Below are 72089 nucleotides of genomic sequence, written 5' to 3' on the forward strand. Positions count from 1 at the left end.
CCTCTCATTTCTGATGTAAAAGCATGTGTTCATACATTGACTTGACAACACTCATAAACACAGCACAGACATAAATACACATGCACCCCCCCAGTAGTGTTCAAATGGAAATGCATTCATACCCCCCCCCCCCCACACACACACACACACACACACACACACACACACACACACACACACACACATCTCGCCCACCATCCATAAGCCAGTACCACACCACTCAACGACACTTTCTATAAATAAGCAAATGATAAGTTTTATTGCCCAAAGTAACTAATCCCTTTGTCGTTGTCCTTTGAACAAGCTATTTCTGGGTGGGAACAACTGGGTTGCTCATTGGGGTAGGGAGAGGGCCTGAAGACTACTGGCAGCTGAGGGATATTCTGGCAGGCTAGCTTTTCACTCTTCGATAGGCATATGACATCTCTATAATCAGCATGCATTAGCTAGCACGCAGCGATAACCACAAAAAGGAGTTCAACATGAGCGACTGACAATAAAATATAATTTTAAGATCGTTTATCATATTGACAGTAATGTGAACTCAGCAAAATATGTGTTAGGAACTGTTTACAGTGATAGATAATCATTCAAATGTAAATGACCATACTGGCAAACAAAGCCTTTCTCAGAGCTGTTGTGTGGCCTATAGATGCAGAGATGGACCTTGGGAAGAAGGTGAGTGCCCCTAAAGACATCATGCTAGAAGAACTGTCGCTGGCTTCCAACAGGGGCTCCCGTCTCTTCAAGATGCGCCAGAGACGCTCAGAGAAATACACCTTTGAGAGCATCCAGAATGAAACCAACCTACAGATCAATGTAAGCACAAGCCCATCATTGTCACACACACACACACACACACACACACACACACACACACACACACACATACACACACACACACACACACACACACACACACACACACACACACACACACACACACACACTGCTGTACTGACATATTGGGAAAAACAGGATCTACAATATAGGATTTGTTTTGATGTTTTCTATGGTCTTGATGGGGTGGACCCTATGACTTTTGGAGTCTGTATTCCCACTACATAACATATGTCCACTTGGTTAAATCAAACCATTATCAACAGTCCTTGACGGTGCTCAGGGTCTTTATTTTCTCTACCATCAATTACTTATGGGAACTCACTTCATTGCTGGGTCTCCCTTTGTACTGTTTGGAAGGGTTTATGAAGCGGAAGAGTAACACTTGAGTAACACAATACATCACTTCATGATAAAGCAAGTAAACACTTGAAATGCTTATGAGACTGCTGCCTAGGACTGGGACACAGTAGGTGTGAGATTCTTACAACAGCCTTCAGAAGCCCCATTTGTATGCATTGTGTTTCGATAGGCAGTTTGCCAAGCTCTTATTTTCTCCTCCCACTCATACTTACAGTAGCTGAGCAGTTGGCCCTATGGTGTAGCCATATATGGGGTGTTTCACTTTCAGCTTTAACTCAAATTGAAAATAATCATATTGGCCCAGTTTGTTCAGATTTTTTGTCTATTCCTTATTTAGTTATTCCTCATTGCTATGATAACTGTTTGAGACAATTTGAATGTATACAAATGCAGGTTGTTGACACTGAATCTGAATCTGAGTCTGAAGTGATTGGAAGCTTTCCCTACACTTTAACGTCAGGGGAAAAGGGGAAATGTTGTTTCAAGTTGTAAACATTTCCTGAGGAAGTCCTAGAGTAAATCATTCCAAATATCATTGGTAGGAGGAAAGCTACTCACTATGGACCTGTCTACAGCAGAAGACATTCAAGCCTGTTCATGTTAAGGCACTACATACTGTAGACATTAACCTCTCTCGTTTTCTTTTTGTTTATCACCTTTAGAACGGAGTCTCTCTTCAAGCTGAGAGTGACGAAACCACGGAAACCAAAAGTGACGAGAAGAACTTGGGTGTGGACCAGTCGCCTAAAACACCCCCCAACACACCCGACCCCAGAACTGCAGCAAACCCAGAAAATATCGCCCCAGGTGGGTGCCATTACTGCAACACAACCACTGAGGCGGGACCCCTCATGACCTCTCTTTAACCTAATGACCCCTGTTGACCCCTTCACTCAGTAGCCTGGATATTAGTGATTGGTCAGAAACATTCAGCAAACTGCTCCAGTAATAACTGTTTGAAATTAAGGAAACCATCTAGAAGAAGAAGAAGAAGACTCTTTATTTGGACATGCAATCAATTCTCATCAATTGTAGGAATTTGACACGTGCACACCCCTCCCAAGACAACACACACACACACACACACCCAAGGGAGAACAGAGCTCTGGGCACAGGGCAGCCATATTCGGCACCGCTGGAGCCAGAGTTAGGGGTTAAGTGCCTTGCTCAAGGGCACAACAGCAGTGGTGGGAGCAACCTTCCAGTTACCAGCTCACATCCAGCTCCCTCCTAGGGATCGAACCAGCAACCTCCCGATTGCTGGCCAGCCTCTCCAACCTCTAGGCCACCTGCCGCCCCCATCTACAGTGCTGGGTTAGACTTGGCTAGATTTCCAGTCATGTACTGTACATTATGTCATATCTGTATGGGTCCTGATGGATGATGATAAAATCAGGCATGGGGATAGCATCATTATTTAAAAAAAGTTATATTGCTTGTTTTGAACTTGCCTCCTTCACCTCATGTGGGAAAACATGTTATCCTTGTATGGAATCTCCTGGATCTGTCCTTCCTCAGTCAATCTCTCTCTATCTCTCTCACTACCCCCCCCTCTCTCTCTCTCCCTCCCTCATAATCCCCCTTCACCTCCTTTTTCACAAGTGGCTGTGGATAATGTTTTTATTATAGTCCAGTTCCCCCACAGGAAGCATGATGAGTATTTCTTGTGTGTGCTACTGTCTCTGATACTGTACCATCAGTGCAGGGGAGGCTGGTGGAGGCAGAACGTGTACATGTGTTTGATACCATTCCTCATTCCATTCCATGCATTACAATGAGCCCGTCCTCTGATTCCTACCTCCACCAGTCTCCACTGCATCAGTGGCGCTCAGATCGCGTTTACCCTGATCCAGCACACTCAACACAACTTGGAGACCTATTAGAGGATGAGCACATGGACACAGTATGCGTTGCTATTTCTGGGACTTATGACTGGCCACCACACCACCTTGAGAGGGAGATCAGTGGACATGGCAATTACAGTAGAGACAAAAATGGGGTCAGAGGGTATTGGATAGCATGTGTAATGTCTCTTGAAATAGCTTAGTGATAGAACCAGGTGTTATACTTTTTGTGTCTAATATGGCTTGTTAAATGTGAAGCTTGCTGCATATAAAAGGCAGCTACAGTAAATTTACCGATGAGTGTTAGGTCATGGAGTTGGAAGGAAGGATCTCATTCCTCTGGTTTTCTGGAGTCTGAGGTGACTAAGTGATGATGGGAACATGAGTTGACCCAACATTCAAACACACAGTCTAGCCCTCTTTGTCTATCCTTGTCCTCTTTTCAAGCCTTAGGCAATATCTGTCACTTACTGTATAAAGGAATCTCCATTCATACCTCCAACCTTGAGTGTCTCCTAGTGCGGCAGTCAGAGTAGATTTCCAATACCGAGAATGGTCAAATGCACAACCACATGAGAATATTCTGTGGTCCAAGAAAATCTCTTCCAGTATCTTGTGTAATTGTGAAGGAAACCTAAAAAAGGGATCTTTCCCTGGGGCCTGCGGTGTGGCCTCTTCCGTTTCCTCCTCAGGGCAGAGAGAAAGCACACTGGTTTTGAAGGATACTCCTTTGGATAGGTCTTCCCCATCACTGATGCACACACAGTAAGTGCTCCTTAGTGTTAGCTTACTATGAATTTTTACCATATTTTTCCCGAGAGGCATTAAGGGGATCCCCTTTAGTGCTGTGATAACCTTACATAGGGGTTATGTGGGTGTTTGTGATGGACACACTAAACACAAGTGTTGGGGTCTTATGGTAAAAGCAGGCTGGTTGGTGATCCTTGAGCCAGGAGATACCTCTCAGGTTGATGAGGCCATATTAATTTCACATTTTCCCTTGTTTAATCTCCCTCTATTATGCAGTTGTCCCTCTCACTTCCTTCAAACACATTCTTTCTCTCTCATGCTCTCCCTCTCTCTCTCTGTCCAATGTTGGAGAGTTCCCAGGGCCTTACACTAAAGTACCTCTGTGTTACCATAGGTTACGGGGGGCCTCTGAAAGACATCCCACCAGAGAAGTTCAACAGCACATGTGTCCCCAGGTCCTACTACTCTCCCTGGGACCAAGCCATCATCAACGACCCCACCCTGGCCGGTACCCTCATCACTCACATGCCAGAACCAGAGCCCCAGTCTGAGGCACCAGGGTACAAGAGCTTCAACAGGTAGGGATGATCAGGCTGAGAAGGTTTCACATTAAACATTAAATTCATCATATTTCATTCTATGATTGATGTATTTGCACAATCTCTCTGATGAAAGTCCCTGCTGAAAGATATGTTTGTTTCTGTGTCCTGTATTTGATTTTGTTTCCAGAGTTGCATGGATTGTTATTTATTTAAAATGTTTATATGAAAGAGGGTCTTTGAAAGTTTGTTTATATCCAATGTGTTTTGTTAATAAAATTAATAAAGTACTGGATTACCAAGAAGACTATAAATACACTGACTTTACTGTCCTTTATGTACTGAAAGTCACATTATACAGTAAACATCACCATGTATCTGTTAACTTTTGTGGCAGAACATGTCCTCCAGTCAAAGGGTTTAGCTGCCCTTTGAAGAGATGACTCAGTGTAACTGTTACTTCTCTCTGTCTCATTAGTGGATGATGGCTTATATTAATGTTGTCAATCCAACACCTCCAGGGTGGCAACCCCATTTGGCGGCTTCAACAAGTCCTCAAGACCATCCCCATTCAAGGCCCCAGAGGTGGACCTCAGTCCTGCCGCTGCCCTTCCAGAGTACCCTGAGCTCCAGGAAGACACTGCGGTAAAGCGGCCCACATTCAACAGAGCGGCCGTGGGCTGGGTGTCAGTTGGCGCCCCCCTCAATCTCCCCACAGTTACCCTGGAGCCTATGTTTATCCCAGAATCAGATGACCTTTGAACTTCTGGCTGGTTCAGTCTTCTGAGATGCTGTCTGGTTGCTACCCAAGGTCCTTGTAGGTCAGGGTTAGGTCAGAACAGGGTCAGAGCCTGAGAAAGCTCACAATGGTTTTCTACCAGGGCAAGTTAGCTACTTTTGTGGCAGAAACCAACTTTCTCCGCTTGGCCAATCTGTCCAAGCCCAAATGTACTCTACTATCTTTAAACTGCACTCAAAATAAATCAACCAGCTAGTATACACTAGCTAGAGTTACTACTACAGTATAGGATATTTGCATACTGTAAATGAATGTGTATAATAGAAATTATTATAACACGTATTGCATTATTGGTTTTAGTTGTTTATAAAGTGAGTACAATTGTATAAAGCACAATGTTGTCATTATAGTTTTTCTTGAGTGAGTTTGAGCTCCAATTTCCTTTCTTTTGTTTTACAAAATGACTCATGCACATATCCTTCTGCTCCTAATTGATAGTGACACAAATCTCTTTAAAGTTCCATAAGTAATGCATGAATAACTGTGCAGTGAGTGTCTTTGCTCGTTCTAGAGTGAGTGTCTTTGCTTCATCTAGAGTGATAGCACTGAGCTGCATGACACCGCACCTGTGTACTCTAATGTAAACACATCACTGTTCACATCCTATGAGATTCCTACTGTAGATACATGAGTGCAGCTATAACATGCCTCAAGGTTACACAGCCTGGGCTGACAAATCAAATCTGCTTCACTGACGCGAACAAGATGACTGATGCGTCTCTCAACTTTAAGCTACACTGTAGCCTCTCCCATCATACCACCGAGGTCCCTGATGAGCTATAGTATGCCTACGCCTGGTCTGTCTCTCTATCTGTCACCACACCTTTCAGCTATCCACAGGACATACTTTGGACATTAAACAGGATATGACTTACATTGAAGGAGTGACAGGAAATGTGTGGGGGAGAGAGAGAGAGAGAGAGAGAGAGAGAGAGAGAGAGAGAGAAAGAGAGAGAGAGAGAGACAGCCCGAAAAAAAATATTCAAACAGATTCAAACATAATCTGACCAGATCAATCAGACAGCTGTTGGCTTACCTGCCAATCACTGTGACAGTGTGTGGCACATCAGAGACCATGGGGTGTAAAATATGGCTGTACATTGACGCAAGCAAAATTTACTGCATCTATGGATTGCAAGCCAGCTGATGAGGACTGGCCGGATGTATAAGAATAGGGCTTGGCAAGTGTCAGGTTTCAGAAAACGTTTTTGCTCCTTGTTCTCTACTTACATTTAAAAAGGGCTGGAAAATATGGTAAAAAAATAAATGCTAGATGAACAACCTGTTCCCCAAGTACTCATTTGTGAAATAGCTGTGGATAATCTCCACTTGATTTAGGTCTAGTTTGAAATCACATCCTACCCATACCTCATGGTGAAAGGACAAATCCACTTCATGTGTAACAACGTCACTTTATGTCCATACCACAATTTCACACCCAGTGGTAGAAACTTACTGCAAACTCACTGGTGCCTCTGTAAAGGCAGGAAATACCCCTCCTGGTTGTTGATGGTCATATTACAGGGTCCAGTAGCTGCATTCCTAGCCTCTGTTTGGCCCTCTTTGGAATGCACCGGCCACTGTGCCCCCCTTGGCTGTCTTACTGAATTCCTCTCCACCAGTCACTTTAGCGCTCAGTGTACACCCAACATCAGAGTGTGGTGGCACTGCCAAGACTGTGGCTATGGAACACTGTTTATTCAGGGCGGTCTGAACTCTCTTTTTTATTGTGCCCAGTATCAAAATGCGGAAAGGAAATATTATTGGCGGTGGTGGTGGGGGTGGTCACTTGGCCTTTAATCTCCACCTGTTTCCCCCAGGGGAGTATGACTTGGCTCTGGATCGCACAGCAGGAGCTGGGCTGACATGTTCTGGTTGGCAGAGGAAGACATCCAGGGATGTGGTCGAGTACACAGCACCACCAGTTAGCTGCAAGGCCTCCTGGTCGGTCCTGAAAAAAAACTGTGCTCTCGGGGGAGAAAACCTACACAAAAACACCTGATACAAATCTAGGACTGTGCACAACAGCATGCTGATGTTGCTCAATTCACTTTCTCCAGGGCATTGCAGATAAGATGTGAACACTTCTATTGTGTGATTGGCTGATAACACCGGGGAGTGAAGCATACAGTAAGAATCAAACTCTCATTGTTTTTCATAAGTAATCACCAAACCCTTGATTATTTCAATCAAATGTGTATTGGGCTAAAACAATATACAGTATAACCCTTGAATGCATAAGGGAACACAGTTACACTATAGCTGTTCACTGCTGTTGTGGCCTCTCTGTATTATCTATACTGTACTTTGTCCCTGATCAAGTATATTATGGTTTTAATCCTGGATAAAGACATCACTGCAAACTCAGATTGTCTAAAACAAAGCAATGCTTTTTTTCTTCTTCTTGACACTCCGCCATTAGTCTGTATACTACACTGTCAGTATCTTGAGAAGCTCACCATTGGTGCTGTTGCTACTGGGAGTGTAATGGAAAAGGTTCTCAGTCCCCTGGGTTGACACAGACCAGCACTAAAATGGTGATATACACAAATGGACAATTTCCCAGAGGCTTTTCTCTAGCATCTATATGTGTACTGTAGAGGTCTATTGTAAATGGCAAACTGCAAGCACTACAAAGCACAGCTAGAGGGAGGTATTCTGAAAGCAAATGCACAGTTGGTCTTATAGGGAAATGTTTCTATCTTAGAATTTGTGACTGCAAAAGGTACATAGAGTTTTGAGGGGTTTCTACTTCTTTCCTAACTTGGCATACTCACAATGTGTTTCTACAGTGTCACCTTGGAGATATGTGTGCTAGAATGCATGGTGATACAAGTGATACTTGACCTCCACACATGAATTCATGAATCATTTATATTCAATCATTAGGGTAGGTATGGTGGTGTCCATGTGCCTCCATACTCTATGTCAAATATCTATCTAATTTTCCCCTGATGGCATACTGTAGATAGTAATAGTGGGATGAATGGTCACAGCAGGTGGTCCAACTCACAGAGAGCACTAAGCCCAGCAGGGTGCCCAAAAATACAAGTGAAGAAAATACCCAGAGGTCAGTGAATTGGTATTGGGTTACTGATGAGGTGGGGTGAAAGGTGAGACGGTACACGCTCCACCAGTGACATGAGCCGAAATGTTGTAATGGGTGTAACTACGTTAACAATAACTATTGGGCCAATCAAGAACAGTAGTTATGTTTATATGGTGTCAAACCAGTCAATAATAGACAGCATATGACATATCCCAAGGTTTCAGTGCGCCATCACTACAGATTTCTACACACTCCAACAGCACAGTTTCTATCGTGATCTACTGATATATTGCTTGTAATATAGATCTTCAGAGATAGGAGACAAAGCAACTCAAATTAAACAAAATCGTACAACTATATAAAGCATAATTAGACACTGAAAAAAATACATTAGAGACAAGCAGTTAGGTCGTAATTAAGTTTCATGGACAACTGAACATTCATGAGCTTGTTCCTGTTTACATGTGAGGCGGCGCATTCTCAAGAGACCAATTAAACAGTGCACAACAAGCCAGTGCATGACCTTTACCTCAGGGGGCTGATCAATGTACATCCCTGCTGGATAGTCCCCCATTTTTAAAAAAGATTTACTTAACAGACAGCGCTGAAGTGATAGTATCACTTCCACAGCAAGTGCCTGGGCTGCTAGGGATACAGCAAACACAGCAGCAAAATATATCACAGTCACCACTTGGCCACGTGCCAAAGTTAATGTAACATGGTCAATAGCCAAAAAATTATGCTTATGTCATCCCCTTTTCTCCCCTTCCCATGGCAGGTGAGTCAGTGCGAGACTACTCAATAGAGCACGAGCAGATACAGCAGTGAGAGGCTTTTGTATCAGACAGACTAATGTACATGTATAAATCATTCTGTGACTTCAAGCTGCATGTTCAGTCTTAGTGATACACTCTGCAACATATTTAAAGTACTTGTACATGACATCATACAACTCATCTCATGTTGTATAAATTAAGCTATCAGAACTAAATGAGAGATAAAACCATATGAGAGGAAGACAATAATTGAAACTATAATAATACTAAAATGGAAGCAACATGTTTTATCTTAACTGTTCTTGCTTTCAACTTGAAGAAAGTTCATTAGGAAATCTGACAAGTGGTTTCATTGCAAAACTATCATCATTAAAAGATTATAATTCCTGGGTAAATATACAATGACACAAGTTGCATCAGAGGCGTTGCCTCCTGTGGCCTCCATTGTGGCACCGAATCATGTCTTAATCCCTTACGTAACAATGGGGCATTCACATTCTATGTAGGTCCTCATTAGTGGTAATTCAACAGGAGCTCTACTCATAGATTTAGAGGAGACATTCTGTTCAGGTGTTATGTTTTGAACATTGGTGGGTACATCATGAATAAGAAGGGCGTAAGGAGGAATGCGGTTAGGGCTCCTGTCATGAATTAGATTATAATCACGATTGACAACAACCAGCCAATGGTCTAGATGGTCCCTCGAGAAAACAGTAGAGCTGGTTAACCATGCTGGCACAGACACACACACAGACACACACACAGACACACACACAGACACGCATGTGATGTTTGTAGAAAACTATAATGATAGGTAGATAGGAGAACCAATGGCCTTCCAGGTCTGGGAGGTGCAAGCGATATGATGTTCCTGTAATTTGAACATTTTGTGTTGTAGGCCTGATATTCTTGTCAGAGCTTAGACCACAACAACTTCAGTTAGCCAGTTTTTTTTACAGTAAAGTTACTGTAGTGTGCTTTATCTCAGTATTAGCAGCATGACTTCTGCAATAGTGCTGGCATGAAAATGTGGCCATGTTTTGAACGCTGAATGTTATAGCATTGTCCCTGATCCCAACAGTGTCTGCCCACTGCCAATAATAGAACAAGTATGGATTGAAAAGTCAGACAGTGATGCTGAAAATATCCTGCTGTCCTTCAAATGGCCCACTGCATTTGGGGTGAAATAGCATTTAGCCGCCTGGTGACCCAATCAATGTCACCAACGAACCAAGCCATCAGTCAAAAATGAATATAAGATGATTTCTCCCCACTGAGGGGATAGGTCAATACGATTGGAGCACATTGGGTACTGGGTTGCCAACCAAAAGACAAACTGGTATGAGAAACATCTCACTCACAACATTCAGAATGAGAGAACTACAGATAATCCAACACAGATTATTGCTTTTAATGAATCTGTAGTATTGGGAATTTCAAAAAAGAGCTTGGTAGATCGCCAGAGGACATAGGTTTGTCATTTGAGCACTAAGCAAGAACTGTGTTCAGCAAATCGCTTGCTGTTCACAAGGGCTTTTCTCAAGGTGAGAAGCCAGGGCGAAGGCACCAATTCTCAATGGGGCATTTACTCTGTGTTGTGTCTCCTTGCAGAGTTGGCAAAGTCTACCTAATTGATCTTTAATTAAAATGTCCTTCACAACACAGCTGAGGTAGAGGATCAGTGGGTTTGCTACGCTGTTAGATTTGTGTTTAAATAATTATTTGGTCTGTCCATCGGAATACTTTACTTTGGGTCACACTTTACATTAAGTTGCCTCTACAATATACCTGTGTAGTAGTAACCCTATAATTAAGGTTGGAACAAAGTCCATACATTGACAGTTGCTGAACATTAACACAAAAAAAGTGTAATTCTGTTGGAAGGAAGCATTAAGAGCTTGGAACAGTCCCACAGTGCCAATGAACCAAATATGGACAATGAGAAACCAATGAGCCGTTCTTCCGGACAATGCACACACTTTTACAGCAGTATTCCTACAGGCTCCGTGTTGCGCAGTGATGCTAATGTAGCACAAATCTGCGGATTCAACTACTGTTATGCAAACTGTCCCCAAGATCACAAAGCACTTTGAAAGTTGTTCCTAAACTTGTAAAATACAAGAAAGCTCAGTCCATCTGATCTATTTGTATAGTTATTCAGTGGCATCACTTCAAAGTAAGGACTGCACCAATGGTAAGAATGTCTAACATGAAGAAGGGAACATCAAACCGAGTGCCTGCTTTGTATGTGTAAAGGGCACCCCACTGATACGCTTCTTGTTTATTCTTTTTTGTAAGTCTAGAAACTAAATTCCTTCCCTCTTGGGAGGAATTGGTATCAAGTTACTGTAAATCAAATCAAACCTTAACATGTTTACATTTCAGTGACTATTATACAATATTTGTTTTTTAAGTAATTTGTTCTGTTTTCCTGTGGGCTTCTTCAGGTGTATTTCATTTCATATCAAAACATTTAGCAATGGGTCTGCTACTGACCATTTCCTTTGAAGTGTTCCACCCAGTAGGTTTGGAAATGGACAACATTCCCTCTCTCAAAAAGCCTGTGTCCATTACATGAATCTGAATTGGTGATTGAACAGATAACAGTTCAGTGGCCTAGCTCATAGCTCACCTCGCTTAAATGATTAACACACTCCTAAACTTATTCCATGCTCTGAAAGGAAGCATTATGTGTCCCCAAGGGAAACGTTTGCGGAGGGAAAAGGCATTGTCTCCTCTATGGGCTCTTTCAAGTACTTCCCGGGGAAAGCCTGGGCCACTCAGATACACTGTGACCCCTTTCACTGCACACTTGATCACTGTGTCCAATTTCCTTGACCACTCTTAGCTATTAGACAGCTTTGTTTGAAAACCAATGTTTATCCTGAACCAGCTCGCTAGACATTGGCCTGAGTGAAAATTATTAGCCCATTTTGGATCCTACAAATTATTGTATCTGCTATAGGATCTTCACTGCATTAAAGTAGTTGAGACAGCCAGACTTAAGACTGCAGAAATTACATTTCATCTTTTTAACCAAATTCAGCTTGGTGATAAGACTCTAACCTTCTTCAAAATTCTTTTTGAATTTGAGGTATGTACAATACACTGAAGAAACTGCCAGTCAATGTACGATGCCGAGGGCTTCAGAATATGTGAATTAAGGATAGAACAGATGGTTTAAAAGCCGGGTTAGATGACCTTGTAAGTCTGTGGGTGTTTATAAAAAAGAGTGCACTAATACATTTTTCCTCCTTCATGAGACGACAGAATAAAGCCACTACGAAACAATATGACCTACAAGCATGCAATGTGCATTTGATAAATAATTCAGTAATTGTACAAGTTAAAGCTAATGCTCAAGATATGCAAAACTGCTTCTACTTTCACTCACTATGATAAAAAAGTGATCCTGCTAAATAGGAAAAAAAAAAATCTCACATGGCTAGTTGATAACTTAAATCAAAAAGCAAAGTGGGATCCTTTTATCAAATATCTTGGTGGAGCTGATGCCTGATGCCTCTAGATAATACTGTAACATTACCCAACATTTATATCTGATCTGACTTTTTCTTTTGTAGGAGATTTATGGGATGGGGTGGGAGAGGGGTAGTCGCCACTGGAGGTGGGGGTGGCAGAGTAAGATTGTCATATTTTCCTGAAAGTATTTCAGTCTGCTCCCTTTTGCTCACTGTGTTTAAATCATTAGACATGTATGAAAGTTGTACTTGATAATGAGATGCATCACTTTTTTGCCACTGTAATCAGTGTGACCTCTCTTTCTCCAGGTGGTAGTAGAAACGATGGACATGATCACCAACACAGTGAAACTTCCAACACTTAACTTAATGCACATTTTTTATGCATTATAACAAGATGGGGAGTGATTACTTCAGTACCATATATCATCCATTTTGGGGTGCTAGCCCATAATAGTGACAGAGTGAGGAGTGTACAAAACAGGGAAGCTATGCAAATGTTTACAGATAGCACTGAAAGAGGGAAAACGCTTTAATTGTAGGCCTATTCCATTGCTTTCTTTACATAACAGGATTGGGCAGATGGTGTTTGGATAACGGGAGTCTTACATCACATTTTTATACGACTGGTTTTAGTTCTTCATAATCCTCAAGCAGTGTTATAATTGTCACCACATTGCTGGCGTTGTTATATCTGTAAACACAGGCTAGTAAGCAGATAGCCTATTGTATGTCTACAATAGAAACTTGGACCATGTCATGAAAACGCATGTATTCTGCTAGTTATTATTTTCTCTCCTCTCAGGACCTGAAGCTACAGAAATTGCGAACATGCCACAAAATTATGAAACAGCACCTGAGTGATTGACGGGAGAAAGTACACAAAGTGCGAGTCAAACTCCTCCCTTCGCCATGAAACAGCCGGGTTTACTGTGCGAACGTGTGTGTGTGGCAGCAGTGTAAGAGGGACTGCAGTAAATACAGTGCTCAAGAGGCGGGGTTTGACCTCGCAGCTCTGAAAACATCACTAATCCAGTATTTCAGGTGCCGAAGCCGACCATTGCTCACTACCGCCGCGCTTCAACTGCCTATATACACGACTCTAAAAAACCCGGAATACAGCAAGTGAATGGGATGGCTGTTGACACAAACTGGAACTACACAGGAAGAAAGAAGCGGTTAAGATGGCAACAGCCAGTCATAATAGGCTACATTAAATTATTTTAGTCTTTGGTTTAACTTCTAACGTGCCCCTTTATGAATTTTAACCACGCGCAACGGCTGTAGGATACTTCGTACGTCTTCACCCTGTACTCTCGGAAACTCCAGCCCTTTCCGACAATAATTCATAACCACATTTGGTCGATTTGCATTGTCTGACGAAGGGATCTACTGGAAATATAATATTCCCTCTTTCTAAAGGTGAGTGTTTTATTGGATTTGTGTAGGTGTGGATACTTTCTTCAAAACTTTTCTTCGCCATTATTCCTTACACCAATGCGCTTGCGGCGGAAATGTACCTGAAACACAGGTAAGCTGAGGTGAAACGCAGCCTGTGTGAACTAACTCGTTAACTCAAGACATTGGTCTATTATTCATTAACATCGGGTTAGGGTTAGATAGTGTCGGTCAGTTGTACTAGATTTTTTGACATGAACTGAAATATAGTTCCTTCTTCTCCAATCATTGTGGAGGGGTTTGGAATTTACCGATGGTATTTCCTGTATACGTAGCCTATGCTTTGCTTCATTGAATTGTTTCGACGTGACATAAACGAAGAGTCTCATCTATGTTGACAGTAATTCAACTTCAGTTTACCATTGATGGGTTCACAAGCCCCCTTTCTCTGGTGTAACGTTATAAATGTCCTGCAAGGCTACATGTATATGACAGGTAGACTATCAATTGGTTTTACACATTTTATGTGTTGAATTATTATGAATGAAGATATTTATTTTAATTTTATTCTACCTTTTCCGATAAGAGACATGTTATTCTGTCTCATGAAGAATGAATTAGAGAGTGCTGCCCTACTCCCATTAACTAATTGGGAGTGTAGTGTACATGATCCACATTTACAGAACATCCAGCAAGCAGCTAAATTATAAGTACACAGTCCATTTGTTATTTTGCCACATAACTCATGAAATATGCCTGATACTGATTCTTCTGTAAGGCCAGTGAGTACAATTTGTCCTCAGCAACTCCTTGGCAAGTTTCACTGATAAGTAGTGAGCCTACTCCACCTTTTAAACACAATAGCCTGGCTAGCAAATTAACACTGTGGGTTGTTAAGGCATCCCAAGAACATGTGTTATATTGTGATTTGTAGATGGCTTTCTGTTAATATGCATAACAAGCTATGAGTATAGTCAGTTGCTAAATAGAAATCATGTTTTCAAAATTAGAACATGGGTCTAATATTGTAGTTTTTACATGTTATCAGCATTGTTTCAAAGTAAGTGAGAAATTGAAATTAAAACATCCATAGACTAAAGCTCCATTTGAACTTGTGTTGAAATTAAGAGGACTCCCCCAACTAACCCAATGTTCTGAACTCAACCTAATTGATGGGATAGATTACTGGTTCTGTTTGAAATTAGTTAAACTTCCTTGCTTCCACAACTGATATGATAAGAAGACGATGTTGAGAAATGATAATGTACTAAACAGAAGCATTTCTCTCATTTTATTTTCAGAAAAAGTAGGCCCTCCAGAATAAAACAGCTAACCAGGACACCATAATTTTGATTATCCAGCCGTTATGTCATTACGTTTATTAAAAACTAATCCAGTGCTGTATTTAGTTTCTACCCCTTGCCGTCATCATGTTTTTTTTTCCATGCTGAACTTTACTGTGTGATATTTTCATTAGAACCAGCAAGGTCATTTAGACGTTGATGGCATGCTGAAAAACCTGCTATTGTCTGTAGCATGGCCTGTTACACAATGATTTCCTGGTGGAAATGAATGGGATATTTAAGGGAGGAGTCTCTTTTGAGAAGACAATGTGACAGTTCAGGGAGGAAGTCAGTCATAAGTTTGATGTTATTATGATATCTTTAATATGTACTTTATTGGGACATTTAAATTAAGAAGAAATGTGCATTTGATATACCAGTTCACCAGTCCAAATAATGTAGTTTATTTAACATTAGAAGTTGGAAATCTGACATTGATGACAATGTTTGTCCTATTTGGTGGAGAAAAAGCAGCTGCATCATCTGTCCGATAGGGTTGAGCCAGAGTGTTCTCAAAAACATCTGACCCGGGCCCTCCGCTGCATTTTATTTAGCTGCTGGAACTGAATAAACCCATTAATCTGTTTTATAAAGAAGGGAGAGAAAGTTGTTGGCCAGCACTGTTGCTCTGACATTTATTGGCAAGCCTCTGGGAAGCAGGGAGACATTTAGGAAGTAGTCTGAATAGTTTAAGGGAGGATGTTATATTTCAATCAAATTCTTGTGGGTCTAGGAACAGCTAGTTTTGTTCTCCGCCTTTTCCTACTCAGCAGGACAGAAGGGGGCTGTTGGGTGACTCAGCGAGGTGTGGATGACCTGCTCAGTTTCACAGGGTTCAAAGCAGTGACCGCATGCTGGAAGGCAGCAAGCGTTCAGCAGGAAACCACACAGGAAACGGCTGCTGCATTGTTGCCTGGAGGTTTAAACGTTGTCACCAGTCCTAAGGGAATTCACTAGTTTTGTTTTGTTGTGTTTTTCATGATTCGAACCGAGGGTCATATTTAATTTTCCTCTATAAAGCTGTGAGGTAGAGTAGAGCTTAGCTTCAATTTTTAAGTAGTCAGAATAAGGGTTTTACTTCTTCATCAAGATTTTTTCAGGCAGGGTGTCAAGACCTCCAAAGCAACATTCAGAGATTTTGACACCAGTGTATTCAATAAGAACTAATTGACTTGTGTCAAACTTGTGTAGTTGCAGTATGTCAGGTGACTGGTAAGGAGTATGGGAAGGGGAACATGGTTGAGCTCAAATCGGAAATAGTCAAAATTGAAGTCAGGCCTGATTGACGGCCCCAATGACAACTCACTATGTACAAATTAGAAATCCATTTAAACTTCCTTACTTTGATTAGTAATTTTCCCTGAATTAAAAACAAATAAATAATCTTGACAACCTTTGAAATACAGAGCTATTGTTATCAGGAAGTCACATTAGAAACATCACAAACAAACAGAATACCCTAGTGGAAACTTGTATAGCATAACAAAGTCAGGTAATTAAACGTCTGAACCTTCCAAGTGTCAACAATGATGCCGTAATAGTTCTTCGTTGGATATTTGTTTTGTTCCTGCTCTGTTGACTTGTGAAGTGAACTTCAGCCTTGTTCCCCAAGTCTGTGTGAATGCAACCTAGGAGTGTTCACAGTTTATTATCAACTGAAGGTTAAGGTAAAGTTCCATACTTAGACGCTCACCGTATGGATTAAGGAATATACAGTGAGGAATTTTATTGAGACAGGAGTCAGATTTTAGGTCATAGCGGGATTGGGACTGGATAGGAAAATAGGCTACTATCCAGGACAAGAGAATATATCATTTTCTCTCCCATGCTATCCTCTCTGAATGGCTAACAGACTTCATGGTTATGGTGTGACAGAGAGAGGTAGGCCTATGCCGTGCATTGTGCATAGCTCTATCAAATGTGTGATTGTCTGAAGATTCACAATGACGGCTTAAAGAGGCACAAGCTATTTTGTATAGGCCTGTATCTTTGGTGGTAATGTGAATTTAATTATGAACAGTTAACTGAACCGTTAAGGAACCAAATCATTAAGAAGAATTGGAATTAGTTCAGAGATCGATACAACGATTGTTGTTTCTAGTGTGGTTGCTCAAAAGTAATGGAGCCAAGTGGTTTGGGTTATTACACGTGGAGGAAGAACTGTTCTTTTTTCCACTTTTGTAATAATACACACAAACCTGTCTATTATACCATGCAATTACCTAATACATTGGTAATACCATGTTAATACATTGTTGTTACTACACAGGTACAGAAGCAACTTAATGTAAAGTGTAACTGATTATGTAGTTGTTCTACATACATTTAAGCCTCCATCCATTGAGGCCATGGTTGAAAATAAGTTTCAACACTGTCAGATTATTACACAACATTGCAAGAATTTTATGTGCATTTAGGCACAAGTTATACCTCTGATCTTTTCATATAACTTAAATCTTTTTGAAGCAACGCACCTTTGGGGAGAGTATGCAATCTACAATCCTTAAAACAACATTGGTTGAGGACAACATTTTCAGTAGCAGCGAACTACAAAATAGTGAGCATTCTGTCTCACCCTAGGGAACCAGTTTCACCACTGAATGCTTTCTCCTATTCTGAAAGCCAACCATCTACATTGAGACAGACTGGGCTTGCTATATTCACACACAAAACAGGGACACATTCCAATATTTATTTGATTGTGCATTGTGCATTTCATAGTTAGTTTATGTCTGATGTAACAGCAAATAGTTATTGCTGAAAAGTGCTGGCACTCAAAACTCAGTTTTTTTTTAAATTTCAGTTGGACCGCTGGAGGGGTGCTCAGTCCATGGAATATGAAGTATACTGTATATCAAGAAAAGAGGTTCTGGAGAGCAACTTGATCCCTTCAGATATGTTTTATTAAATTCAGTTCAAACTACTTTATTTATCCCTGTGGGGCAATTACTTTGGACACAAGGACAACAACAACACAGCATACCACAATATATCTTGACATTTGCACACATCTGCTATTACAGTAGCAGATTACATACATTTCCCACACTGTAGCATAGGTCACATATGCAGTGTTCATGTCTAACAACATTCACCCCCTGCTGCAAGACAGAGACCCTTTGGCTGATTGCACAAAGGTGCTAGCCTTAGCATTTTCCCTATGACCAGAACAAATTAGTCAGTCCTGGAATTTGCAAGACACCACCTAGCAAGTCTCTATTTCTCATAGCTTCCTGCACTTTGTTGAATTCAAATCCTGACAAGTAAAGTTACTTGTCCAACCCCTCGCTTGGCTCCTCCAGTTTGTATTTTATCCTTGGCAGGTTTACAAAGCACACAGAGAAGGATCCCTTGTCATTTCGTTTTGTTCTCATGAATTATTTTGAACAGTAACAAGTGTCGAGGTCATGGCCATGCTTCAGAAAGGCCTCCTTTGTTAAATGTAAGGGATACAAATAACTGAGATGTTGTTTAGCTAAGATACATATGATGAACCCCTAGAGAGACCTGAAAAGAAATTATTTGGCCCCAGTTAAGGCCTGACAACTTATCAAGTGGTGCCTGTGTATGTGCCTGTGTATGTGATATGTTGGTGGGTGTTACATGTGTCTGATGCACAATACCAATGACATGGCCAGAGGTCACACTGCAATCGCTGCCTCAGGAAGAACGCTGTTAGTAATTTAGCCAGCCCCAAAATTAGATTATTTCTGTTTGTTTGCCCATTTGTTAATGCCTGTGGCTCTGGGACTAGGACTCCCTTCTCTAAAATGATCAAACGCACAATGAACGCAGCCTGGAGGAAATTATGTCACCCATGCCCCGAACTTCTGAAGCAAGGGTGTGGACAGACCTCTCTTCGGTTACGTGAGGACCCATACTATGACAATACCTACTGTGTTTGTATGAAAGTGGCCAATTGGAGCATAGTTTTCTCTACCAAGTAAGAAAGAGGAATTTCACACAACCAAGGTGATTTGTTCTTGCAACACAAACAAAAGCATTCAGAGGAGGCGTGCTCTGCAACAATGGCCTCAGCACCATAAAACAAAATAAGGTGACACTGGTAATAACATGGTAATGATTGTTCAGTATGATTGTGATAAAGAAGTAGGTCAAACCAGAAACCTGAGGTGGCTGCACATTACAACATTGTCTTAATGCATTGTTGACACTGAACTGCCTTCTATGTTGAAGGCGGATAACGTGTATACGTATAATGCTCTGCATTATATTGTAGACTGCAGTTCTGTCTGTCACCAGTGCCAATTTAACTCAGACTCTGAGGTCATTGAAGGTAAGAGAATATTTTTAAAATAATCCCTATGATAAGGTAAGCATGTGCAAGTTATCTTTGCAGTTTTGAATGTTAATGTGGTAGTTCATTGTTTTTCCAGTGTCAGCAATCATCGTTGACCTCTAAAGATGTGGACTTGATATGGAATATTCTTGAAATGTGCCATTCATTCTTGGAGCTTATTCTGTTCATAGTGCTATTGATATGTACTGCCTATGCTTGCAGGGCCAACTGTGTGGAAGAGGGCCAATTCACTTATGTTTGAGGTTTATGTGATATCATAACATGCCCAGAAATACCCCTCTCTAATAGTGGCAATCAAGGATTTATCTCAGTGTAAAGTATTGTTTTGGGACTGAATATAAGATTGAATGGTAATCCTGGCCTCTTGTTGATTTGACCTCGAGGGATGGAAGCATCAGAGTAATGTGTATGTGACACGATGGCATTAAAAATTAGGGAAATGTATCGAGGCAGGCATAAAGGTCACTTGATCAATCGCTCTCAATCATTCTGGGGGCATATTGGACACTGAGTAATACTTTTGTTTTTGCATGTCACTTGCTTTAATGGATGTGCACATTTGGTCACATGGACAAGCATAGGCACAAAATTGATAGATGGTTGTGAGATATTGTTGTATAAGGAAGCTTTGGCCCACGTATAGACAGACTTGACACACATCCTGGGTTGAATGAAGTCACTCTGGAAGGTGGGCGGTAAAGAACTGTACAGTTTTCCATTCGCCCCTCCAGCATAGCGTCTAATCCCAAAAACAAGAGCTCTTTAGCAATGCCGAGCTTAAGTGATTGCTTTGGAATGCTGTTGCTCTGGAAGGTAGTTGCAAATGAGAGCAAAGTGTTGTTTGTTAGGGTTTCGTTTGTGGAGAATGTTAAATTAGGCAATAGAGACACTTACAGTCAAAATCTGGTCCCACCATGAACTTGTTTTCATGGTCACATTTCAGGATCAGTTGAGAATTGTTTGAATAACAATGAAAGAAATGTTGCCCAACTGGTTTTGGATGAAACTGCGTTAAATTCCTATGGATGGTTTGACTACCAGAGAGAACCAAGTGTCATTGTTATTGCAAGGCAAGCGCGTTGTGATGTGTTTACCAAGAAAACGACCAAGGAGTATTGCTGTTGGTCTATTTCATGACTGTCAAGCTATGGGCGGCAGTTCCCCATGATTATGTTTTACGTACAGGGGTCGGATGTAAAGAAAAAGACGTACAAAAAAGAAAGAAATGCATTACTTTACAGTGGAAACTAGGGTTGGGCAGTATACATTTTTTCATACCTTTTTTATACCGTCTTCAAATTTTACTGGGGTATACGTTATTACTGTATGTGTGTGTACATATATATATATACAGTGGGGGAAATAATTATTTGATCCCCTGCTGATTTTGTTAGTTTGCCCGATTACAAAGACATGAGAGGTCTATAATTTTTATGGTACTTTTATTTGAACAAATAGAGACAGAATATCAACAAAGAAGTCCAGAAAAAACACATTATATAAAGTTATAAATTAATTTGCATTTGATCGAAGGAAATAAGTATTTGATCCCCTACAAACCAGCAAGAATTCTGGCTCATACAGACCGGTTATATGCCCATGAGGCACACAGATTACTCCTGTCACTTTAAGAAAGTACTCCTAATCTCTGCTTGTTATGGGTATAAAAGACACCTGTCAATAGAATCAATCTCTTCCATTCCAACCTCTCCACCACCATGGGCAAGACCAAAGAACATTCAAAGGACATCAGGGTAAGAGTTGTAGACCTGCACAAGGCTGGAATGGGCTACAAGACCATCAGCAAGAAGCTTGGTGAGAAGGAGACAACTGTTGGTGCAATTATTAGAAAATGGAAGAAATACAAAATAACCATCAATCGCCCTCGGCCTGGAGCTCCATGCAAGATCTTGCCTCGTGGGGTAAGGATGATCATGAGAAGGGTGAGGGTATGCTACAATCCCAAGAACACCATCCCCACCGTCAAACACGGAGGTGGAAACATTATGCTTTGGGGTTGTTTCTCTGCTAAGGGTACAGGACGACTTCACTGCATTGAGGGGCCAATGGACAGGGCCATGTACCGTAAGATCTTGGACGAGAACCTCCTTCCCTCAGCCAGAGCACTGAGGATGGGTCGTGGATGGGTCTTCCAGCATGACAATGACCCAAAACATACGGCCAAGGCAACAAAGGAGTGGCTCAAGAAGAAGCACACTAAGGTCATGGAGTGGCCTAGCTAGTCTCCAGACCTTAATCCTATAGAACATTTGTGGAGGGAGCTGAAGCTTCGAGTTGCCAAACAAAAGCCTTGAAACCTTCAGGATTTGGAGAGGATCTGTAAAGAGGAGTGGACCGAAATCCCTCCTGAGATGTGTGCAAACCTGGTGACCAACTACAAGAAACGTCTGACTTCTGTGCTTGCCAACAAGGGTTTCTCCACCAAGTACTAAGTCATGTTTTGCTTGGGGATCAAATACTTATTTCCTTCGATCAAATGCAAATTAATTTATAACTTTATATAATATGTTTTTCTGGACTTTTTTTTTTTATATTCTGTGTCTATTTGTTAAAATAAAAGTACCATAAAAATTATAGACCGCTCATTTCTTTGTAATCGGGCAAACTAACAAAATCAGCAGGGGATCAAATAATTATTTCCCCCACTGTATATAATATATAATATATATATATATATATATATATATATATATATATATATATATATATATATAATTTAAAAAAATATATATATATATAATTTAAAAATATATATTATTTATTTATTTGTTTTAAATAACGTCACGTGGCTGGCGGGAGGCGTCTTTGCTCCATATATTTAATCAAAAACGTTATTATTTATGTGGTGACTGCAATACCGTATAACATTTAGCCTAAACAATCATTTAAACTTTACAACCCGATCACAGCTTGACAAACTAAACTAAACAGTTGGATAACATAATGGCTTAATAAGAAGTATCATACACTGCATTTGTAATAATATAACTTGTCTCATGTCATATAGCCTATAGGCTATAATTTGTAAAATAAAATAATAAAATATTGATTTAGTTACTGTTATGAGATATGCTTTGGGCGTCCTAATTCCACTTGCTTCTTTTAAAAAAAAAAATATTGCACGACAGACTTTGAGATTCCCGGTCTGTCCGTTGCCTCTGGTCCTGCGCTGTGTTTGTCACACCAGATTGAGGTTGTGGCCAAAACAGTTGGGCCACGGCCAATTCAGTGCCCTGATGACGGCTGCAATATTAGCAGCATTGTCAGTCGTTATAGCCGAGAGTTTATTCGCATCCATGTGCCGCACGGAGTTCATCAACAATGTTGTCCGTCTGTGGTCATCTTTTTCATGCAAATCTTGCAAATAACCTCAACTAACTTCAAATATGCAGGCTCTCTTTTATCCCCGGGTCGGAACCCTACACACTGCCATATAGTAGCAGTGGCATTTTTTTTCGGGACCAAGTCATTAACGCTAGTGATCTTTTTTTCTTTGGTGGAAGAGGTCACGTGCAATACCCTAAAAGTTACACTTGTAATTCTTTCACACTGGCAGTGGTGATGTTCCACATTGTGAACTGATAAACATTGCTTAATCTGGCAGTTTGATAGATAACGGAGCAGAAATGTTACGATGGTATTGAAAAGCATACCGTGGGCATTTTCAAATCCCGAGGGATGCTGTATTACCGTGAAACCACCCAACCCTAGTGGAAACTGCAGCTCACTGCCTCTTAACACTTGATTTTAGGTCATTTCCTGCAACATCACTTTTCTCCAAAACCACATTTTGAGCTATATGGGTAGAAGCTTTCCTCCCACATCCTATGGTGCCGATAATGGTCCTTTGCATTAATCATCCAACATTTTATTTAGAGGTTTCAAACATAAAGATATAAACAACAACATTCCACATGGTTTATTAAGGCCATTTCCTGACTGGCTTGGTGTTTCCGCTGTGGGATATGCTACACTAATAACCTTGACACTGATTTGACTGTGTCTCCCAGCACAAATATATACATGTACATTTGTACTTAAACAACCATAAACAAGCACAGCCATACGGAGCAGCAGACACATTGCAGACGACACCGGCAGCTTTATGCACCCAAACATCTCTATTTTCTCTCAGTAATCCTGTGCAGGTCTGCTGTTGCATTTGTTGTTCACTATGTTGGTAGGGCCTTGGGCTAGTGTGCTAGGTTGAACTGAATCCCCAACAGTTTGTCACATACTGTACTGATAGTATCATGCACAGAAGCTAGCGTGAGTGTCAGATTAAGCCTTGGCCCAAAATGTAAAAGGACCAAAATGTGAATTCATAGGTGCATATCAAATTGGGTGTCAAATGAAAGCTTAGAGTCTATATTTTCACTTAGGAATACATTTTTCTGTCATACAATTTGGGATAAGCAAAGACTTTGAATTCTGGTTAAACGTATGGAAAAAAGGTAGAAGAAAACATCTATCTTAACATGTTATAGACCCTGGTCAACAAATATAAACACTTATATTTAGTTGGTTTGGCTTTGGCCATTTAGAAATGGTTTGGCTTTTTTTTTTTTTTTTTTAACTCCAACTCCAACTCCAACTCCATTTGCTCTGATATCAGCTTCACACTATCCCTAGGTAACAACAAACTGCTATGTGATATTATTTATTGTCAAAATCATCACAATGCAATACAAAACTGCTTTATCTTATGCCTATATTTATCCGGAATACAGAGCATGCCGACTGGCTGTGCGTGGTAATATAATAAATGTATTTAATGAATATTCAGCATAAACGTAACGTTAACCGTACACACGTTAGGCTATCGCAGTAACTACTGCTAGATCCGCATATTAACCCTGTAGCCCCCTATATAATTGTAGACCATACCTGCAGTTTACAGTGGTTTTGCCTCCAATGATTATATTTCTCTAATGTCTGAAATAATGGTGAATAACTGAAAATCTAAGGATGAATGTCAATTACAAGTTCATTTATTTTTAAAGATGAGAGGCTGAACTTTCACTTCACAATTTCTCATGAATCCTAACCACACTATCCGATGGTATGGCTATCAATGGGACAGCAATACACACTATTTTGGCTAGAGGTGAGAGATATGGATAAAAACACATATTTTTCTAACCGTGTTGTAGTGTTTCAGGTGCAAAAAAGCACTGTCAAATACAATTATCAAATTCATTATTATTATTACTACTATTATTTTTTGTATTATTACTTTCATATATATTTTTGGGGATAGATCAGCTTTGAAAAAATATAATTTTAGTTCTGTTATATTCAACAGCATTGCTTGCATAATTTCTAGTCCCTTTTCTTCTCGTTGCCCCAACCCCCCCCCCCTAAAAAGAAAATTGTAATTATAGGTTGTTGTTTTTTTGCCCAGCCACCCTCATCAGAGGACCTAAGTAATTTATAATTTGTTTGTTTTATTCATTTTAACAGTTATTACAAATATATTCTATCTACTAGGTATTTGTTATTATTCATTTAAAAAATTGACATGTTAATTTATGTCCATTATAGTGTATTTGGTATTTTTCCTGTTGTACTTGTTAAGACATTTTCAATTGATATAGTTCTTTTAGATTTCTTTTTTAATTCTACACCTTAGCTGTTCCCAGCCTATCCCACCTCTCTCAATATACCAAGCTCTTGGTTTCCTTGTGCCATATATTTTTCAGTTGTGCTGTGATGTCTCCCATAGTTCCTGAAACTTTTAATTCTTGGAGTCCACACAGATTTCAAGTTAAAAATTAATCTTTTTACTAAGAGTATGATTATGTTGTTTTTAATGATTGTCCGTCAGATACTAAGTCACCCAATTGTGCTTTTTGTAAGATATAACCTATAACTTACAAAGAATATCAGCTAACAAATGTTCAGACAAGCTTGTGCTTTATTCTATAGTTGTATTGAAAGGGGCTAATGTTATATTGATTCACACAGTCACATTTCCCACATTCGAGGAAAACACTGTGGCCCACTAAAGTTATTTTCAGTGTTTTGATTTGAATTTTGGCTTCACCAGATCAAATTAGTATCACCCAAATATAAAAAAGGTTTCTGTCATTTTCCAGAACTCTTTGTAAAAATGTAGCCCTGCTACTCGCCCTCGTTGTGGGCCCTGTCTGTCTCAGAGATATGTGCTGCAGCCAGCTGGGCTTCTCCACATACTTTTAAAAGGTTTTACAGCCTGGATGACCGCTCCCTCTGTGGTGTACAGTGCGGGGTTGGAGACTGTATGATGTAGACTGGGTACATTCTTGTAGCCGTACAGGTTTCACTTCGGACCAGGAAATCGGGGAGTGTTGCAAGGTTCCATAGTAAGGGGGTGGACCAAGTCGACTGGAAGAGAACTAGAGGTTACAAATGTATCTCAGGTTATCTGAAGGAGATGAGGGAGACCCCTCACAGGGCTTGACATTAACCTTTTTAGCCACTTGTCCTTAGGTAGCACTGGTTTTTTTACTTGCCCCAAAAAAAAAGTATTTTGTGTAATGTACCAAAAAGGTGACTGAAAATTGTGAAAACTCCCCAAATGTATGTTTTTCTATTGTGTTGTAATGTTTTTAATTTAATTTGCTTTGTCTCAAAATACAACACTGCCCCTTTTTAAGGTCCAGTATGTAAAATGGAGTGTCCTACCTGATATACAAACATTTTTTATTGACATGGGGTGTTCTTGGGGAATGGACTTACCGATTTTCACCTTTCTGTCTCTGGTTACTGACTCTTTGAATTTCAGAAAGGCAACAGCTAATGTCCAACACTGCAAGTCCATTTCAGGGGTTTCTATTATTATTAGGGAGGTTGATGTTGTTGTTTGGAACTTCAAACGGAATTTCACTGCAGTGGCCAGAGCTGCCAGATTTCCATCAAACTTACCCCCTGCTCTTAACACTTATTTAAGTCTTTACCTGATGTGCTTTTCAAAGTGAACTAGAAGTGTAGCTTGTGTGCTGTTTTAGGATGCAATCGTTTCCCCATTGCTGATAAGAAATTAGATACAACTGAAGTCTATGGCTACAACTGGGCTAAATAACTCTGTAACTAACAAAGAATATCTGCTAAGAAATGCATGTGCGGCTATGCACTCTCAAAAGCGCATCTTTTGTATGAACTTTTGTATGAATACTTTATTGATTCTGTTACAATTCCCACATTCGTGGAAAACGTTAATCTGTTTAAGGAAAGATGGTGTGATTTGTGTACTTAGTTGACGGTACATTTTACTTGTCCAGGACAAGCGGACAAACGTTGATGTCGATCGCTGTCTCATATTGTTGCCCTTCTTGCACTGAGCTTGTGAAGAGTGGTTCGCTGGATAAAATGGGAGTGCTTGTGCCAGCCTTTATTGGCCTGGCAGGGATAAGATTTACACAAAATAAGATAATTTCAAAGAGATTCATAAAAGTTAATGTATAAGCTTTGCTAATGAATACGCTTTGCTGAATGAGAGTTAGACTACAGACCTAGAACATGTCTTACAGGTTGGGTTAGAACCAAGCCCCCTTCAACCCTCTCCTTGACTAGTGTTTAGAGAACTGATGCAATATTACACAGTTAACACAATATCTAAAAGTTGTTTTCAATGAGATGATGATTTTACCGTGTCTCAACATCTCTTCTCTCTTTCATTTTACACAGATCAGACCCCATTGACATTCAATGGTAAGAGCTGCCTGGAAAGACCTTCCCTATGGATGAACCCTTGAAGGGGCTAATTGATTTTATTTGACTGTCCTCAGTAACGGGGTCATGTGGAGAGCCCCCTGAGACACCCGGGGCCCACAGCCCCTCCTGACCCTGTACTGAAGCCCCAGTACAGAAATTCCGAGGCTGGAGAATGACTGACGCCCCTACTTCAGCAGCCAAACCGCAACGCATAAGAAAACAAGCGGTCTTCAGAATACTTCCCAGACAGTGACCTCCAATGTAATTCTTTCCTTTTGGTCTTTTTTTTAGAATTTACACTCATTCTTTTGAAACGTTTCCAAGTGGTAGACAAGATAGTCACCTTCCTCTCAAGCTGCAGAGAGGTGGGAGTAAACCTCCATGTGTAGCAGGACAGTAGCTGCTGCTAGCGGAATAACGTAGCCTCAGACTGTCGGGGCGACACTGCTGTCACCAACGCCCCAGCCTCTACTCCCGTCCAAAGGCAGACCCTTTATCCAATGGCATGGGTCAAGTTCTTCAGGAAGCCAGGGGGCAATCTTGCCAAATCGTACCAGCCGGGGAGCATGCTGTCTCTAGCTCCCACAAAAGGCCTGCTGAATGAGCCAGGTCAGAACAGCTGCTTCCTCAACAGCGCTGTACAGGTGAGTCCATTCAGTTGTGTCTAGGAGTGTCAATGTTGCTAGCCAAAAATACTAGGTGCTCCTGGGTGTATGGATGTGCATAATAAGTGTCTCTGCCCGACTACTAAAATCAACAATATTTAACTGCATTGACTGCATAAATGTGACTGTAGGATTGTTAGGCTTATCCTAACTTTGTTGAGACCAGGCTATCTATAAAGGGGTGGAAACCCGTTTGAAATACATGAATAAACTTGTTTATTGGAGTTTGCTGTTACTGGAGTGCCTAATGTAATGGCAGAATTTGGCAAAGTAACGTTAGCTCTTTGGACTGCAGTCAATTTGCACATTTGCTAACTAAACAGATGTTACTGAACAAGAGAGTTATATGGCATATGGAGTCACACAGTAAGATATTATTGACCAATCATTTATTTCTTCAGTTAACATAGCCAACTTGTATCCATTTATTTCAGAGTCAGATGTTCTAGCTAACTTTTTTCACAAGCAGCTTGGATGCTGTACGATGCAGGTTTGTTTACTCTCGTGTAGAGAGTGGAATTTACCACTTTGATCAAGTTTGTCTTGGAGAGGGGGAGGGCTGGGATAAACCATTACTGGAAATTACAGTGGTTGGCAACCAGAAAGTGCCGGAGGTATTGTAACCGTCACAACAACTTAGATTTAACAGCAAATCACTGATATCAATATGCAGTGCACCGAACATGTGAAATTCTCATTTGGCATAGTACAAGTAACTGTGCACGTAAACATTTATTTATTTTATCAATAGAGATAATTTCAGGTCATTTTTTAGATGTATTTTTTTTCATAATCAGTATTAAGACCATATTTTGCCATTGATTTCCTATGAAAACGGAGCTGAAAAGGAATTATGTTAAAAAAATAAATAAATAAATATATATGCAGATATATTGGTTATCTGTGAATTTTGGTATCGGACCCAAAAATCCAGTATCGGTCAGGCTCTAATTGCTATATTATACACAATTTGTGTATTGTGATTTGCTACTTATGCCTTGATTTTACTGTGCTCAGCATTTTAATATATATATACAAAATAAATACAAATTACTTTTCATAATGTCACTAGGGGAGAGTTTGTAAGCATATTTCACTATGTTTATGAAGTTGGATACATATCGTTGATTTAATCATGACACAAGATCCTACTTGGAAAATGAGCAATAGAGATTACAGTAATGCCACCTTCCTGGCTTGCTATTCTGTCAATATAGAACCTGATGCAATTTCCAATGGGCTACATTCCTCATGTTAGCTTTGCCTAGTCATTAGACAGGACATGACAGCATGTTCCTCTGAACAAAATATTTACTGCTACCAACAGTACTTTACAGCCTCAAAGCCCAAAGCTTAGTCACTCTGTAAGTGTGTCAGTTTGTCCTAGATAGTTACTGTTTTTGTCTGGTGGGATGGCAGTAGGCAAGTTTGTTGGCGGATGCCATCAGCCCATAGTGAGGTCACTCTCTCAGGCCATGACTCAAATGGTGAGACGTGGCTTAGCTGGGTGAAGACGTCCGCTACCCAGGGCCTTATTTCTAAGGAAATCAAGCCCTCTCTCCTCATAGCCTCACAAAAAGGTAGAGTGAGGAAATAAACCTTTTAGAAATTGTTTTTCTGTAAGCTTGCATCTCCAACAAGAACACAAGCTGACAGTTGATAACTTGGAAAAGGAAACTGGTTTATTCCAGTCTTGTAAAACTGTAGCTCTCTCAAAAAGAGTGAAGATTAAAAACCTTCCATCAAGGTATGTGTGAAAGGGTAGCTACTAAGTAGTAAAAGTTTTGGTTATATTGAGAGGTGAGTGTATAATATTGGCTTGATGAATGTGACATATCCTTTAACCCTTCAGGTCCTGTGGCAGCTGGACATCTTCAGGCGAAGTCTGAGGCAGCTTCCAGGGCACTTCTGTCTCGGGGAGTCTTGCATCTTCTGTGCGTTGAAGGTATGCTCTTTCCATTATGAAATTGAATCTTTACAGATGCTTAACTGATTCCATTACAAGTATTAGGCTTAGGGTTAGTATTTAAAACATACAGACTGGCGATATTGAGCTGGGAGGAAATAGTTGTCCTCTGAGAACTGCTTTGGATACAAATATTTTTTTCCACAATAGGTCAAAACTAAAGATTTATTAAATTCACAATGTTATTGTTTTGTTCCACAGGGCATCTTCTCCCAGTTTCAGCACAGTCGAGAACGCGCCCTCCCCTCTGACAACCTGCGTCATGCCCTGGCAGAGACCTTTAAGGACGAGCAGCGCTTCCAGCTGGGCTTCATGGACGATGCCGCAGAGTGCTTCGTAAGTTCCAGTGGTGACCAGGCTCTCCAATTGAACCCTGGTATGAGAGAGAGAGAGAGAGAGAGAGAGAGATTTTGGCGGGGTCACAATCTGAAAGCGCTCTGTATCCCCTCTCATCAACCCAGCCACACTGCCTCTGAATATCATGGTGGCAGGTTACATAAGCACAAGCTCCATCTTTGGGCTTCTCTGTTTTGTTACTGTATTATGCAGTATCAGTCTATAAGTGGTTTAGAGTGGGGGGGGGTTTCTGAGTCATTATGACCATATCTATCCTGTTTACTTGTGTTCATTTTGGCTCAATTCCAAAACTTTTATCCAACCGTTATGCTTTGTGAAGTGGTTCTGTTTCATCCTCTTTTTAGATCAAAAGAGAAAAGCTGAAACCAAGAACATTCAGAAGCCACTCTGTCACTAAGAAACTCCATGATTGATTTGGGAATATCATCATACTGTACATTACATGCCATTTTACACTTGGTCTTAGTGTGAAGTTGCCCTTTAGCCAAACGGCTTAAGTAGGCTACAGTACATTTTGTTCTCTGCCTGCCTGTATTGGGTTTGACGCTGCAGCGTAATTGCTGTAAACCTACTCAGCACAGACATATAATCATTTTCTGTTTAGCACAGCAAGTCTCGAGTGGGGACGTCATTCACTCAGGAGGTCTCATTATATGCCACAGGATAAACAGGACAGAGAATTAAGTCTCTCTTTCTAGAAGGTCAGGCAATGTGAAAATTAGTGGTCGGCCAAACAAATTAAACAAAACTCACCACACTGAGCTCCACGTCAACATCGATAAACACAAGCGTAAAACTTACAATTTTCAGTTTCACCATAGTAGCCTGTTTTAATGAAGCAATAATGCCAGAGAGGCCGTAATTTATCATCAATATTGTCACGGGTAAGGGGAGTTGTTAGGCACGACACGCAGTGCCAGCAAACCCTACTAAGTGACAATATTGATGATAAATCACAGCCTTGAGGACATTATTACTTTTATACAAAGGTTACACAATAAATCCGAAAACTGTGGTCTTTATTTTGTGATAGATTGTGGTGGTGCTGTGCTGAGAAATACAGTTCCCAAAACTACAAACGTTGTCAAGGGAACGTGATACACAAATCTACTGTGGCATAGGAATATAATAATAGGTGATTTAACTGTGACATTATCGTAAGTCATGGCTTTGAACGCCTCTCGACTAATCACAATGCTTGTTTTCATCAACCCGTTGTATAATAAGTAATGACCAAGCAACATAACAATAACCAACAAGTAACTACCACATCCAATAAAATCCAAAGTTGGTGATAGAGATGTCAGGTGTCGGACAAAACAAAAATGTTTGTTTTGGTTCTTGCTCTGTACAATACCACCTACACAGGCTGTGGTATCTGTCATAACTAATTTCATAGACATCACATAATATGAGTTTATGTGTTTACTGTAAGTGTGTAAGTATTTTATGGGGAATCTTCTTCCTGCTAATACCGCATGAGTGTTTACATGTGAGTAAAGACTCTGTAATGCATTGTCATCAGTGTGCCCTGGATTAATTGACTACAAGATCAACTTGAGTGTAACAAGGCTAGGAGACATGAATAGCAACAGTAAGTGAGATTTAGGAAAATAGAATGTTCAGTGAAACATTTATTAGACATTGCTAATTTTCTCATTTGGTGAGCAACATATGCCATTCAGCAGTGCAGAAAACATGTTTTTGTTATGTATAGTCCCACCATTTACTCAGTTCCTTCACTCTTACAGGAGAACATTTTGGAAAGGATTCACCTGCACATTGTGCCTGAAGAGACGGATGCCTGCACCTCCAAGTCCTGCATCACACACCAGAAGTTTGCCATGACACTCTACGAGCAGGTAAATGGATGGCCTGCTCCTTTTAGGACACTACAATCTCCCTTTAGATTAACTGTACCTGTGGCATATTTAGCAAAGCAATCTATGAAGTGCTTACGTGCTGTGATGTCTTAATGTATGTATCCTGTAATATGTGTGTTTCTGAGCCTCCACACGTCTTTAGAAGATTTAGACACAGAAGCATGCACACACACACACACACACACACACACACACACACACATTTTGAGAGTGGGCTACTCCTCTGTAATACAGAGGGTGGATCAGGTCAGATTCCGTAGAGCTGCAGCAGTACAAGATGAATAACACAGATAGGGTAGACTACATACATTCTCCCTCAACCTCCCTGCCCTGCAGATGTGATGTTCATCTCTGTTACCCTGTCCCTAAACTCCAAACCAGTCCTATCATCAGCATATCAGACATTCTGGCAGGCTTTGATGGAGCAGGGCTGTGTGTGTGCACACTTGATCCAGCCCAGTTTTAATGCACCTTATTTAACTAATTGTGGTTCCAGATAAAAAAAATAAATAAAAAAAAATATTAGCTGATCATTTGAAATCCCCTGCACACGCTATTGTCTCCAGGAGCAGGGTTGGACACCCCTAGGCTAGAGGCCCCAATATGTGGGCCGCGTTGTAGCTTGAGTTTAGACCGATATACAAGTAATTGGAAGTATTAAAGTGAAGATCCAAACCCCCCAAATGACAGATGATTAAAAAAGTTGGAATGAACTTTGCCACCCAGCTTCTTTTGCTCTCCACTCTGAGAGCCCATTCCTTTTACACTCCCTTTACAGTACACAAAACATCCATAAGTAGTCATTTCACCATGACTATATGACTATCTCTATATTTTTACCAGATGACCATCATCGCCGACTAACTAATTTCATATTTGGTGAAAATAAGTGTTATCAAGACACTGTGTGTGTGTGTGTATGTGTGATATATATATTATATAAAATGAATACTGTCTTTTCTAAATAGGCTATAACATACCAAATTAATATTACACAGTTTTGGACATCACCCACCAGAAATTGAATGGTTTTGACCGATTGGAACTGAAGTGCTTAATATGGCATCACTTCTTATTGCACCCATGCGTGTGGACAGGGGAGCCAGAGAAGGGATATCTACCTCTCGTTGTAGAAATGAGAGAGAGAGAGAGCAAAAAATTGCTGGAGCCTGGGGATATTGCACGATCTGGCCTAACCCCCCACCCTCCCAAAATTAGGCACCGATGTCTCCAACTCCTTCCTTTCCAAAAAGCACACACTGACTCAGTAATTAGTTCTGGGCAGTAGCTAAATGGGGCCTTGCTTACACCCAGTGTTTGTGTTTTTCGTGTTCTCCCCTCTCCCGCAGTCTGTGTGTCGTAGCTGTGGGGCGTCCTCTGACCCCCTGCCCTTCACTGAGCTTGTGCATTATGTCTCCACCACCGCACTCTGGTAAGCAACACTCACATTTTGATAACATCACACAAAACAGACTCTCATCTTTCTTTCAAGTTCTTGATCCTCTCAGGTCGTTACCACCACCACTTTTCTATTTTCATACCTCTTCCTTTCCTTTTACATCTATATGGCCCCCTCTGTCACACACACACACACACACACACACACACACACACACACACACACTCACACTCACTCACTCTGTCTCTGACTTTCCCAGCCAACAGGTTTATCAAAGGCGGGACGAGTCTTTTGGGGAGCTCCTGCAAGCAGCGAGCACAATCGGGGATCTCCGTAACTGTCCGGTAAGCAGCTACACTGTTGCCTAATCATATTAAACATGCTAGTGGATCAAGCTAATTTCTTACATGAAGAGAGCATTGAGAATTTAGTAGAGTTCACATACACACAAACATACTGCTTACAAAATCACTGAAAGCTATTCTAGAATATATGCCAGAGAACCCTTTAGCTTATGTTATGTTTTTGTATGTTTTTTTCTTATTCTGGTTTGTTAACTGGTTACTTCCTGAGTTGACTAGCTATGCAGACTTCATTGATTAGCTGTCTCTTCCCTCTCTCCTCTGCTGTCAGAGTAACTGTGGCCAGAGGATCAAGATCCGGAGGGTCCTCATGAACTCCCCAGAGATTGTCACCATTGGCTTCGTTTGGGACTCTGACCAGTCAGACCTCACTGAGGATGTCATCCGCTCACTAGGGCCACACCTCAACCTCTCTGGGGTAAGAATTACAGGCCATCATGGCCAAAAAGCACACAAGATGCCTTGTTCTTTATAGCTCACTTTCAGTAACATGCCACATTTTTTTGTTTTGTTTTGAATGGACTTGACCTAGCTGAACAGAGTATGAAACACATGCTTGTTGGTATGACATTTAAGAAATAGTTAACGTATATGTTTTTACCCAAATGTGCAATTTAAAACATTAGATTTTGCTCAACGCTGGTTATCTATGTTTCCTGAAAAGGATGTTGCTACTGTCACTGCTCAGAAGTGTGTATGTGCAGAACATGCCAACGACCTCAGCACAATATTTGAAAATAATTCGTATTCAAAGCCTCAAAATAATCTTTGCCTGTCAGCCCGTGTTAAAGAGATTAGTCTCGTAGTCTGATTAAAGTTGCAAAGGCACTGATTGCACTGAAACAAAATGTCCGCCTTGGCCCAAAGTTAAGAGTCATGAACCCTTTAAGAAGCACAAAAATGGCCAAAAGCTCTCGATTGGTAGAACCTTACCATATATATATATATATATATATATATATATACACACACACACACACACACACACACACACACACACACACACACACACACTCACCGGCCACTTTAGGTACACCTTGCTAGTACTGGGTTGGCCCCCCTTCTGTAGCCCATCTGCTTCAAGGTTCGACGTGTTGTGCGTTCGGTCTTCTGCATACCTTGGTTGTAACGAGTGGTTATTTGAGTTACTGTTGCCTTTCTATCATCTCAAACCAGTCTGGCCATTCTCCTCTGACCTCTGGCATCAACAAGGCATTTTCGCCCAGAGAACTGCCGCTCATTTGGATATTTTCTCTTTTTCGGACCATTCTCTGTAAACCCTAGAAATGGTTGTGCGTGAAAATCCCAGTAGATCAGCAGTTTCTGAAATACTCAGACCAGCCCGTCTGGCACTAACAACCATGCCACGTTCAAAGTCACTTAAATCACCTTTCTTCCCCATTCTGATGCTCGGTTTGAACTTCAGCAGGTCGTCTTGACCATGTCTACATGCCTAAATGCATTGAGTTGCTGCAATGTGATTAGATATTTGCGATAACGAGCAGTTGAACAGGTGTACCTAATAAAGTGGCCGGTGTGTGTGTGTGTGTGTGTGTGTTATATATATATATATATATATAACACACACACACGCACACATTTTCGGAATAAAGTGTGGCTTTATCCCTCTGTAAGTCAGGATGTTGCGTAAGCAACCAGTGCCTGATGCCCAGTTGGCCTGCACCACTGATCAAAAAGTCCCTGCTGGATAGGGTCAGTTTGTGTCAAGCCCCTCCCAGTGCCTTGACGGAAGGGCACTGTGTGTGCATGTGTGTTTTTGTTTTTGTTTTTGTTTTTGACTTGTAACATTCCACTCTTTGACCGATCTTTGACCGATAGTGGCCCTGTGTCTAACGACAAGCACATCTCCAAAATAATGGGAGATGGGGATGTGCTTGAGCAACAAAGCTAATATCCTCTTACAAGCCCAGGGCAAAATGCCCAACTTATTTCACAACATCTCCATGAAGAACACTTCTTGGACAGACTCCTCTTACCCCTCTCCCTGGTTGCCCCTCTCCCTTGCATTCCAGCTCTGGATTAGTCTAACAGTTCCCCACAAGGCACCACAAAGGCCTTGATTCATACTTGTACTTTTTCATGTGACTGTGTTGTGTGTTAAAGAAAGCCTCCCCCCTGTTTTGGAATCCATTGTCTCAGATAGCCAAGAGAACCGGCCTTTCAGGAAATGCACGCGGGAGAAACAAGCAGCTATTTCACAACCGCTGCTTTCAGCGGCCTTTTCAAACTTGTGGGAGTAGTATTGCAGAAGTGCAACAGAAACAAAGACACAATGGCTTGGGCACTTAGTGGCTTAGCACACTAATGCGCATACCACGTAATCGCAAGGTTCCTGGTTCGATTCTGACCCTCGGCATATCTTGCATGTCATCCCTCGTCTCTCTCACCCATCCTTCCTGTCAATCTCTACTGTCTGTATCCCAATAAAGCAGAAATGCCCTAAAAACATATTTAAAAGAAAAAAAAGAAAGAAAGACACAAAAAGAGAAAAACAAACTTGGTGTTTTCGGCCAATCAAGTGTATAAGTATATAACTTAAAGACCTGGAGCAGCAGATTGGAGCAGCAGATTCAACCAATACATTGCGCGTGAGTGTGTGTGTGTCTTTTTATTGATTGATTGTCAGAGATCACATCTCTATGATATTTGAGGTCTTTTGTCACCATTGCTTTAACTACAGATCCAATACTTATTTAATAATACCAATGTGTATGTCTGTCTGCAGCTCTTCTACCGGGTCACAGACGAGCACGCCAAAAAGGGAGAGCTAGTCCTCGTGGGGATGATCTGTTACTCCAGCCGCCACTACTGTGCCTTCGCCTTCCACACCAAATCCTCCAAATGGGTCTTCTTTGATGACGCCACAGTGAAAGAGGTGAGGGCTCAACAAAGATTAGTCATTCCCCAGAATTAAACTATTGATATGTTGAATTAATGAAATGAAATTACAAATTAAATGTATTGCTCTCTTTCCCCCTCTGCCCCACACCAAGCAAGGAGCAGACAAACATAGATTGAATATTTTTTTTCTATTATATTATCTGCTTTTATCAATAGCAGTAGAGGCAGTGTTTCAGTGCTTTCCTTAAACTTTGTAATATAAAAATCCTGTAGGAAGGGATCAGAGGCATCTGCCAAAACAAACAAAAGGTTTATTCGATGTGGATAGATTTTTGAGGAGGGGGATAGTTCTCCGGGTAATTAGAGTGTTACACTGATAGTTGAGGTAGTATTTTGATATGACATTCATTTTCATTCAAATCAGTTTAGCTCCCTCTCGATGGTGAAAACTCTGCCCCTGCGCTCTGGCTTAAAGTGGCTGATGCACATGGAACAATTGGCCCTCTGATGCGTCTCTCTTTTTCTCTCTCCTCCCTGTAACAATACCTCTTTCTCCATCTTCCTCAACTCTTAATTTGTTTGACTTTTTCTCCTCCTCTCCCTTTCCCTCTTCCATCTTTCTGTCCTTCTTTAACTCTCCATATGTCTTCTTCCTCCTCCACATTTTTCATGATTCTACAGTACCTCTTTTTATCTCTCTCTTTCTCTTTCTCCCTCTCAATCTCCTACCTTCTGCTCCCCCCTCATTTGGTTAATTAAGGAGCACACTAGCATCCGTTAGCCTCCAGTCTGCCTTTGTGGCTTTTGTAGAGACGCACGCACTTAGCCCAGCTTAGCTAATGTGATTGTGAGGCTCAGTGCGTAATATTCACTCAAGATCCCAGTCAAAAGAGACCAGTGCAGAGAAATCCCTCCCTACACAGTTTTGTGTGAGTGTCTAATGTCCTCTCTGAACTGCTGTCATGTCTGAATCCAATTGTACTTTTTTCTGGTCAACACGCCAAAGGTTCTGTGATTTAAATAATTTGTTAATGCCTGGCCCTGAATAATAATAAACAAATAATAAATAATGTAGTGTTTAGACAACCTCCAACTCCTTAGTTTGGTTGAAGGTTGCATTGAGGTTTAGAGCCCCAATATTTCCTGTATATTTTACCAGCTGCTGATAATGAAAGGAATACAGTAGCTCCAAAAGTAGTGATGTTTATTGGCTGGCACTGAATGACAAATTTGGCATATGAAAATACTTCGGTTAATGAAATGAGAAAATGTGTTGATGTCGTAGGTGACTTTTTTCCTAGCCATTCTGTACTATTACAAATGATGTCTGTTTTTCAACTTTGTGTGTGTGAGTGTATTGAACTCCTTGTCTCTCTTTTCTCTTGTCCTAGATTGGGTCTAGGTGGAAAGACGTGGTCACCAAATGTATCAAAGGTCACTTTCAGCCCCTCCTCCTCTTCTACTCCAACCCCGACGGGAGTGCAATTTCTGCAGATGACGCTTCACGTCAGAACAGAGGACACTCCCACTACAAATCTCCCATCAATGGAGAGGACCAAGGTATGAGAAATCAGACAAAAGTCATGGAGCCATTGGAAAGACTTTGTATTTACTTTTTGGGTCATGGAACACAGCTTTGCTACTGTGTGTGGCCCCTCTTGTTCTACAGTCATTGTCGGTACAATCTGACAGAAATGTCTTGAGACCACATGGTCTTGATCGATCGATCGGTTTGTATTTTGGAACCATCCCTACAGGGAAATAAGACTGAAACTGCTTCATCACCCCTTTTCTAAAACTGCAGATCCCTAAGCTGTGCTTAAGACAATTCATGGGAACCACAACACGTTTATAATTCATCTTTCCTTTAATTCATGCTTAATAAGTGGGTGCTATATTTAAGTCGGTACAGGAAATTTGGAGCCAGAGGGGGTCCTAAAATAAGTGCTGCAAAGAGTGGCTCTCCAACACCAGCCAATTGGAAGTAATGGCAGTTAGTGTTGCCAGTGGTTTGACTGGGGTTTGAACTTTCCCTTCCTGAAATGCACCCTAGGCCAAATCCGACTCCACTGCCATTTTGTATAATGGATGACTGTGATGTCTCGCTCTTTATGAACTTTTAGCCCCAACACATCCAATCTGTTTCAAAATACCAAATCCTACCTTTATGCTTCAATGCTCCCTATCAGCATCTTTTAAAGAGTCTTTGTTTGTATTGCTTCTATGCATCATTTGATTAGGTGTTCCAGCCAAATGTACTTATCATAACTTAATTTGAATTTTAAAATTAGGTCTAATGAAGAAACGTCACTTTCTCCTGTTTGTGATGTTAAAACAGAGCATAATACTCGCCATTGGCAACAATAAGTTATTGATGACAGCAGCTAAACATTTCTGCTGTGGATTAAAAACCTCTGGATTTGTTTGGGGGTTATCCCCCTTAATGATTCTCCTCGAACCCACCGAACTGATCGTCACGATGACAGCAGCTCACTGTCCATCAGAGGTCGCAGAGTGTTGCAGACAGGCTTGAATGAATCTTAAAAACAAAATGTAAATGTAATTTGTGATATATCTTTCTTATAAAAATGGATATTGGTTATTTGCTCTATTACGGTGGTGATTGTAGACACTATTTATGTCTTTGTTTCAATTTAATTTCAATTGTTGTTTTGAATGTAAATTATTGTGATGGTATTGAATGTTTGGTGTTGATCTTGGAAATTCAATTTAAATAAAATCTGCATATCCATTCTTTTTTGGTGTGTGTGATTTGATCTTAACACTGGTTCTCGCAAGTAAAGATGTCCTACAACAGAACCCCAGATGGTAACATCCACCCACTTCTTTTCTTGTCTCTCAGGTCCTGAGTCTCCACCTCCAGGCCCCAAGAAACTGGACCTTACGCGAGAGAACCTGGATGCTCTGCTGGGCCCTGGCAGCTTCAAACAGAAGAGCCAGGCTTCTTCCACTTTCAGCAGGGGCAGTGCCCAGACCAGCGGGGGCCGGGGACCAGGTACGAGAGAGGAGAAGAGGAGTAATAGAAGGAATGGATATGGTGAGAGAGGAAGGGAGAGAGAGTAAGATCTTAAGTAAAGATAAATAGGAGAAATTGGTATTACCAGAGACAGGTGACAGATATGGAAAGAGAGAGAAGCTCTATTCCCACAGACATAACAGTAAAATGGCTGAAAAAAAATCCAGGTATTTTTTGTCTGACCCCTGCCTTGTACCGTGATTTACCCAGTTCACCCCGTTTACCCTCATTAGTAATAACCCTGGATATTTCTGGCGGTGGTAACCCTGGATATTTCATAGATATGCAACGTTATGCATCACTAGCACGGCGCTTGCGTTGTTGTTGTTGCAAGCTAATTGAAGGGGCCCAAATGCATTTGATAACCGTTTCTTTCATACCAAAAAACAAGATGTATTTATGACAATGACAATTATCACAGTTTTTAGTCACATGTTCCGAAACTACTTACAGACCAGCTAGCAGTGGTTAGTTTTAACTATATTTGTCTTAAGGGTAGCTTAAGTGTAGTTCAACTTCTTTCCTTGTAAAGTAATTGGTAATCTAGTTATATATTTCAGTTTGAGGAGTAACTTCCTCAATACTGCCAGTTTCAGGCGACATAATACAGGGCTAAAGAGAAAGTTTGGTAGGTTATTTCTATTGAGGGAGGCGGTATGGATGGATGACACCAAAAACAGAAAGAGTCCAGTCATTGACAAGCATTAATGGATGGGGAGGGATATTATTGAATGGAAGGAAGAGAAAAGGAAGAGTGCAGCTATGGAAAGACGGAGGTGTGTATGTATGGCGATAGGAAAGGAGAAAGTGGAGAGAAGAGGTTCAGATGAAGAGAGATGGGACATGAGATAGAAGTTGGCTACTAGTAGAGAGGCCAAAGGGCGATGGATTTGTGGAGAGAGGGGGGGGAAGTGAAGTGAGAGATGAAGGGATAGGGACATATAATTAGATCATTTTGCTCCCTGTTAGACCAACTGACTTTGTCTGTACCCAGGGGACACAGTTTCTGTCTGGATAGAGAGGTACTCTGAGTGGTTACTTTGAGAGAAGGGAGGGCTATAGGAGGGGGAGAGGAGAAGGAGAGAGAGAGAGGGAGAGAATGAGAGAGAGAGCACACGGGCATACGCATGCAGAATGGTTACAGGTATATTTGCAATGGCAGGAGAGGGCAGCAAGGGAGCAGGGTCAAGGAAGGGCCCCAAGGGCAGATAGTGGGGTCATAACTCTTCTGTTATTATAACACATTCCTTTGTTATTATTATACAGTATGCTGTTGAGTCTGTCCTTGTTTTTGTCCTCTTTGTTGTTATTCTTCAGTTAAAGCCAGCAGCTCAAACTGTTTGATGTGTTTTCTATCCTCCAGTACTAGACAATGTTACCAGTCACTCAGAGCATTGAGAACAGTAAAGCCACTCCAAAGCCACCTTGTGGGAAACCAATTCATTCTCATAATTTCTCTCTATATGTGCAATTAAATGTCCATGTATACCATGAGACCAAATTCTATTTTCATTGATTTCAATTTAAAATCTAAAACTGAGACGTCTTACATCCCACAGGTTCAGTTGCTTGGAGAGAAAAAGTATAGCTACTGTATATAAAACCATGAAACACAATTCTGAGATGCATCGTACAGTCATCTACTTGTGAGATCGATACATGGACAGCGAGCAGAAAATCACCTTCTCTCGCTGCTAAAGTACAGCAACTTAGACTTGCAGTGAATGTCCTCTCTATCCATCCACTTTGACTTTCTCATTCTTTATGAGAGATGAGGCTGCACAGATAAGTCTAAGAGGGGAGAAATGGCTTCTGCGTAGCTGCGGTTCCACCTCAGTGCCTTTCTCCTCACGCAGCAGAAAGCATAGTTCAGCATACATCAGCACATCGATCGGCCCTAAAGTTTCCCCCTTACACACTCAGCACTGTTCAATGACTTGGGGGGCAGGGGGGTGGGTTGGGGACAGTCCCAAGTGACCATGAATGATCATACTGTAGGTTTGTCATTTTGATGTACTGGTTTTTAGTGATGGAGCTTGGAACAAGCACAGATAAGAGTCTGCCAAATTATGAAAATATCATGTGTTTCCTTTGTTCTCCTACAGTGAAGATCCCCATTGATCCCAAAAGCCGTATAAGGGACATCTCTCGAGAGGTTACGCAGAGAGCAGGGGAGGTCAGAGGGATGCACCAATCCAGGAGGGAGTACGAGAGGGGCCAGAGGAGACCTGAGTCACGGTACCGAGGTATGCCACTTTAGACATTACTGTACACATAACAATGATTGTATTACTGTTTGTGCAATGCTTGCACTGTATGCAAATATACACACACACACACAAACACAAACACACACCATACATGCACAGGGCAAAGAAAGACAAGAAAGCTCTAGTGCTCTATACTGTACATTCAACCCCACTAATAAACAAACACAAGCAAACAAAAAAGACCACTACGCTTTACCAAAGCAAAAGGCTAGCCTTCCACTCCACTGGCCCTTATGTAAACTGCGGTTTGGGAGCAATGTGTCAGGAGGGGGATTAAGCGCTGACGTCTGTTCAAGCCTGTCTTCATCCCTCCCTTATAATCAGACAGTGGTCCTCCATGTACCGTACACCAACACACTCACCACTGAATGTACAGGCCCAGATCCATGTGCTGATAGGTAGAAGTTATAACATAGATTTTAGTCCTCTACCATGTTGCTTGAATCTGTCCTGTCGTTTTCAATGAGTGCAGTAGTGGGCAATTGGATGGCGCTAGAAACCAAAATGTAACCACCCCCCCAAATCCACCATGCAACTGCAGCAATCCTGTTCGCACCAGGCTCACGTCCCATTATGATTGAATGCAGTAGGCTAACAGAGGCTAGTGTCATTCTAATGATGAATGGTTAGACTGGGGGTGACACAGTTAATGTAAGTGGTATAAATCTAGCCTAGTGCCACTCGTGCCTGGGATAGCACTCTGCTAAAAAGCAGACTCCAGAGCAACTGGATACTTTCACTGAAGAAAACCATTAGAAAGTTGGCATTTGGTTTAGGGGTGACCCTGAGGTTTCATCTGCTGTTGCACTGTGTCAACAGACATTCAGCTGCCCCCCTAAATTCACACAAGCTTTAATTGCACAGGCACACTGACAAACATCAAGCACACACACAAAAAAACACACCATTTGAACAGTGTTAGTTATGTTCGAAACTGATTCAATTCTCACATGAGCTGTCAGCAGAATCCCTTCTCACAGCAACTTCATCTCTCAGGAGATGTTCCATTTAAAGGGCTGAGGCATTGCATCACATAATTCATTATGCACACCTGAGACCAGGTTTAGGCCTACAGTAGATTATGACCCATGTCATTTACATAATCACATCACCCACACGCTGTAGTTAGTAGGCTCTTCATGTTTCTTCTAATACACTCCATTCACTTGGTCTGTTGGCTAATGTTGGACACCAATGCCATATGCAAGAGGGACTGGACTAAGATAATCGAGCGACAGACAGTGAAAAATCATTCATAACGAGCATATATTTCACAATTCAAGCCTCCGTTTAGTACATTCCTCCATGCATTCAATGACCTGCGCTTTTTTTATTATCTAGTATTATCAGGCCCACAGGTGTTACCCAGCCAGAGAAAATAAAACAAAGAGCTAAAGACAAACATTCAGTACACTCCGATGAAAGTGGCACTGGTGGGGGACCGGAGGCGAGTGAAACCCTGACCCGAGGGAAACGCTTTACAGCTCGTGAACAAAGTGGCCAGCGACGGCCTGGGCATGGAGGGGTCACTCAAAATAATAGTACAAGTCACCTATGAACAGCTCTTGCTCCGATCCCCAATGCTAAATCCAGAATGGCATGATTGTCAAATGTATGGTTTCTGATTACTTGATCATCGGTAGCATCTAAAGCATCTACAAACTGTAACGAGTCCTATACATTCTATTTTCTGTGTAAAGTCTTTGACTGGCGATAAAGCAATTGAAATGCAATTTTTCCCCAAGTATGGTGCACCACACCTACCCTGTGCATACGTCTTTTTGAAAATGGAGGCGTGAGGTGCGAATATAGTATATATAGAATATAGCATATTTTGTCGACACACAGTTGGCCAAGAGCACCTCAGATTACGCTTCAGTTTCTGCTTGCACCCGTTTGAAAAGCATCCTGTTTTTTTAGACACCGACACTGTTTTTAAAATGTGTTTGTCACATACATACATGATAACATTCCTAAGTCAGTACTGTATATAAATGAACTGGTGTGTGTGTGCCTGAAGTAACATATGACTGTACCATCTTCCAGTAGAGATGTCCGGCCATGTTTTATGAAAGTGGCCAGCATGACTCACCACGTCCTTGAAAAAACACACACACACACACACACACACACACACACACACACACACACACACACACACACACACACACACACACACACACACACACACTCCGCCCCCAAAATCATACACAACTCCAGGCCACAGACTCAGATCAAGGGGTCATGGACAGCCAGCAGGAAATATCTGTGCATGCTTGCAGTCAAAGACACACACACACACACTCACACTCACACAGCCATAGCCACCTTTCATCATTAATGTCTGCCCAGGCGTCACTGTGTGAGGCTGCTACTCTCGGTACAGACACCAAGGAGAAACACAGGCTCCAGGCGTCCATTATTTACGCCTTCCTATTGTCTGCAGGCGTCCCTGCGATAAAGTACTGTATCCAACCCCTTCACCCCCACTCCCCTGTTGCCTTTTTACTGAGCGTTGTGTCTTAGATCGGGGTGTTATTCAAGGTCAGAGTTGCTGCTCTTGGCAACGTGACATGCTACATTGGCATTTGGCAACAGAGGCAGCAGGATAGATGCTATGCCAGCCCAAGTGTAATGTCAGAATCAGCATTACCCTGCAGAAAATGTGAATTTCCTCGCTGTATCCACCCAGAAAGGTTGTTTGGATCATTAATGTAACCCCCCCCCCCCCACACTCCTTCTCCACACCTCCCTTCTTTGGTCTGAGATTCGTCAACATGGCCCAGTTGTTTTGGTTGCCTCATCTTTTTGGGCCTTCGCTTTTTCATTATGACAGATTTCACCAAATGTGTTTCTTTTGTCCCTTTTTGTAATGCAAATATTAATTTCTAATGTTGTTAGGATCTTCGAATTATATGTTTAACCAAGGTCCCGACTCCAAAGTCAACACTTGTCGCAAGAGGAGGCATGTTGGTGTTCTAGCTAAATTCCCAATCTGGCACTCATACTATCATGGACAACTAATCATCCCCTGCTTTCAATTGACTCATTAATCTCCTCTCCACTGCAACTCTTCCCCAAGTCGTTGTTGCAAATTATGTTTTATGTCAACTTACCTCGTGGAGTAATGGTTAAATTAATGTCATATTGTATTAATAGTGTCTGAAAATGAATTATTACAATCTAATGAGAGCTATGGAGTGTAGCTTTTAAAACACTAGACAATTTGATATAGTCCTTTCTGTTGAAGAAACAGCATTTTTTGATCAATTAAAATACCAGAGGAATCTGTTGGACTATGTGTTGTTTTTTTTAAATTGTGATTAAGTGGTCTGGAATGGCCTCTCATAAAACTCCTACCAATTTCCATCAGATCCACTTCCAGAGAGGACCCGCTCTGCCTCGCCACCAGAGAATGGCTTTAAACAGTACCTGGAGACCCGTCTCTACAGCAGCCAGGGAAAAGGCCCATCCAGGACTGAGAGGACACCCTATCTGGGTGGCCGGTCCTCCAATGAACCCCCACGCTCCCACTCCAGGGTGCAGGTACTACCCACCCTGCCTAGCGGAGGTAGCGGCCACCACAGTCGGAGACTCGACCAGCTCTCCAATGGCTATGATACCGACAGCAGCCAGGACTCGCGGGAGCGCCACGAGAATGGAGCTGGTGGCCGTAGCAGTAGGCCTAGTCGACCGTGGAAGCCCATGCGGGAGGTGCTAAACGTGGACAGCGTGATAAACAGTGGGGGCAGCCACGAGCGCCGGCAGCACAGCCCCCGCCGGAGGCCATCCAGCCAGGAGAGGCCATCTCACGAGAGAGACAGGGATAAGGACTTCACCTGGGGCGGGCGGGAAGAGCGGAAGCCCAAGAGTCTGATGACCATCTACGAAGACGAGCAGAGGCACGAGACGGGTGGCAGCCGAAGCTCACTGGACTCTGAGAGTCGGGGTGGGCATGCTGACAAAGACCGGTCAAAGGGCACGGCCAGCCTAAAAGTCCGCAACGACAACTGGAAGATTCAGCGGACTGAGTCCGGCTATGAGAGTAGCGACCGGCTGAGCAATGGCTCGGCCAACCTGGACTCACCCGTGGTGGAGAACTTTACGTCCAAAGAGCTCAGGCCCATTCCAGAGGTACATCTGACGAGGTAAAGGGAGTGTTCTTTTTTTTAGTTGATCAGACCAATGATGATTTTTATGATTTAATGGACGATAATGTCATGGTTAAATCACCTGTTATGATATTCATATGCAGCAGTAGATTTGTTTATAGCATTCCCTTGACAACGGTGGTGGTTTTGAGAGTTATATTTCTGAGCACAGGGCAGAAACCACCATAATCTATCCTTAATATCCTTAATCTATACTTAAAGCATTGTTTTCTTGTCACAATTTTCAGATTTTCTGTGTAACTCTTGTATAAAAGCAATGATGCCCTTGTCAATATTGTCATTGTGCCTGACAATATTGACATTAAATCACGGCCTCTGGCATTTTGTTTATTCTCTTTTAGAATGACTCATTTGATGTGGAAACTATACAGATATGTCTAACTTGTCAAATGTTTAAATTGTCATTTAGTCAACAGATTTTCTTAATAGACATATGATCTTGTAATACTCAAATAGTTATGCCATCACTATATGCCTCCTTGAAGCGATCATTCCCCCTCATCGTTGTTAGTTTATGATCATCAATACTAATATGCTAAGGGAGAAAGGTATTTTAATATGTATATCTGTGCATGCTTAATACTTCTGATAACCTTGGAAGTAGATTATTTATTTACATCCTTAGTAGTGACATATTCACATTCAGATACCATTGCTAAGTATTAGAGGATAGTGTTTTAATTGCCTTTTCCTCATCTAATGCTATAGCACTGTAATGGTTCAATTAGCATTGACTCTGGAGTCTCCTGAACTTGCAAATGCCATCTGAACCAAGATGGATGCAAACTGTCTATGTACTAAAGAAAATAATCTGTTTTGTGGATTAGTATCAGATTACACCATAGTGAATCATTCACATTACAAAATAGTTTGGAGTGCAGTGGATGGGGGGCTTATTTCCCTGTTTACACTAGCAGTTTAGAGCCAACTTAATCTCTTTAAAAGGTTGGTAGTGGAGAAATCTGCATGCCGAGACAATTCACAGGAACATACATAGAAAGGCTTTGTCATATGGTGTATGAGTGACTGTTACCATTTGAATTCAGCCCACTGAATTGTGTATTTTAGGGACCCGTTCTTTCAACTGAGAGGTTACGATCCAAAGGCTGACATCTTGCACTCTTCGTTCTCCTATGGTAAGCGACTTAGGTGTCCAACTTCCCATGATGCTTTGTGCCAGTTGCCTTATGGCCCTCGACTACAGTAATTCCTTATTTGTCTTGCAAGATTTGTTTACCTGCTACTCAGGTAGTTTTAATAAGGTTGACTATTTGTTCTCAGCCAATTATAGCATCTGGCAAAATTCTATTTGTACACCCTCCTTGTCATACTTTGTTTTGCCCAAAGCATAAACATCATGCTACAAATATGAAACGGAGCAGCTGTGCTCATTTTAAGTCAATACCTGGCGACCTGGATTAGACTTAATTTAGACTAAATTGTTTATTGTATAAAGTGTTATTGAGAGTGAAGCAGCCACACTTTTTTATTGGAGGAAATATAATTTACTGTTAGTCACTTAACCCAATGTGTTTGGTAATGTGGAAAATAATGATCTGATCAGATACAGTGCCTTCGGAAAATATTCAGACCACTTCATTTTTTCCACATTTTGTTGTGTTATAAACTCAATTTAAAATGGATTAAATTAAAAGAATTTGCCATTAATCCACAGACAATACCCCAGAATGACAAAGCGAAAACAGTTTTTTTAAAATTTCAGTACATTTATTAAAATTGAAATACACAAATAGCTCATGTACATAAGTATTCAGACCCTTTGCTATGACACTCTTAAAATTTGTCAAACATTTGTTAAAAAATGTCATAAACAAATTACTCAATAAGATGAATTGAGTCCGTCTTAATGCAAGGATAATAGTTCATGTCATTTTGGAATTAATATCTTTGTTTTTATAGGGTCTCTGATTTGCATAGGAATCAATTACACACTGTGTAGATTAGGATGCCACTACCACCTCAGCAAATTTCATAATTTTCTCTTGATCCTGACAAACTCCCCAGTCCCTGCTGTGACAAACATACCCATAACTTGATGCAGTTACTACTATTCTTCACACGAAAACCCACGGACACTGCGTTGCATGTGCACATTTCCAGCCACTTTCTTTGCTGTATTACTTGAATTTATTGTTGCAAACACAATTATGGATATGAGAGAGATTATTTTCCATTAAGGGATTCTTTTTGGCCCCTTGGTTATAGACCAATTTTGTAGAGTGACTGAGATGATGTTATCCCATCGACTGTGCTTTTTCCTCTCCACCATTCAACTTTGTAGATTTTTGTAAGTCTCCCCAGGGCTCAGGGTCGCATTCCTGAGCAGTTTTGTTCCTCTCCATTTGCTCAGTTTGTAATGACAACCTGATCCACACAGTGTGTAATTGATTCCTATGCAAATCAGACCCTATACAAACATATTAATTCCAAAATGACATGAACTATTAGCCTTGCAAGCGTGATTTGCTGATGACATTTTTGCATTTTAGCTAATTTTAAGTGTCATAGCAAAGGGTCTGAATACTTATCTACAGAGGTATTTCTGTATTTACTGAAATTTCAAAAAAACAGTTTTCGCTTTGTCATTCTGGGGTATTGTGTGTGGATTGATGGCATTTAATTTAATCAATTTTAAATTGAGTCTATAACACAACAATGTGAAAAAGTGAAGGGGTCTGAATACTTTCCGAAGGCACTGTAGATAAGTCAATCATTAAAAGAAAGATAATCCTCATCATTATGTGGTTCAGAAATGTCATTTCCCCAGAGAGGTTCTGTGTAATAAGGACTTGACACTGCTCAGCAATTTCCTTGATTTATGCACCCATCAGTTGTGTTAAGGTCACAGCCCAATGGTGGGGATACTTTATGGAAATCCATATGCTCTGGTTCCTCATTTACTGGACCTGACCTTTTTCCTTAGAAAGTTAATGTGTGTTGTGCAGAGTAATGTGTGCTGCTTGCCCTGAGCAACACATGCATGAGTCTGAGACATGCAGTTGGCGTGAATTTCAATGAACAGACCCCATGTTGGATAAATGACACAAAAAAACAAGCCAGGTTCACAACTAGGAAATAATTGTTATCCCCCAGACAGGATAGAGTCAGATTAAATGACATGAAGAGCAGCAGGGGTTTGCTGCCCAGACACCCCTTACATTCTCTGTCTCCGCTCCCCATCATGTTTCCACCATAAGAGAAGAGGGAGAGAGAGGGAAAATTATAAATGTAATGCTCCAATTTGCATTCACGGTAAAAACATATCACCAATTCTCAGAATTGGAATCCATGGAGTTTGTCCTCAGAGAAAGGGGATGATGAGTGAGCTTGCAGGGGCCTCCCAGCTGTGCCCAGCCGGGCAGAAAATGCCACGACCGGGCCTGTCAGAAGGTGGCATTCACACATGCACCGAAATAAAATGTGGCATAAATGTGGCATTTTGTTTTCGCCCTTTATTGCTTATTTTCTACGTGCATTTGATGAGCGATGGGTGAGATGAGAGGGCAAATAAAGGGTATGTAAATGTGTTTATTTGCCCCTTCTCCTCGTTAGAACTTAGTTAGGGGAACATGGAGGGAGGGGCGACAACAGTGTTTATCCCAGTGTGAAGGTGGTTTTACGTAAGTGGAGTGGTGAGCTGACAAATCAAAGTGGAAAAGGGTAGCGTTTAATGTCAGTCCTCTGTTGGCCTGTGAGTGTCTGTGTATGCAGAGCGATCCATGTGGTAACACTCCCTGGCAAGGTAATGCTTTTGAAGCCTTGATTTATTTTTCACTGATTTCTGCTGCTCCGTTTTTTGACAAACCCTTTAATACAATATTATACGGGAGCTGGTCAATTTAATGTATTTTTTACACGTAATATGTCATAGCTAATTGCACACATAAACAAATTAATGAATTGGATTTATTGTCAGGCAATATTTGTATTTCCAAATAAAAAAATGTCTGACACACTAGTATTTGCAAGCTATGTTTTAGGCTTGCTGGTTTGCTAATGTTTCATATACTGTCTCTATTTTAGAGCCAGGATACTGCATCTACTCCTCGCCATTTGCAAATTGTATTGACAAGCTCCAGCAAATGTGTTTGAAGTCAATTTGGCTGGAGTTCAGTAGTGGTATTCTGGCATGGGCTGTGCTTCCAGAGAGGTCTGAGCAGATTCCAGAGGTCCATTAGAGGCTGAAATCCTTTCTAAAAACACATTGGTGTGGGAGAGAGCAGACAGCAAAACAATGAACAAATGTTTTCACTTCGTGTGAGGAGGAGAACTGACATGATCAGGATTCAGGACAGACGCATAGTAAACACTATTTATGAACAGTCCTTGTTTTGTCTGGATCTACTTTGTTGTGGAAGATATTTCTAGATCTCTCCTGGAACAGCCACCCAGACTTTGCCACCTAAATGACAGCCTTGTGTCCTTGCTGCTGGGATCCTTGCCTCCTAACCACAGAGGCATTCTGTCTGTGTGACGGCTGGAAAGGTCATGGCTGCTGTGAACAGCCGTATCCAAGTAGTAAATCATGTGTATTTACTCAGATTGGCTCCTGCAGTTCCCCAGACACTCGTTGGAGACCATAGAAACACACTCTTCAGTGCTGATTGTTGTTCTGCTAGTGTGTTAGCATAATGTCACTAATGCAGACTGAATGTGACCCTACTCAACTAAGTGGTTCAGTCCTATTCACAAAGTTTATAAAATGTGCCTCCTTTCCCTTTCAATGCACAACCCATATTGTCAAGTGTCTATTTACAGTATCAAGGCCAGTAACTGCAGTGTGTTATGGATGAAAGGTTTTAAGGCAACATGTGAACTTTAGTTTGTTCAAGCATTTATTGAGTGTTTGTCCCTTTTGTGTTTTTTTGCACCCACTGCTTTTGAGAGCGTGCCCTGCTGCCTCCGATGTTGAGATGGGAAGAGTGCCTTTGGCTCCCAATGGGTAACCAAGCACATTTAAAGCCATTTCCATGTTCTTGTGGGCTTAATGTGTCCTTTGCAAATTCATGCATTATACAACAATGTATGTTTAAATAAAGATACAATTGAATAGATTACATTGAATTTTTATTACAATTTATTAAAGAAAAAAAAGATGAGTGTAATATCTATCGCGGTAATATTCTCTCTTTCTCGAGATGTCTCTCGTGTCGATGACTCATCAGTATGTTGGGAGCATGGTTTTAATGCTTCTAGCCTTAGATAGCACATTGATGCCACTCAACAAGCCAGTGACTAATGTGTTAACCTTAGTGTTAATGCCCTAGGATGAGTCCACATTTATATTGTGCCTTTTGGCTTAATGTTCATAGAGCAGGGTCATATCAACACTCACATAAGCCATACTGAGTGGGTGGATTAGGTTAAGTGATGTTATGATGATTTGATATAAAGTCTTGACAATTATGATTCAGTATTCAGCAACATGCTTAGGGTTGCAGGCAATTCCCATTTAAATTTGGGGAACTTGCAATAAATATTAGTTAAAATTATGATTTCATTTTCTAATTATTATTTTAAATTCATGAATTCAATTTTGCTAAGTGAAAGTGCTGTTGACCAGCAGTCATTATGGTTCATATGGTATTTCTAAAATGTCTTAATGTATTGAATTCTTTTGAGTTGAGTTTTGTTTCTGACAGTGTAAGAGTAAGCTGATATATTTCTGTCCTCACTGTTCAGACAGTATTGAGTTAGCTCCACAGGAACTGCATGCTATCCAGTTGCAAGCTGTAAAAGGAACTATTTTTAGATGTCAATAAATACTTTTTGATGGCTTTTGGGTGCTCTGAACAATCAACAGATCAAATGTAAACTTGTTGAAAGCTGACATTTTTGCAGTGGTTCACTTTTTTATCCTCAAGTAATTGAATCGCACGAGACTTTCATGCAAATGTGCGTGAAATGATGACTGATGTAAAGGACTTGTAAAGACTGCAGATCAGCAGAAAACAGTGAGCTACAAATCTTGACTCGACAGTCTTGGAATTGAAACGTGTGAAGTTGTCTCATTTTGTTGCATCAACAACTATTTCAGACATTCATAGGTTTTTAAAAACGTTGGGCGTTCGATATTCCTATAATACATGACTTATTTTTCTTAGTAACTTGAAGCTTCCATAAGTTCAGAGCCATGCTATAGCAAGAGTTGATCAGTTATCTGATTATTTAATTGGCTTGATTGGTTCAACAAACTGACAGTTATTTTGTTTTGAACACTCTAAATGTGTTGTGTTATTGCCATTCAAAGGCTATAAACTTGAGTCTGGTATGGGAGACAAACTGAACACCAGGGGCTCTGCTCAATCAAAACAGCAACAGGGTTTATGCAGTTTTGTGTTAATTTGAATACATTTATTCAAGAAGATAATGAAACAATGAGTATTAAACAATGTTTTTTTGTTTTTTTGTATGCTTGACTATTAACACTACACGTCCGAACATTTTTTTCAGACTTCACTCTGGGTACTTTGGTTAGTAATGAGGGCCTGGGGCTTCTTGTGTAACTTAATGTGCTCTATAACAGATTGATATGACTGTGATGTCTTGGTACATGTCTTTAATGTTAAGATTTGTAACACAGAGTGAAAATTTAATAGCTTTGTGCTGAGAGTTTCTGACTCAGCACTTAAGATTCTTAATTCATTGATTGGATAGTAATCTGATTGCCAATGTCCAAACCATTTTGTTGTTTAAATTGCAACAAGAGGCAGCTCTCTGACTATAGTCGACTTGCTCTTTGTTATATAACAGCTCTGCTCCCCTGGGTTTTCTTTGGGCAACAGCCCACACGACCATAAAGAAGAGGGGATTTGCTAAGGAGCAATGTACAGCAGCAGCCTGTAAACTGCAGCTTGCTTTGTTTTTCATATTGATATTGTTACAGTTGCTTGCCAACATTGCAAATCAACAGCATCAATTTGAGAGTTGCCACATGGACTTAGCAGCTTAAACATGTAGAGCTACACCAGGGACATTTTTTTTACAGAGTCTGGAGTCCGACTCACATAATTGCATGCTAGCAGAAGGGATTTGGCCAGTAATGCTCTTGGAGAGTGCAAAAAAAATAAAATGGAGAGGGTGACGCATCACAGACGGGCCTAAGCCACTCACTCTCTGTTCTCTGTCAGTCAGCTGTCTGCAGCCTTGCAAACACATCCACTCATCCGGTATGCTCCTAGGAGAAGGCTTTTTCCCCCATCCTCACCCTGAAAATCCTCACCCTAGTGAAAGAGGTTATCATGGCATGTATATTTCAAATAACATCAGTAGAAACATGACATGCCTTGACATTACTTTGATGGCCCACTGCCCAATGTTGTTGTCACTTGATTCAGTGACATTGCTCTGGATGACTTATAAAGTTCAGAAGCTTGTGCCCCCTGCCCTCCACCAGCCATGTCACATTGTGTCTTCTTGCTCAGGGCATGACACCCGCCCCTATGGTTTGTGGGTCTCACTCCACTTTAGCAGTGTTAGCATTGTTAGCCCAAAGCTAATGGGGCTTGGGCCTGGGCCTGAACTTTGAGGGGCCCAGGCTGCCTTGTGCCAAAACAGACAGTGAGTGGTACACAGGGGGCCTGAGGGCACTCAGCCAGACTGACTCTCTTCTTTCGATCGATACTTCCTCCCCCAACTCCAGACTAGGTCCTCTCAATGACCCCTGTTAGATAACATGTCTGTGCTGGAGACTCACAGGAAAAGCTGTAGCCTTGTTCAAACAGAGTAGCAGAGCAGATTTTGGATATTTTGGTTGCCCTCTTGTTAGCATAATTGAGGTTTGGGTTGAAAATGTATGTTATAGTATACTGGCTCCAGAATACATTTGTCATTCCCCATTTAACCAAAATCATAGTTTGTATCTTTTACACTGAGAAAAACTTACTCATCATACTTATCATTTCAGATGCAGCATGCAGTTTATGAAATGCTTGTTGTTGCTTGAAAGTTGCAGAGCTTAATGTACTTTATCCATCTCTTCCAGGCGATCAACCAGTAAAATCTCCAGAACATCAGGAAACACATCTCAAATATAGTCCAAGTTTACAAAGGTAAAACATGTCAGAGACAGAGACCATACATTGTTGTTAGCAGTGGGAAAGGGTTGTTGAAAAGCAGACATTTACACTGCTTTGTATTTTTGCATGCTAATTATTACCTATTTACTGTATACATTAGATGTAAACTTCAAAGAGGATATTCCTGCATAAACACTGCAACTGCTTAAACTATTTCTTCCCTTATGTTATGGCATTATGCACACTATTGTTAGTTTGACATTTCCAAGCATTTAATCAAATTTAAGATGGACTATCTGTGGTTTGAATGTGTATTGATTTGATGTGTGTATTTCGTCTCCTGTGACAGAAGAAGAGCCTTCCGATACACACCTGGAATCCTGGACAGGAGGGACAACCTGGATGATGAGCAGGAGGACAATGTTGATGGCAGCCCTGTGAGCCCTGTGCCCCATTACCTGGCCAAGACCAGCAGTTCAGAATGGAACAGTTCTGACGACCTTGCTGGTCCCTTCTCCGAACAAGAAGAGATTTTCTCCAGAGACCCCTCCCAACCCCGCTACCACAACCTAGCTCCACCGCTACCCCCTAAGACCTATGCCCACAGACCAACAGACCAGTCTAGTTTCTGCTCTCACCAGCCCCAAGAGGCATCTCGGATGAGCCCCCGGAACGAGCCAAAAAACGGCCACTCCACCCTCCCTCACACTACCCTCCGCAGGTGGATTGAGACGCCCACTGAGTACAAGCTCTCGTCGGACACCAGTTCCAAGTCGGGTTCATCCGACCAGGACAGGAACGATCTCTCAGCCAGTGAGAGTGAGGAGAGATTCCCCAGCCCCAGACCAGGGGACGATGATGACATTGTCTTCCCATTGCCAGCGGAAATGGGCCTGCCTACTACTTACTTCTCTGTGGATAGCTGTATGACGGACACATATCGGGCCAAGTACCACCAGAGGCCCGCACTGTACATGATGACAGACTTGAAAGGAGGGGGACATGCCTCATCAGGGGAGAGTGACCTGGGAGAGGGTGGGCTACCGATCCCAGAGGCTCAGTCTTTAGAGCCCCCCAAAAGCAGGCCTGAATCAGGTACCCGGGCACTCTTTAAATAATTCCCCACAATATCTGTGAAAACCCCCGCAGACTTTTGTATATATTTTAGCATGTCTGTGCTCTAAATTGATTTTCATTGATAGATTGTATAGACATTTTAAAACTTGCAACTTCAGAATTCTATGACGGTTTATATGTTCTTGTATTTTCTGATCTGTGTCCCTTGTCTTTTAAAGGTTATTCCACCAGTAAACCTACAGCAAAATGGAATCCTGTAACTCCAAAAGGACTTGATGAACATGGGTACCTATGATGGAAACCTCAACACTGAAGGGACTGGTACGATGACATGATAGTACAATAATAGTTTAACCAATTGTCATCTCCATGACAAGTCTCCATGACCTGTCTACAAGACTTTAAACCTTCTAATAGTGATGCTCATTTGCTTGTACAGATGTCATATCAGAAGTCAGACATGTATCTGGATGCCAAAGAGATTGGTCTCGCAAGGCAGTAATAGTCTAGTCTGAAGAGACTTCAGGACAGCAGGAGTCCTTGGTGACCCTGCTTAACAGTCTTTGTATGTGCCACTAGGTGACAGTAGAGAGAGCCAAAAAATACTGAAATACGATCCATTGTTGGTCAATGTTAGGACCTGAATCTCATAAAACCATGGGTTGGATCACAGATGAATGTCTCCCACAAACCACTTTCCCTCTCAAGAATTTAATAAATAAACATTTGTAGCAATGTAGTAACCCAACTGTAACTAATTTATCTTTTACACTGAAAATGTATGGAATGCTTGTACTTCTTTCTTGAATTACTCTCATTTCAGTGTTATAAACTGACTGTGCTAATCCTACCTATACTATGTTGTGATGCAAACTAGAGGTACTTGAACTTCAAGAATAGGTTATTTGAGATTGACAAAAAACAGTGAGTTTTTGAGATTGAGTACACTATGAACAGTTATTTTGAGCACGTATTTAAAATGGATCCCAATCTTCCTCTTGAGTGGCTACTGAGACATAGGGTGTTGGCTTAATCTGTTCTCATCAGAGGTTAAATGTTTTTAATAGAGAAACATCTCAGTCATTGGCATCTAGCACATGTTCAATGCTGCCTTTCTCCCAGAACATTTGCTGTTTTATATGGCTGTCTATTTCCATGTTTTGATTACATTGTCTTTCACACTCCTTCCACATATAAGCTCTTTGCTCGCTCTTTCATTGCTCTTTCATTTTGATTCTGTCCTGACCTTCTGGGCAGGATATGTCACCTTAACTCTCATGTCAAACTATGTTCCTGTATATTTGGCAACCTAAACATAATGGTGGGATTCAGCTATGTACAGTGCAGTATGAAAAGCCAGGATTTAAGACTGTCTTAATGAGATTGAAATGACCTGCTACACTGCAGGTAGTTGTAGCTTGAACCCAGAGATTATCAAAACATTGCATACGTGTACATGCTATGTCAGTTGTTTATTTTTGACACATTATGTAATAAAATGTTTGTTTTATTTTTTGGGGAATATGTTTTATACATTGCCCAGCAGACTTCACTGCACAGTGCCTTTCTATTTTTCTATGTCAAGACCAGTTGAAATAGGAGCCATCATTTGTACAATATGTAATTTTTGGAGATGCTTTTATAATATTTGATTTCATTTTTATTGATCAACAGTTGTTTAATAAACAATTTTATTTAACCATATCAGTGTCCAATTGATTTGCAGCTATTCTTTCTTTGTCAAATCAAATACTGTACAGTGGGAGTGGTCTTCTCCTGGTCCTTAAGACTGGCAGTGTACAGGCTTTTTTCCACCCAACCACATCTGATTTGTGTAATAAAGCCATTGAATACTGGTTGAATGAAGGAATCAGATATTACAGCAGTTGGCTGGGACAAAATCCTGCACATACTCTACTGTGGCTCTCCTAGACCAGGAGTAAAGAACAACTGGTGTATTGTAAAATCCAGCGTTTGTTTAGGCAGCACCTTCTTATTTCGTAGTGTTCGATGACTGGCACCTCCCATAGTTCCAGCACCTTTTTGAATCCACTCCAAACACTGATAATTTAAATCAGGTACATACAACTTTCCACAAAATGAGATATTTTAGTGTTATCATAATCCAGTGTCAGTAGAAGAATAAACATGAACTTACATGAGCTCCCTCTCACAATGTCATGGGAAACTTAAAAACATAGAAACATGAAGCTTTGCTGCCACCTACTGTTGTTATAATATATGCCATTTAGCTGACGCTTTAATCCAAGGCGATTTACATTGCAGTGAGTGCATACATTTCAGTATATATGGTCCCAGCAGGAATCAAACCCACAACCTAAGCATTGTTAGCACCATGCTCTACCAACTGAGCCACAGAGGACCATGATATAGTGCCTAGGTAGATTAGATTGCATGTAGACGAGACACAAAATAACTTTACCTTTTTTTTACACACCCCACAGCCCCAGGGGCAGGATTGCTCAGAAGTGACGTTCTGTTAGAGGTACTTCCGGCCTAAAGGTTATAAAAGGGATGGGTATGAATTCTGGCCTGGATACTGATGGCCTGTCTTAGCTTGGTATGTGACAAACGCTGTGTGGACAATGTTGGATTGGAGATGCGGGTCATATCGTAAGTCCCCTTAGCATGTTTGTTTTTCATGTAGTTTACCTCTCAACTTTTAACAAAAAGCTGAAAGAACAACTCAACACAGGTGCCTCTAAATCACACTTGAATGTGATCCATGTGTTTGATACCATTCCTTATTCTGTTCCATGCATTACATTGAGCCCGTCCTCCGATTTCTGCCTCTACCTGCCTCCCCTCTCACCATAGCCTTTTCCCCATCCAAAAGTCACTGCAGTGCCCCAGCCACTGGAGGGGTAAACAAATGGAAAATGGAGGCAAATTATGTGGTTATTGGTCACCAGATGGGCGAGTCTCACAGCTAATTAACTGACTAAACACTTGACAAGAAAGGTACCCCTTTATGAAGTGGTAACTCATGGCCCTGTAATTTATGGGCAGACTCCTGAGACTGCCGCACTGCTGGGATGAGAGGGCCACTCATTTAGCAGGTACGACAGCTCGCCCACCTCACACTTTCTCAAAAGGAGTGTTCAGTCAGTTTTCTGCCTTAATTTCTTACAGTCCATCTGGAGTGTGGTAGTACAACATGTAGGAAGTTTCTCCTATGGCCTTATTTCTTGTATAAGCAAAAATTGTCCTTTTGCAAAGAACAGTAAGGAGTGGTGTGTGAAAATGTAATTTTTTTCAACCCTGTGATCTATCTATCAACATGCTTCCCAACACATTCCATCACTACGAAATACTCTTGCCCCTTCTCCTCTGTGACCAAAAGCCTTGCATCAAGACAGCCAACACTTTGTATATCCCATTTTGTCAGATTGACTAACTAAAAAGCAGCAGGGATGTCACGGGAGCTGGGGCAGTATCACAAATAGGCATCACATTCTCCCCTCAAAGCCCCAATATATTTAACACATGGGAAGAGGCAAATGCATTAAACTGCTTTTCTCCAAGTCCAGGGGAGATAAAGTGACGCTAAGCCGTGATTGCCTTGATTTGAGGGGAGTTTAAGCCCATATGTAATATTGGCACTATAGAACAAAAGACAGATTATGGGCACTTCTTATTATGTGCTGTTGGCCGGATTATCTGATAAGGAAGAAAAGTCCACAATAAATTATAGACTTTTCTCCACCATGATAAGAGTAATATGAGAAAAGGTGCTGGTCTCTTACAGAAGAAAGCTTATCCTTTTGTAAATTACATGGAATAGAAATGTTCCAATTTGGTTTTTTTATGTGTATGTTTTGGAGTTTTGATAAGCAAATTTCAAGTCTTTCTCGTGCCTTTCTAGCCGTGTTATTTCTCGTCCCTCTTTTACTCCTTTTAGTACCTTCCATCCCGCCTGCCATTGGGGAGATTAGAGAAAACAAGGTAATCATCATTTTAATATCCTCTAGAAGGCAGCAGAGGACTTTCCCAACCAAATAAATGATCCATGCATAACTTCAACATAGATGCACCCACATATCTGGAACTATCACACAATCCATATGCAGGTTAAACATATTGGTCACACAACAATAAATTCCATCTACAGATACAAACGATAAAAGATAAAATATTAATAATCCCTAAATTCAATCAGCCTTGAATTTGTATCATCTAACGTGCTATTTGTTGTAATAATTGCTCTCTCTCTCAACTGCAGCCCATATAACTACTGTAATCATATCTAATTAGTGCACCATCCCTGTGCATTTCTATGCAGAGTATTGATCTTAGAACTGTTTCCATCACGCCACAGTTCTAGTCTTTCTATTCCTTTTCCTGTTGGTACTGCAAGGTAGTCTACCATGTGTTGACTGAAAACAAACTGATGGTTACTACTAACTACGATGGCCATTCTGGTGTTTTCAAATATGAAGCAAATATTAGTCATTTTCATGCCATAGATTTGTTCTGTTGTCAGGCAGTGAAGATGTTTCATGGCATGTATTCCATGCATCCATTAAGTGCGAGTCAAAAATCAAGAGGTATTTGATGCCCCTCATGGGTTGAACACACAACTTCTGATTCTCATTGATGAGACATAATAGCAATGTAAGACGGCCTTCTTTCTTTACAGCCATCATGGTGGCAGTCTCCTCCTGATTGCATAGGCTGTCTGTCATAGAGTTTAGGTGTTTGCAGTCTTGGCTGTCTCTGTGAGATGTGTGTGTGTGTGTGTGTGTGTGTGTGTGTGTGTGTGTGTGTGTGTGTGTGTGTGTGTGTGTGTGTGTGTGTGTGTGTGTGTGTGTGTGTGTGTGTGTCCTCTCTCTCTCTCTCTCTCCCTCTGTGGGCTTGTCTCTCTGCCTGTCAGTGCGGGCTCCTCCTCCGCAGCTGGCTTACTTCATTAGGAGCCATCAGCCAGGCTGAGCGCACTGTCAGAGGCAGGCTTCTGCTTTCTCATTTCCCTCTCTCTCTTCCCTCTCTTCTCTCTCCCTCACTCACTCACACTCCATCTCCATGTGATTTCTTACTCTGTCAACCTGCCTCAATCTCCTTCCCCTACTAAAGTTACCCATTCCTTCACTCTGTGCATCCTCCCTCCTGTCCTCATCATTTCCATCTTGTTCACCTCTCTATCATTATTGTGACTTTGCCTCCCAGACTGGCTTCACCCTGGACTTATTCCTCCTTCTGTTTCTCATCTTTTCCTCCCTAAAGATTCACTTAACATGGACATCTCTGTCTCTAAACCATATATTTTCTTTACCTTTTATTTGTCTGACTGTTTTTAAAATGTACTACGTTTTCTGTCAGACTAGCCTCATATACGCACGCACCCACACGCACACGCACACGCACACGCACACGCACACGCACACACACACACAGCCCCCGGGCCTCTGTTCACCTTGTCATCCTGAAGTAGTACTGTAGGAACAGGATTATGGGAAGAAGCCCCTATCTTGGGGCCGAAGAAAAGTGTGAAATCTGATTGCTTTGGAAGACTTTTTTAAATGGGAGCCTCTGAGGTCTGTGGAATCCTAAATACAAGCAGGCCCGGGAAGTAAAGCTGTAGGGGTGTAGTCCGTTCCGGGGATTTGACAAATTTTCTGATTTTGAGAGGGTGGCTTTATAGGGTACAGAGAGAGGAGGCTGAAGGCCAGGCTGTAGATTTTCAGGCCACACTGCAGCTTTCTCAGCAGCCTATGCCAGGCTGTGTTGTGTGATGTGATGCTGTAAACTCATGTTACATGTGTGGTCTGTGTTAATGTGTTTTATTGTTATTAGAAACAGACAGACTTGGATCGTTATCTTGTTCTTCCTCTAGAACTGTAACTCCACTGATTCATGCAGGAAATGTTTACATATGTTTGGTATTTGATAGCTATAAGTGAAATAAGTTATGCAAACATTTGACAAGTTACAGCCATACAGTATTTCTATCCATGACATATTTCAACACTAGGGGGCACTGAGATATCATTTCTTCCCATAAACCCAAGGCTATTTGGCAGAGCCCACATGCCAATTTCCACCACTTCCACACATGTGCCTTTCCTACTTGCCTGCATGAAACATAATCACTGTAACGACTGGGATGTAGAAACCTAAGACTGAGGGGAAAGAAATGCCATGTCTGACACGATTTTGGAATGTCTGCATTTTCCCACAAGGCTGTGATGGGCCATGCTGCCAGGGTCCACATTCAGATTTATCATGGCACATCATCATGATGCCTCGGAGTGTGAATGTGTAGCAATGGCTTCCTGTCACTGATGAAAACCCTTTGGTTGGAGGAGTGCGGGTCGGGCCACATGATTTCTAGTGGCAGGTTAATGACATTTTTTAGGGAGAAAGCTCAAACACCAGTGGGCTTTAGTCAAATACCAAGGATTAGAATGACGGAGAGAAAAGACGAGAGCGAGAGAGACAAAACAGTGCGTTGAAATGAGGCTTTCATGAATAACTGCCAAGCTTTTAACTTTTGCTCTCCACGACTGTTGAATAACTGTTTAATTGCTATTTGAATGTTTTAATCCCTTCCAAGCTAAAAACACATTTTTTCTCCACCATGCATGCATAATCTCCCTACTTTTCTGAGAAGAGGTCAGACAATGTTAACATATTAGCACTTTGACCCTGCTAGACAGACAGACTGTGTTTGAATAACCACCCAGAAAAATTGTTCAGGACCAAGCTCGATTATTACATCTTCCAGTTTCTGGAAAAAGGGGAAATTAAGAATGCTTCTTGAGTGAGTGGATTTCTAGTTCTGCAAATGTGCTGTCAGATTAGTAACTCTGCTACTGTGCCAATGTTCTTAAAGGGGACCAACTGCAAAATTGGGAAATGTATCTATGTGCCTTAAAGATTCACTCCAGTCAATTTAATTTCAACATTTTATCATTCCTGAGCATCACATTAACAAATGTGTTTGTTTGTTTTGAAGAAAAATCTTTTTAAAAAATCCAACTATTTTTAAAGATTTATTTTTCCATGCCTATTTTTCTCTTGGAAATACATGCTGTGGGTATGTTGCCATAAACCATTCATATTCATGTTCCACAGTACAGTCACTGCCTCAGCCCTTCACAAGAACCAAACAAACCCCACATAAAATGATGGTAGCTAGCCAACACAATGATGGTGTGCATGTTGACAGTCCTCCACTGAGTCAGAGAGGTTAAGGCACATAGACAGGGGAGACACAATACCAAGTGGTTAGCGATATCATTTCAATGTCAATCTGCTTTTTGTGTCTTACTCTTTGTACTGTAGGCTCCAACAGCAAGCTATGAAGAGAACTCACTGCGTGTATATCAGAGTAGAAATGGGGTGTAACACATTGCACCACTTGTACATGCAGAATTGCTGCTTTCACCATCTCCTTGGAAACCATTACCCAGCTGTCATTAGCCAGTATGTCTATCATGGTTACAGGTAAAACGGGGGTTTCGCTACCTGAGTGAAAAGAAACAGTAAATATATTAATAAATATGAACAGAGCATTTGCAAATGGTTCTGAAGACTGCAGGCTTAAAATGGTTGATAACCAGGGATTATCATAGCCTTCCCCCTCAAGCATGCATGTGTGTGCGTGTGTGTGTGTGTGTGTGTGTGTGTGTGTGTGTGTGATATGCACGTGAGAAATGCAACGGTGTTATCTTTGACACTTGTATAAACAGACAATGGTAGTGAGTGTGTATGTTAGCAGAGGCATATCCCCTACACGTTGCCTGCTTGTGTGTAAACAGTTTTTAACAAGCTTTCTCTGTTTTGTTGCTGGATGACTGTCGATTGATGTGTTGTGAGCTGTAGTGGCAGGCACCCCCCACCAGCTTTTCTTGTGGTAGCATTGCAACCATCAACAACAGAACCACGTCCCCAAACTAAAAACAACTTGTCATTAAATTTTCACCAAACAGGTTCCTTTTTTTAACTTCATTTTGCACTTGCAAAGCTCCTATTAGTTCTCAAAAACAGCAACAAACAAGTGGTGGGGCTGTACTGTTGAACTTATAAAGAAACTGGGGAGTGCAGCTTTGATAAACTCGCACAATTGATTTAAATTAATCAGGGTTACTTGTATGCCTTGATAGATATCCACATACACTTTGCCTGAGTGCTTTTTGGGCATCCTTAGTATAATTGACTGCCCACCTCAAAATGGCACAAGTGCATCTCATTGCTCATCTCAAGTATTTGCATTAAATGGATATACCCTTGTAATCATGCACCCCATAAACAACTTCATTTTCATTAAGCCCAATAACAGCACATTTATTTTAGACTTAGCCAAGATTAATGTTGTCAGCTGGCTACACTTGAGAGGAGCACTGGGATGATATGAAATTTCAACTCCCCCAGGAAATTTGAAATGTACTGTATAGAGGCAGGCAGTGCTAACATGTAACATCCAAGGGAGAAGGAAGTTCTAGTTCAGGAGAGGTTTAATGCTAACGCCTCTTTGGGTGGAGTACAATCTTACATTGATGGGCTTCATTTCTCCTAGAAGTCTCCTAGATTGTTTTCCCATCTCTTTCTCTTGTCTGGCATATAATAATACTGCTAATTATAACAATAATAATAATAATACATTTTATTTGTAAAACTCTTTTCATTTAAACAATCTTAGAGGGCATAGAACTGAATAATGAATAATACAAAATAAACATAAAAAAACAAACAAAACACTATTAACAACAAATAAGTCATTTTGATGGAGGAGAGCATCTGGGCTGTCTTGAGGTACTCCGGAAGGTCATTCCAGAGGTGAGGGGCAGCATTGCAGATGGTGCGGTCACCCATTAAGCACAGCTTAGTCCTGGCCCCATGGAGTTGGAGGGTGTTACCAGACCTCAGACTGCGGGATGAGGTTAGGGGTTGTATAAGACACCTTTAAAGAGTGTGTTACAGTAATCTAGCCTTGAGGAGACAAAGGCGTGGATGAGCTTCTCTGTACCAGTCTGTGTGAGGGTCAGGCAAAGTTGTGAAATGTTTTTTAGATGTAGGAAAGAGGCTTTTTTGATGTGGATGTCAAACATCAGGGAAGAGTCAAACTTTATTCCAAGGTTGAAGATGAGCAGGGAGAGAGATTTTTGACGAGATGTTTTAATTTTTGGAAACAGTTTCTTCTATATCTCTCTGAGACACTTTGGAGAAACTGTTGAGAGGCTGTGTACGGGGTGCCAGTGGGTCATGGAGTGGGTCACGTGGGTGGAGGTGTCATGGTTGGAGTCTGGTGGATCTGAGACCTGATGTTGTCAACCTTTGTCCTGAAGAACTTTATGAAGCTGTTAAACTGCACCTCGGTTTCTTCAAAGGGAGACTGGGTTTGCGGCTTAAGAAGGTGGTTTATGATAGAAAATAGAAGCCTCGAGTTGTCTGCCCAGTCGTTAATGAGGTACAGTCGTTAATGAGGTAGTAGAAGACAGACCTTGCCTCTTTCAGTGCTTTGGAATAGGCTCTCTGATAGGCACGTTTGTGGACTGTGAGGCCGGAGTTGTTGGATAGGCGCCCAAGCCTGCACCCAGTGGACTTCATTTGGTGCAGTTCTGGTGTAAACCAGGGAGCTGAGCGAGAGAAGGACATGGTGCCTGTTTTATCAGGGGCAAACTGGTCAAGGGCACGACTCAGGGATGTGTTGTAGAACTCCACAATTGTATCCCTAAATATCCAGGATGGTGAATCAATGTGGATATTGAAATCACCCAGTATTACAATGTTAGTTGTGGTCAGAGAATTCAGGGATAAAAGATGAATTTGGTTTAGGTGGTGAGGAGACAAGGAGAACAGTCATGGAATAAGGTGGCTTGCATTTGAAGGCTAAACATTCAAACCAGCACAGTTCAGGTAGGAGCAAGGGGATACAACAGCTAAGCCACCACCACTGCCACTGCAGTGAGCTCTCTCTGTGTAGGAGGGCAGGTCTCATTCAGAGCATAGTAAGTCCCATTTTGTTGCCAGGTGTCAGTTAAACATATGATATCAATGTTTCAGTGCAGAATATGGTCATGCAGCAGCAGAGATTGGTCTCATCTCCCTTACTGCTATATTATGTTGGTAATTTCGCTAGGCTGTTCAAAGTAACTATACTATAGACTCCAATAATGGTTAAAGAGAGATCCATCCTGTCATGACACAGGAGAAGAAAAGTAATTATAGGCATATTCTCTCTCACATACATACAGTCATGAGAAAAAATTAGGACACCCTATGAAAACCTTTGTCGTCTTCAACATATTCAAACATATGGACATTTGATATTCATTTGAACAATATTGAAAAATTGAGGTAATATAACTAAACAAATACAACTGAAACAAATTATTTAAAAAATGATTGGTAAAATGTAATTAATAGAAATGCAATCTTCTTGTGAGGAAAAAGTTAGGACACCCCCACATTTAGTTCCACTTAAAATGCCTAAAATTATAATAAAGAGCACCACATCAGGTGCAAATGATTAGAACATCGTTACAGAGGATTTTGGAGGAGCCTGTCCTATTTAAGCCTCAGATATTTAGTTTGGTTTGCTCTTGATTGTTGAAGTGAGTTGCATCACCATGGCGAGATCAAAAGAGCTCTCTGAGGCCTTCAGAAGAAAAATTGTAGATGCATATGAGTCTGGGAAGGGATATAAAAAGATCTCCAAACTATTCGAAATTGGCCATTCCACTGTCCGGAAAATAATTTACAAGTGGAGAACATTTAAAACCACCACCAACATGGCCAGGTCAGGCCGCCCAAGCAAGTTCAGCCTAAGAGCTGACCGAAAGATGCTTAAAGAAGTCTCCAACAATCCCAGAATGTCATCACGAGACCTACAGGTATCTCTTGCCACAATTGATGTCAAAGTACATGCATCCACCATAAGAAAGAGACTGAACAAGTTTGCATTACATGGGAGGTGTGCAAGGAGGAAACCCCTGCTGTCAAAAAAAAACATCAGGGCAAGACTAAAGTTTGCCAGAGAACACCTAGAGAAAGACCAGAACTTCTGGAACAATGTGCTTTGGACAGATGAATCCAAAGTTGAACTATTTGGGCACAGTAAGAGTAGACATGTTTGGCACAAAACCAAGACAGCATTTGAGAACAAGAACCTCATACCAACTGTGAAGCATGGGGGTGGAAATGTCATGGTTTGGGGCTGCTTTTCTGCAGCAGGGCCTGGTCAGCTCACCATCATAGAATCCACTATGAATTTTGTATTGTATCAGAGGGTGCTTGAGGAAAATGTGAGACCATCTGTTCGAAAGTTGAAGCTGAAGCAGATGTGGACCATGCAACATGACAATGACCCAAAACATTCCAGTAAATCTACCAAGGAATGGCTCAAGAAAAATAAATTGAGAGTTCTGGAATGGTCAAGTCAAAGCCCGGATCTTAATCTTATTGAGATGCTGTGGATTGATTTGAAACTGGCTGTGCATGCAAGACACCCCTCGAACATCACACAGCTGAAAGAATTCTGCAAGGAGGAGTGGGAAAAACCTTCTCCCAATTGATGTCAGAGACCTGTAGACAGTTATAAGAAACGTCTAATTGAGGTTATTTCAGCCAAGGGGGGCAATACTAGCTATTAGGGCATAGGGTGTCCTAACTTTTTCCTCAGTAGGAATTGGCATTATTGTTAATTTTTCGTTAAATAAATGATTACAAAGTTACATTTTCATAGTTTTTTGTTCAATTACATCCCCTTTATCTATAGACATTGTTAGAAAGAAGATAACATATTGATATGTCCATATTTTTAAGAGAATAACTTAATATTTTGGGGGGTGTCCTAACTTTTTCTCATGACTGTACATGCATACACACACACACACACACATACACACACACACACACACACACACACACACACACACACGCACACACGCACACACACACTACCAACACTATCAAGTTCACTTATTTTGGATTTCACAAATATGACCTGTGATTGCCGGTTGTCGGAGGTCAGTCAGCAGTTGATACATGAGATGATTGGGAGAGCGAGGCGTGTTCCCATTATCTTGTCCCTTGCATTGTAATTATCGCTCCTGTTCTTTCTGCACCGCTGCTCTCGTCTGCTCTCGCCATTGTAATCATGATTGACTGGCATGGCGGCCAAAACACCGCATCTGAAAAGGCATCAGACAGACATCTCATAACAGCCCCACCACTTGGTCTCCTCCTCCTTCACACTGACTGCTTCTCCATCCCTTCATCCTTCCCAACCAGTATGTTCTTATGCAGCAGAGGCTGGCACACATGCACTGAATTGCCAAAGCTCTTGGCGTACTGTATATCTCATATGGTTTTGACACCCTGATAGCATTTGCCTTTTTCATTGCTTTGTGTAATTATATTCCCTGACGAAGGCCATGCCGACACGTGTCAGAGTTTTTATAGTGTTTGTTGTATTAAACATTTAAAAGATGCATTTTACATTTATGAAGAGTGCCTTGGGTCCTCCTTCCTTTTTGATGACCAATTAACCCTTTTACCAAGGAGCACCTTCAATATACCAAGACACAATAGTAGATCACAGCAGCGCTTCCCTTTCTTCCTTTTCTAACCCCATCATGCTGGATGTTTTGAAATGTGAGACGGAACCTTCCTTGACGACTGGTCTGAATGATGCACGTTGTCAGAGAGGGAAGTTCATCAGCAGCGACTGAGAGTGTCATCGATTGAGCTGCCCTGAGCATCGCCAGGTAATGGATTGGATTTATCCAACTCTGGGTAAGATCTCACACACTCACTCTCTCACACTCACTCACTCTCTCTCTCTCTCTCTCTCTCACACACACACACACACACACACACACACACACACACACACACACACACACACACACACACACAGGCTGTCGGGCTGTCTGGAAACTTATGTGACATTCAACAGACAGTGGGGACAGTTGGGATCAAACGAAGTGATGGATCATCAGAGGATCCATGGATAGAAAAAAAAACAGTAAAGGAAATGGTCCCTTGATAAATATCGTGACATTAGTCATGCATCTGTCTGAGCTTATTTCAGCAGTGAGAGATGGATACTATCAACCCAGTATTTTGGAGAAAAAACCCCTGAATGAAATAGGTGAGATGGGAGATGTCCTCGATGTTGAGGGCGTTGATGTCAACTCGACTGTATCTAGTATGTTCTGTAGTCTACCATTCTCATTTCGGTACAAAATGACATAATTCATTATGTGAGGAAAGAGCCATTTAAACATTTCAAGAACCATTATGGCAATGAGAGTAAACAGATTGGAAGATGCAAAACACTATTAAAGTGGCATTCCACTAGCTACTCAAGCTTAAAGAGGCAATGCATCAAAAATAATGTACAACCAAAGATGAGCGAAGTTAAAGAGAAAACTAATTAGAGAAGACTTTTTGCCAGGAGCTTTACCTATAATGGTTATAATCTGTGAAATTTAATATGTTTGGAGAGCACTTAATGGTAATTCATCTTCCAAGATGCCTCAAGGCAGTGGGACAAGACAAAAATATTGCAAAAATGGAAAATCTCACAGCAGATATGTCATAGAGGCTTTTGCCTTTTTGGCATATCACTTTGGAGAGATGGCCATTTGAAGTATTTTGCTACAATATTCTTTCCTTTGTCGAATAAAGAAAAATAAATAAAGGTGCTACTGCATTGTGAAATTGACTGGACTCACGTGGTGTTTCAGTGGAGGTGGATGTCTCTCCATCTGCAGGTTGTGTTGTACTTCAACATGGGGCTGGTGCTATTATTGGTGTCCGTTCGCCTGCAGGCAAAGTCAATTGAGTTATTGGTAATAAAAGTGCAACTATAATATGCAACAATAATAACTCAACAGACAATTTCACACTAAATAAACAAACTTGACTCACCTGGACTCGCAGGCTATGATGCAGATGGAGGGTCTGTACCTTGACTCCCTTCCCCAGTAGCAGGGTCCCTGGGTTGTGCATTGGTGGGCTGTCCCAGACATTTCATGTTTTCACATTCACATTTCAGTGCCCTTGGAAAGTTATGAAATCGAAAAACACAAGCATACATGCATACATATGCAGCAAATTTAGTCAGAGAGCATAGTCATTATGATTAAAGCAGCTGCAAATGCTTACTGGCCTAAGTAAATCCCACAAACACCCTGCAAAATTTAAAATAATGTATTTTAGTTTCAAATATACCTGTCTCTTTTAATTGTGTGGCAAGCCATTTAAGCAAAACACATTTTTATAAGTGATTATGAATTAGGAGATTCATAACTAGGGATGGGTATCGTTAGGATTTTATCCATTCAATACCATTATCGATATTGCTTAATGATTCAATACATTATCTATACCATTATCAATGGAGGAAAGAAGACAATCTTAAGAACAGAACTGGCATTGCTTTTATTGCTTATACTGTATAACATAACAAGTATACACTTTTCTGCAGCAATATTGTAAATAATACAGAAAAAGATGAAAAAAGTGTAATTTATTAATTTCTATTAAAACATAAACAATCGGATCTGGGGCGCCCAACATCTTTATATTAAATATATTAAAACAGAAAATATCCCACCCCCCACCCCCCAACAAAAAAAAAAGAAAAGAAAAAGAAGATCCACTTCTTGGCTTAGTGCCCCCTGTAGATGATGGCACCTTAGGCGATGATGAGCCTGCCCTGTTTGTTTGTATGCTATACAGTAGGTCCCTGTTTTTTACCTAGACTTTCTTTCCTAACCTGTAAGCTTTTCATCTCCGAGCGAACGCAGAGAGAGTCAGAAGTTACATTTCAAGTGGTCCTTCCCTACTGTGTGGTCCTTCCCTACTGTGTGGTCTTTGATGTGTTAGCTCTGCATTGTTTGCTGATCAACTGCTCCTCATTATGCATTAGGGGAGGATATGTAACCCTTTCCACAACAAAATACTACTTGCCTGAAGCCACAATCCATCATTTGTGAAGCCATCTTTTGGATACATACATTTATGATACAGTATATATCCCGATGTGATTCTTGAAACAGTGTATAGCTTTCAAAGTACGTTTAAAACTCCCATGTTGATGTCATCCACAGTCACTGTATGTCTACGATTTTGAGAGTGGTAACATTTTTCCCTCCCCATCCATTAGTGTTATGTTGTGGTATTGGTGGTTTGCACACCTGCTTTAGGAGTATCACAACGCTGCAAAAAAACGGCATAACTGTGTGCTCCATCCAGCATGGAGCCAGAGGAGTATGATGATCCTGAAGATGCTGCTCCAGCTAAAAATGTAAGTGCGTGCCCCCTCTTTTAGTTTATTTATCCCATCCATAGGCAACTATTAGAGCTAACAAGATATCAGAGTTGTTTTACTGACACTTGATGTTGAATTATTTGTCAAATCAGGTTTGTATATTGGGAAAGAACCATAAATAACGCGAAATGTAGCATTACTTTGCGGTCTCATGGTTACCAAGCTTCAGAGATTAAAGATCCTGTAAAAGACCCTGTCAGAGCCATCGTCTTGAATTTTTGCTGATTGAGCACTTCGATGACACAACATGGCTGACATTTTGAGTGAAAATAAATCAATATATGTGTGAGTATAGGAATGGAAGTATATTTGGGTATGTTGCTAAAGGACATTCCCATTAGAGGATGTTTTCAGAATACAGATGGCTATGGTCAGAGTTTCCCATCCCCGGTCCTAGACCTTGAAAGTGCCATGTTAATGAGTTAGGTAACTGAAGCATCTGTCTGATCATCTAAAGTACCTCACCAGGTGGAGAGTGTCAGCCACAGTCTGGCTGCTAGCCGGAGTCATGTCTCAACGGGCAGGGTTAACGTAATTAGATTCTTCACAAAGACGCCCCCATAGGTATTGCAAGGTTTCTGTCAACCCTGACCCTCCGACATTACAGTGAAGTTGAGTTTCAGTGGTCTGCTCGTGGTTGTTCCTCATAGGCGAATGGAGGCAATTTAGTTGTGCGAGAGAGGAAATGCAGTATCAAATAACTTAATCTGAATGTTTATTTTACTAAATCTGTTTTCCACCTTGTAGTATAACACGAGTTGAAACTACAGCGCTATCTCATGATTTATGTTATCATTTCGGTCTGCTGATGAATATTCCCAAATACACTAGTTAGGAAGAGGAGCAGAGCAGACATATGGTGTACAGTAGCCTACGTCTAGTGCTCACAATGCCTATATATGTAACTCTGCAATCAAAAACCCCCCAAAGAGAAACATGAACCTGCTACAAAATGCGCCAAGCTTTGCATAAAAGCTAATGAAGCACCCACGTCCACTTCATAGGGTAATAAGTGCACTTAACTCTCAAGAAGGGTACATCTCAAAAGGATTTCCAGTGTGGGCCCCTTTTTGCAGAGTGCTTAATCATGGTGCTTGATTATGGGAAGCCATTAGAGGGCTGGGAGTTAGCCCCACTCATAGACAGGAAGGATGTATTGTATGCTTGATTGAATTCAGCAGAGTTCTGCTTCAGTCCTCCTCACTGTTGCCAGCACTTGGCTTGTTACCATCATAGAATGAGTCACATGCAGGCCACTTAACCTACAGTATGTCCTGTAAGATTGCCATCAAAGTCTGATTATGTCAGTTTAGCAAAAACAGGTTTTCATAGAACAAATAGACTTGGTAGTGAACATGTACAGTATATCATCTGCTCATACTATCTTTGTTCCCCAAGTATAGTCAATATCTCCAATAGCTAACATGATCAATGAAAGACAATGTTCTGAGTGAGTAATGACACTTTGTATTGATTATTTAT

At 41.2% G+C, this 72089-nt stretch overlaps 2 protein-coding genes across 4 annotated transcripts in view; both read left to right on the forward strand.

Moving 5' to 3' along the window:
• myoz2a (myozenin 2a) overlaps positions 1–5380 on the forward strand; it is a 6515-nt gene extending 1135 nt beyond the window's left edge. Inside the window, exons 3-6 of the mRNA XM_083678357.1 lie at positions 653–819; positions 1866–2010; positions 4192–4375; positions 4858–5380. Coding sequence (XP_083534483.1) covers positions 653–819; positions 1866–2010; positions 4192–4375; positions 4858–5098 — 737 coding nt within the window. The 3' untranslated portion in view covers positions 5099–5380. The remainder of the gene's footprint in view (positions 1–652; positions 820–1865; positions 2011–4191; positions 4376–4857) is intronic.
• Positions 5381–13525: 8145 nt separating this feature from the next.
• usp53a (ubiquitin specific peptidase 53a) lies at positions 13526–57010 on the forward strand. Of its 3 annotated transcripts, none has more exons than XM_083678991.1 (17): positions 13526–13861; positions 27191–27861; positions 29735–29827; positions 30050–30184; positions 31957–32067; positions 33438–33520; positions 33747–33831; positions 34121–34267; positions 36596–36745; positions 38103–38271; positions 39575–39769; positions 41854–41994; positions 45392–46166; positions 47259–47326; positions 54196–54262; positions 54579–55324; positions 55525–57010. In XM_083678991.1, exons 2-17 carry the CDS (start codon positions 27718–27720, stop codon positions 55599–55601), a joined length of 3186 nt encoding a protein of 1061 aa, XP_083535117.1. In that variant the 5' UTR covers positions 13526–13861; positions 27191–27717; the 3' UTR covers positions 55602–57010. The 3 variants fall into 3 exon arrangements, with proteins under 3 accessions (XP_083535117.1, XP_083535118.1, XP_083535119.1); XM_083678992.1 differs by having other exon boundaries at positions 54582–55324; XM_083678993.1 differs by having other exon boundaries at positions 39575–39727.
• Positions 57011–72089: the final 15079 nt, after the last annotated feature.

This window comes from Argentina silus (assembly GCF_951799395.1).
Source record: "Argentina silus genome assembly, chromosome: 1".
Lineage (NCBI taxonomy): Eukaryota > Metazoa > Chordata > Actinopteri > Argentiniformes > Argentinidae > Argentina > Argentina silus.

Bases quoted from the DNA above. Each gene is read 5' to 3' on its own strand.
- usp53a (XM_083678991.1), top strand. From the start codon at position 27,718: ATGGCATGGGTCAAGTTCTTCAGGAAGCCAGGGGGCAATCTTGCCAAA. The intron at 30,185-31,956 runs GTAAGTTCCAGT...TCACTCTTACAG, and splicing joins ACGATGCCGCAGAGTGCTTC to GAGAACATTTTGGAAAGGAT. The intron at 47,327-54,195 runs GTAAGCGACTTA...CATCTCTTCCAG, and splicing joins GCACTCTTCGTTCTCCTATG to GCGATCAACCAGTAAAATCT.